General features: G+C 38.0%; 6 protein-coding genes across 13 annotated transcripts; 3 read left to right on the forward strand and 3 right to left on the reverse strand.

The window, feature by feature from the left end:
* The first annotated feature begins 1,680 nt into the window (after window positions 1–1,680).
* Window positions 1,681–8,536, forward strand: LOC148739599 (lactadherin-like). 4 transcript variants are annotated; one of them, XM_088749751.1, is made up of 6 exons: window positions 1,694–1,847; window positions 3,015–3,152; window positions 4,796–4,933; window positions 5,215–5,340; window positions 5,890–6,014; window positions 8,426–8,536. In XM_088749751.1, the coding sequence occupies exons 1-6, from the start codon at window positions 1,784–1,786 to the stop codon at window positions 8,429–8,431; spliced, it is 597 nt and encodes a 198-aa protein (XP_088605877.1). In that variant the 5' UTR covers window positions 1,694–1,783; the 3' UTR covers window positions 8,432–8,536. The 4 variants fall into 4 exon arrangements, with proteins under 4 accessions (XP_088605879.1, XP_088605877.1, XP_088605880.1 ...); XM_088749753.1 differs by lacking the exon at window positions 5,215–5,340 and having other exon boundaries at window positions 1,681–1,847; XM_088749754.1 differs by lacking the exon at window positions 3,015–3,152 and having other exon boundaries at window positions 1,738–1,847.
* Window positions 8,537–10,354: 1,818 nt separating this feature from the next.
* LOC148739600 (uncharacterized) lies at window positions 10,355–14,608 on the reverse strand. 2 transcript variants are annotated; one of them, XM_088749756.1, is made up of 4 exons: window positions 11,677–14,608; window positions 11,303–11,459; window positions 10,517–10,598; window positions 10,355–10,372 (listed from the first exon to the last, which is right to left on the reverse strand). In XM_088749756.1, the coding sequence occupies exons 1-2, from the start codon at window positions 14,591–14,593 to the stop codon at window positions 11,434–11,436; spliced, it is 2,943 nt and encodes a 980-aa protein (XP_088605882.1). In that variant the 5' UTR covers window positions 14,594–14,608; the 3' UTR covers window positions 10,355–10,372; window positions 10,517–10,598; window positions 11,303–11,433. The 2 variants fall into 2 exon arrangements, with proteins under 2 accessions (XP_088605882.1, XP_088605881.1); XM_088749755.1 differs by lacking the exon at window positions 10,355–10,372 and having other exon boundaries at window positions 10,506–10,598.
* A 2,080-nt stretch (window positions 14,609–16,688) lies between these two features.
* Window positions 16,689–31,290, forward strand: LOC148739601 (uncharacterized). The gene is made up of 16 exons (XM_088749858.1): window positions 16,689–16,943; window positions 17,700–17,756; window positions 18,477–18,605; window positions 19,039–19,191; window positions 20,081–20,201; window positions 21,070–21,182; window positions 21,609–21,680; window positions 22,791–23,015; window positions 23,530–23,703; window positions 24,614–24,793; window positions 25,659–25,799; window positions 26,688–26,950; window positions 27,637–27,718; window positions 28,239–28,349; window positions 29,252–29,398; window positions 30,456–31,290. The coding sequence occupies exons 1-16, from the start codon at window positions 16,838–16,840 to the stop codon at window positions 30,569–30,571; spliced, it is 2,190 nt and encodes a 729-aa protein (XP_088605984.1). The 5' UTR covers window positions 16,689–16,837; the 3' UTR covers window positions 30,572–31,290.
* Window positions 30,133–35,408, reverse strand: LOC148739602 (NAD-dependent protein deacetylase Sirt6-like). 2 transcript variants are annotated; one of them, XM_088749868.1, is made up of 4 exons: window positions 34,949–35,408; window positions 33,516–33,899; window positions 31,689–32,178; window positions 30,133–31,092 (listed from the first exon to the last, which is right to left on the reverse strand). In XM_088749868.1, the coding sequence occupies exons 2-3, from the start codon at window positions 33,806–33,808 to the stop codon at window positions 32,166–32,168; spliced, it is 306 nt and encodes a 101-aa protein (XP_088605994.1). In that variant the 5' UTR covers window positions 33,809–33,899; window positions 34,949–35,408; the 3' UTR covers window positions 30,133–31,092; window positions 31,689–32,165. The 2 variants fall into 2 exon arrangements, with proteins under 2 accessions (XP_088605994.1, XP_088605995.1); XM_088749869.1 differs by lacking the exon at window positions 34,949–35,408 and having other exon boundaries at window positions 33,516–34,858.
* A 133-nt stretch (window positions 35,409–35,541) lies between these two features.
* On the reverse strand, window positions 35,542–40,292 carry LOC148739603 (U11/U12 small nuclear ribonucleoprotein 25 kDa protein-like). Its single transcript, XM_088749863.1, has 4 exons — window positions 40,037–40,292; window positions 38,723–38,828; window positions 37,690–37,764; window positions 35,542–36,287 (listed from the first exon to the last, which is right to left on the reverse strand). The coding sequence occupies exons 1-4, from the start codon at window positions 40,269–40,271 to the stop codon at window positions 36,230–36,232; spliced, it is 474 nt and encodes a 157-aa protein (XP_088605989.1). The 5' UTR covers window positions 40,272–40,292; the 3' UTR covers window positions 35,542–36,229.
* Window positions 40,293–40,337: 45 nt separating this feature from the next.
* Window positions 40,338–49,761, forward strand: LOC148739604 (FK506-binding protein 2-like). 3 transcript variants are annotated; one of them, XM_088749865.1, is made up of 6 exons: window positions 40,338–40,511; window positions 42,093–42,110; window positions 43,160–43,253; window positions 45,496–45,529; window positions 46,042–46,112; window positions 46,970–49,761. In XM_088749865.1, the coding sequence occupies exons 1-6, from the start codon at window positions 40,407–40,409 to the stop codon at window positions 47,161–47,163; spliced, it is 516 nt and encodes a 171-aa protein (XP_088605991.1). In that variant the 5' UTR covers window positions 40,338–40,406; the 3' UTR covers window positions 47,164–49,761. The 3 variants fall into 3 exon arrangements, with proteins under 3 accessions (XP_088605991.1, XP_088605990.1, XP_088605992.1); XM_088749864.1 differs by lacking the exon at window positions 42,093–42,110 and adding an exon at window positions 42,278–42,340; XM_088749866.1 differs by lacking the exon at window positions 42,093–42,110.
* Window positions 49,762–62,798: the final 13,037 nt, after the last annotated feature.

Here is a 62,798-nt window from a genome sequence, read left to right on the forward strand (position 1 = left end):
GGAATACAAAACACACGAGTCAGCCACATTAATTTTTTGATGATTATTATTATCATTATTGCTATCATTCATTTTAATTCAAAAGAAAAAAAAGGGATGAAAACGGGAAAAAAATTTATGCATTGTACGGAGACAAGTGTTTGACAGGACTCCCAAGATTAGATTTACCATACTCCTGGGTGGTGAAATGAGTTCGCAAGGAACCAAAGTCCGACGACCAAGTATATGGTTTTGCGTGTCTCTAAAATGAATGTTACTTCTCACGACAGATTTGCATTTTATTAAAAGTTGCAACGTCAGTAATGGTGGATTCGCAGATCTAATCATGGAAAGAAAAAATTACAGCAAGGTTAAAGGATCCCTTCCAACCACAATACATTGCGCGCGCGATATGTGAAATCCGCCATTTTCTCTGCCATCCGGTATTGGACAAGTCGTGAAGTGGAAAGAAATCCTCGTTCATCCGAGTACATTTGCCTCACTGAGGTCTTGAATTTCCTCAATCGCGTTCCAAATTTATTGTTCTTTCTATTTGACTAGTTATTTCTTAATTATTTTTTCTGTTTGGGCGCGCAGGGTATTGTGGTTGGAAGGGATCCTTTAACTGTCAGGTCGTAATTGTGCAACAGCTCTTAAAATCCAATTAAGAGAAAATTATTAGCTTTTTTCGTTAATTGTTTATCGAAACCGGACAAGAACAAATGCTATGATAACTTTTCCTTTTTATCTGTCAATTTCTTAACGGTAACGTGATTGGTTGAAGTATTTTGAGAGTTAAAACAAAACGATGTGGTGTTTTTCCTTTCTAAGCATCAGTAATATTCAGCAGACAAATATGCTTTAGTATGGGGTTTAAAAGGATGAAAAGGAATTTCTGCGAAAATGAATATTTGTTAATTCCTTTATCGCTATCATCGACAAAACATGGAAATATTAGAAAGCACCTATCGTTACGGCGCGTGGAGATTGGCTGAGAAGGGATGAAAAGCGCGTAATAATAAGTCCATAAGATGTATAAAGTGTCAGCTGAATTGATATAAGGCCCGTTCAGACTAAAAAAGGAATTATCATAAAATAGTTATCGATACGGTATGAATTAAAAGCTTAAAGAGGCACCTGTTTGTGCCTTAAAGCGCTAAGTGTTTAGTTTTGTTTAAGAAAGCTGACATACCGCGTCCTGGAACTATCATTTATTAAACACTGAACCTTTCTTAACCACACTTTGCGATCGTACCCGGAAAGGTTGATTGAAATTGAATGTCGCGACTGATTAATTTTTGTCACCTCCTTGGCGGTGCTTAATGGCGGGCAGCGAAAAAAAAAAGGGTTATCAAAAAAGAGATTATAACGATGCAATCCAACCGAAACATATTATAATATGTCATTCTTTGTTTCATTTGGTTAGAAAATTAGCTTTTTCTCTCCACGTCGGACAGTTTTATATTTGCAAAATTTTATCGCCATTTCTCCTTTTGTGATCCGAGTTCAGGGTAAAAAAAGAGTCATTTCGAACTGATGGAATTAAATTGAAATTGATTCAAGAAAAATTACTTCTTAACACCCATTTCGACAGTCGTAATATTCTTTTGTTTAAATACATATTCCTCGAATGAGCGCCGCATCAAGGTATTAAAATGCGCCCTTATTCCAGGCAGCTGTTGTTTTTTAATCGTTCATGTCAGTCACATCACTTTTGGGGGGGGGGGGCGGTGCTTTATTATTAGGGTATAAACATTTCAACAACAAATAGATACCAGTTAAACGAACTAACAAGCGCGGCGAGATGCGTTGCCTTACTATGTTCATAGCTCTTTGTGTCTTTGGAGCATGTCAAGTTCTGGTGCAAGGTATATGAGCTCAAGAGCTAACTCTCAGTTCGTCGAGCTTTTCTTATGTTGCATTTTTAATTGAAAACAGATGAAATTTACTTTAATACTATACCTGTCTTAGATGTGGATCCCATTGTTTCGAACTCATTCCCTCAGTATATTCGTTTTATATTGTATTATTTTCTAAGTATAACCTACCGATGTTAAAGATAGACGAGAGATTAGTTTAGCTGCTGTAGAAAAAGAACGTGAGAAAAAAAATGAGTGTTTTAGTAGGTATCTACGATATCACTGCACAGTCAGTGCATTATACATGTTGTCATTAGTCTCGAGTGGTCCACAAAACTCGATGAAAGCCGGAAAATAATTCGCGCGAAAGTTTAAAAAGGAGTTTCACTTAGTAAACAAGAGATAACTAATTGCATGGATTTGCAAAACTTCCCCTCAGGAAATAGAATGGATCAATATTTTAAAACTAGGCGCAGTTAAATCAAGTTCTCGAAACCACCCTTCCTAAAGGGAAAGGGACTCTATCATGATGAGGGCTTTAAATCATAGCCTCGTTAAGCTAAGAAATGTTTCAAGACAGGAAAATTCTACATACTTTGAATTTTTACCGACAAGTAACATGCAAGGGATTATAGACAGCATTTTATAATCTCTTTTAACATGCCATCATGTCGTTGCGAGAGCTTTGGTTTCAGACAAGTATTGATAATACTCATAGTTCTTAAAAGTTGCTTAAAATCGTCAATTTGACCATAATTATCATGAAATTTCCATGGAAAAAAAAAGTTGCAACGGAACCTAAAGCGAATTTGAGACCCTTGCTTGCTTCACAATTTTTTATTTACGAATGAAAGAGATGTTTGCAAAGTGATTAAAACGTTCTTTCGTTTTTTCGGCGAAAGTAGCAAAAAAAGTAAAAAGTCATATGTCATGCATTAAAAGCGAAACATTTTTGGCACACAACGAACCAAATTATTAGTTCAAGCTGAACACGTCAATTTTAAAGTTTGGTTAATAAAGTTTACAAAAGTTGGGTCTTTGTTTTGTCATACACTGCGTATCAGCGTGCGTAGCAGAGGGAAAACTAAATATTTTCCGGCTAGGTTTGTAACAAGCAAGTACAAATTATGTTTGAGCAACATCTAACAGGGATTTATCTGGTCTTAACATGTATAGGTTCTTTAATTAGAGAAAGAGATAGCCCTTGTTTTTCAAAACCATGCCTGAATGGAGGCGAATGCCGGGTACTTGGGGTTGGATCAAGTTACCGCTGTCTGTGCCCTCAAGGTTTCCGCGGAAAGCATTGCCAAGAAGGTAGACATTATCAAACTATGCATGTCTCTTACTAAAGGGACACCAGATGAGTGGAGTTTTCCTTCCCATCGGACAGTTTTATATTTTCAAATTTTATCGCCATTTCTCCCTTTGTGATGCGAGTCCAGAGTAGGACTGAAGAGTCATTTCGAACTGACGGAATTGAATTAAAATTGTTTCCAGACATATTACTTTTTAACACCTGTTTCGGCAGAATATTCTTTTGTTTTTAAGCAAATATACATATTCCTCGAATGAGCGCTGCATTAAGGTATGAAAATGCGCCCTTAATCCAGGCAGCTGTTTTTTTTTTGTTTTTTTTTATCGTTCATGTTAGTCACATCCCTTTATGGGGGCGGCGCTCAATTAATAGGGTATAAACATTATAACAACTAATAGATACCAGTTAAACGAACTAACATGCGCGGCAAGATGCGTTATCATACGATGGTTATAGCTCTCTGTGTCTTTGGAGCATGTCAAGTTCCGGTGCAAGGTATTTGGGCTAAAGAAATAACTCTCAGTTCGTAGAGATTTTCTTATGTGGCATTTTGAATTGATGACAGCTGAAATTTGCTTTGATACTACACCTGTCTTAGATGTGGATCCTATTGTTTCGAACTCATTCCCTCAGTATATTCGTTTTATATTGTATTATCTCCTAAGTATAACCTACCGATGTTAAAGATAGACAAGAGATTAGTTTAGAAGCTGTGAAAAAAGAACGAGCAAAAAAAAAAAAATGAGTGTTTTAGTAGGTATCTACAATATCACTTACACAGTAGTCAGTGTTTTATAGATGTTGTCGTTAGTCTCGAGCGGTTCATAAAACTCGATGAAAGAAAAGAATTCGCGCGAAAGTTTAAAAAGGAGTTTCACTTAGTAAACAAGAGTCTAATTGCATGGATTTGCAAAACCTCCCCTTAGCAAATAGAATGGATCAATATCAATAACTAGGCGCAGTTAAATCAAGTTCTCGAACCATCTTTCCATAAGGGACGGGGCTTTATCCTCATAAAGGCTTTAAATCATATCCTTGTTAAGCTGTTTCAAGACAGGAAAATTCTACATACTTTGAATTTATACCGACAAGTAACAAGTAAGAGATTATAGACCGCAATTTATAATCTCTTTTAACATGCCATCCTGTCGTTGCAAGAGCTATGATTTCAGACAGGTAGTAATAAACTCGTAGTTCTTTACAATTGCTTAATATCGCTAATTTGACCATAATCATCATGAAATTTTCATAGGAAAAAAAGCTGCCACGGAACCTAAAGCCATTTTGAGACTCTTACTTGCTTCACAAATTATTGTTTGCAAAGTACTTAAAATATTCTCTGTTTTTTTCGGCGAAAGTAGCAACTGAAGAGTAAATGGTCATAAGTCCCGCATTAAAAACGAAACATTTTTGGCACATCACGAACCAAATTTTTAGTTGGAGCTAAACACATCAATTTTAAAGTTTCGCTAAAAAAGGTCCGCAAAAGCAGAGAATTTGTTTTGTCATACAGTGCGTAACAGCGTGCGTAACAGCGGAGACTGACTAAAGAATTCCCAGCTAGATTTGTAACAAGGAAGTACATATTAAATTGTGTTTGAGCAACATGTTACAGTGATTAATCTGGTCCTTACATGTGTAGGTTCTTTAATCAGAAAAAGAGATAGCCCTTGTTTTTCAAAACCATGCCTGAATGGAGGCGTATGCCGAGTCCTTGGGGAGGACTCAAGTTACCGCTGTCTGTGCCCCGAAGGTTTCCAAGGAGAGCATTGCGAAAAAGGTAAACACTATCAAATCATACGTGTCTCTTTTACTAAAGAGACACAACGAGTAGAGACAAGTCTAGAATAAAGGGTTTTATGGTGTGAAATTGAACTATTTTCCTACTGTTTTTTAGTAACAATAGGCTTTGTTTGCTAGTAGTCCCGTTTGAGTATCAAAGTTAAGGGAAGGGCATTTTGTATAACGATTCAGTTAATGTAACATTTAGTGACAGATGTAGAACAAGACTTGGTTTCTTGGGTCGTGTGATTTCTTCTTAACTTTGATTTATTAATACAGGAACGGGAATGGTAACTTGCAAAGATAGTGACGAGGTCCAATGTCCGATTTGGGCTGACAAAGGCGATTGCGAAAGTAATCCGTTCTGGATGAAAGTAAAATGTCAGAAAAGCTGTAACACTTGTGGTAATTACCTTTTGCTTTCTGGCACGAGTAACAGGGGCGACATAAGTTAGTAGAAGTTCGATGACTTCTGAAACATTTGTGGCCATAGCATCCTGGGGTCAAGTCAAAAAAACACATTACGACAACGTAGAAAAAAACATATATAATAGGTTGTAAATTTCCCTTCTTTTCGAATATAGAATATTGTGACAGTAGAAAACCAACTCTCAGCTACGTTTTCCGGATTACTTTTGACAGGACAAAAACTGATATACAAGGGCAAAATGATGTCTCTTATTTTCATTTTATACACTACCGAGGAGAGCAATTCAAGAGAAAAAAAAAAAAATAGAGGAAAAGTAAAAGGAAAGCAAACAGACTAGACAAAGAAAGCAAAAAACAACTGCACAAGTAAATTTACATGGAAGTGCTAAGGGCTTTGGAAACGAACTTGGGACAGAGTTAAGGGAAGTTTCCTTTAATCTTGTAACTTCCTTATTTAGCGTCGTTAGCGTTGTTTTTTATTCATTGTCTTTGATATGTGTAAACCCCCCTTTTTTTTCTGGGCAGAGTGTGCAGACTCGGACATAAACTGTCACGCATGGGCTAAACAAGGGGAATGCTCTAAAAATCCGCAATACATGAAGCTAAACTGTAAACTGAGCTGTGAACAGTGCCACAAGCCGCTGATAGAGGTAAGGCCGGCCAGGATGATAGTTTGTTTGATTCCAGCCAGTAGTTTTAATGATGAATTTTGTTCCTTGAATAGAGGTTTGCTTTAGAAATAACTTACAAAAAAGTATTTAAGAAAGATTTATTGCTCGATGTTTTGAAGTACTGTCTTCATGAACCTATTACCAAGAACAGATAACGTTCAACAAAAAGCCGGACCAGGTTAGGGTTTAAAAGAGTTTGACTAATGGTCGTGGGTCGTGGGTCGTGGGTACAAGTCGTGGGTCGTGGGTGTGGGTGTGGGTGTGGGTAAAAGTTGTGGGTGTGGTTAATATTTAATAATAAAAATAACCATTTAAAATATTAAATATAATAATACATGAATTTTATACAACTCTGTCATTCATTAATTTAACTGTTCTTTCTTCTAGTTATCTTATTTTGTTTATTCAATTTACTCTACTTTACGTCTATTTTTATCTGTTATCTCACTGTCAATGAAATTAGTTTCAGTTTCGCGACGCATTCCGAGATCTCGTTTGATAACAAAGGGAAGAGAGATAAATCTTATAATTACATACTGTGTACACGTTTTTCGAGCTGTGCGGTCTGCAGTCTGCGATCTACCTTCTGCGTTTTCGGGGTCTGTGTTAACGAGACACCTGAGTTGCTTTGTACGATTGTACCAAAAATGATTTCATATAGTAGAAGTACTATAACGTTAAAATTGCGACAGCGCTCGTGAATTCTATATTTACGGCTAAAGTCAGGGGCCAAGGAAGAGAAATTCCGAGATCTCGTCTGACAACATCAATGACAAAAGAATGTTAGATAAATCTGGCAATTACACACTGTATACACAAAGGAAAACTGATTGTGCACAAGTCGACTGACTCAAAAGGCGTACACATAACCTCTGCCAGACTGGTTACTCGACAGTGGAGGATCGTAAACGCGATATTAGCTGTAGTCACACTACAGGGTTTTGTCCAAGGGAAACTTGACTTGTTGACAGTTTCCCTAGGGAAACTCAAATTTGCAAGTGTGACCGATTTTTCCCTAAATAAATTACCTCGGGAAAGTTTTATCGTCTGGGGCTTGAAAACCGCAAGAGAACAAAAGAATGTCCTATGGATTTCCCTTGACAACTACCCTAAAAAGCAGAAAAAGGGAAAAATCAAATCCCAGAGTAGCCGACCAATGGACGTTCGTCGGCGATCGCGCTGGTGACAGATCCGGAATTATCGTGTTGTGAAACTAATTTAATGTAATTACAAGATTTATCTCTCTTCCCGTCGCGAAACTGAAACTAATTTTATTGACAGTGAGATAACAGATAAAAAAAAGACGTAAAGTAGGGTAAATTGAATAAACAAAATAAAATAACTAGAAGAAAGAACAGTTAAATTAATGAATGACAGGGTTGTATAAAATTTATGCATTATTATATTTAATATTTTAAATGGTTATTTTTATTATTAAGTATTAACCACACCCACGACTTTTACCCACACCCACACCCACACCCACACCCACACCCACACCCACACCCACGACCCACGACTTGTACCCACGACCCACGGCCCACGACCCACGGCCATTAGTCAAACTCGGGTTTATTCCACTCTAAATAGGTAACCAAACACTTAACTCGTTCAGTTGTGATAATCTCCCTCGTGAGATATCCAAATGGGTTACTCTGTTTTGCTCCAAAATGTTTCGGAATCCTCGCCAATATTTTCCTTGTATTTCAGTCGTTTAAGTTCGTTTTGAGCTACGCGATACTGTATGAAACGCGGTGAAAGGCATCACAATAAAAGCTGATCTGAGCAAGCGTTCGTTAAATATTCCAGAGAGAAGCATTATGGCAACACTTTTCACAAAGTAATCTTCACCAACTAATCCCTAATAACCTTAGAATATGAATATGAACTGACGAAACATCTGGGTTGCCATTCGATTATAAGTATTAGCGTGCACTAGGATGATATCAAGAAGTCAATATTAGCTTGTCGAACATCAGTTAACAAAATATGACTTTTGTAGTGTCATTTGCGGACTCTACTAATTCCAGTTCATGCAGTCATAGTTATGTATTACAATTATAATTGTGTCAATATCAAACTCAGTATATCACTGTCAGATTCTTCGCACATGTTACACGCGGACCCACGTGAAATGACACGTGTTTTAGCGATTCATTATGTAATGTTTTGTTTGTACATTGGACCTTTGATCTAATCGATTGACATTTGAAACTAATTGCTGCACATTAACTTGATCAGTGTTTTGAGCGAGACAAGACATTCGTCGACATCGACATCTGGGTTAGGCTGAACTGTAAATAGGCACAAATTCGATTAAATCAAATTTAATTACAGTATACGACTCGAAGTTTATTATAATCACTTCCATGTTGTCTCTTTATTGATAGGCTTGATGTGACAGAGGAAAAAGAAAAGACTTCAGCGGCAAACGTTTTCACAATAGAGGCAAAAATATACATATTTGTATACTCATCAATAAAGTTGATAGTTCTCGCGCATCAGAGTGTGTACATGTGTGTCCTCTTTTTTGTTTGTTTGTTTTTTTGTTTGTGTGTCCTCTTTTTTGTTTGTTTGTTTGTTTGTTTGTTTGTTTAATTTATAAACAATTCTTATTCCATTGTGTTAATGGAAGTGCGACGGGGTTACATACGGCCCTAGAAACCTGTAATTTTTTTCAACAGTTAAATTTAAAACCAAACCCGGCTTAAACATTTTCATTAAGTGAGCAGAGTTAATTTTTTGAATACGACTTTTCTTATGTTCTTCTTGAACGAATTTAGAGTTTCTATCGCTCTAACGACCTTTCCATCTCTCCCGGTGCAGGCACACCCATCGGAAAAAGAAATTGCCCGTGTTTCTGTGACGAATCCGCGCCACAAAGGTGGGTGCCCCCTAACACAAACAAAACACAGAACATAAACGAGTCCGAGAACACACGCCACAATACAACTAAACGTAGGCCTAGAGATATTTATTATGCTAATTAAAACAATAAAGCGACTAACAATAACGATAATACAATGCTCTAATTAATTTACAGGAATACGCTAACTTAAACTACAGTACACTAAACTATTTACAAGATTATTACTATTAAGATAAAAAAAAGGTTTTTTTTTTTTTAGTTCAGTTCGGTTGGGTTTCACCTTGCGCCCGCGTCCGTGTTCTTCTCTTGTCCACAAATCACCACGCTCCACCAACAAACAGTGCCCTGCCAAACCAAACTCCCGTTTCTCCAACCAGGTTCCTGTCTCACCAGTTCTCAACTTTGCTCGTTTCCTTCGTTTCAACTTTGCTTCGTCTTCTGACAACTTTGCAGTTTTCAACTTTTACTTCTCGTAACTTGATTCGCTCAGACTTGTTATTGAATTAATTACTATCTCTTCTTCCTTTAGCTCACAGTCTGGTAGATTCTTTGCACACTCGTTCCCCCGCAAATGGTTTTCTACCGTGAAATGGAACGATTATTCTGAATGAATTTCTCAGAAATGATACTGTGCCGAGTCTCCGTCGACTCAAATTTTTCCACGCTCTTCGCTCGTAACTCACAAACCTTCACCTCACTTCTTCAAAAAAAAACCCCCCCGTACCAAACCACCCAAATCCTTAAATACACATGGACGCAAGGTGCCCGAAAAGAATGAAGAAAACTATTTGATATACACAATAAAGGTTAATTACACAACAGTTTACACAAGTGAAGAATAAAAATTACGTAACAGATACAAATAATCACGAACTACACTGATCCTAAGAGAATAAAAAAAATAATTTACATTTAATAAATAAATTCCTAACACTTCCATGACACCTCCCCCCTTAAATAGCTATTTTTTGGGGACATGGAAACACAAAAATAGTGCTTAATTAAAGATTACATAAATATACTGTAGAGCAATATGAGGTATTTACGCCCTACTAAGGGCATCTACGTTACAATTTTGCTTACCACTCTTATGTTCTATTTTTATGTCGTACTCCTGTAAGGTAATGCTCCACCTTAATAGTTTCCTACTCTTGTCGCGAACCTGATTTAACCACACAAGGGGATTGTGATCCGTTTGCAGCTTAAAAGTGCGGCCATATAAATAATAGCGAAATAGCTCTACAGCCCAAACAATTCCTAAACATTCTTTTTCTGTGGTAGACAACTTTTCCTCTCTAGGCTGTAACTTTCTACTAGCATATGCTATGGGGTGTTCCTCCCCGTCCTGATCTTTCTGACTTAAGATGGCCCCAAGACCTCTATTTGACGCATCTACTTGCAAAATGAACTCGTCATTCCAGTGTGGTGGCCTCAAAACAGGGGGAGTCTGCATTGCAACTTTCAAATCCTGAAAAGCTGATTCATGATTAGTACTCCATTGAACCTTAGAGGGATTTTTACCCTTAGTGAGGTCGGTAAGGACAGCAGCCCGTTCCGAAAAAATTGGGATAAATTTCCTATAATACCCGATTAAGCCAAGAAAAGATCTTACCTGCTTCTTAGTTTCTGGTCTGGGATATTCTTTAATGGCTTGAACCAAAGCTGTGCGGGGCTGAATTCTATCACCTCCAACTCTGTGACCAACAAAATCGACCGTTGACATCGCGATCTTACATTTGGACGGCCTAGCATTCAGTTTGCACTCTCGTAAACGTTGTAAAACCTGTTGGAGCTCAAAAAGGTGTTGGGGAAAAGATGTTGACGTGTCAACCTCGACATCATCAATGTAGGCATCTGCAAAATCTAACCCCTGCAAGACTTTCTCAGACATCATCCTCTGAAAGGATGCTGGAGCTGTTTTCATACCAAATGGCATAACTAAGAACTCATACAAGCCTTTGGTAGTAATAAATGCGGACTTTTCGATGGTAGAGGTCTCCAAGGGAATCTGCCAGTAACCTTTTGTGAGATCAATTGTACTAATGTACTTAGCAGAGGCAATCTTCTCAATCATACGTTCCATGGAGGGAATAGGATAAGCATCCATCTTTGTGACAGAATTCATTTTTCTGTAATCAACACACAGTCGTATTGTACCATCTGGTTTGGGAACAATGACAACAGGGGCCGCCCATGGACTAGTAGAATGGCGTATTATGTCCATTTCCAGCATATTTTCAATCTCTTTGTTAACCTCCTCCTCAAGTTTTTGAGGGACCTTATAAGGGGCGCACCTAATGGGTGGGGAATCACCCGTGTCTATTTTATGCACCGCTACATTGGTTAAATTTGGTTTTCCTGAAAATACATCAGAATACTCATGTAGCAAGTTTTTTACCTGTCGTCTTTGATCTTCCGTCAAATTATCAGAGATCACTACATCTTTACAAGTCTCATCGTGACCAAATGGGAAAACGTTGCTTTCGTGCGGCAGTGGCATCTCTGGGGACTCCGCCATTACTAAAGCAGCTATTTCATCACGGCTCTGCCATTTGCTAAGCAAATTAATGTGATAAGTGCGATGCTGTTTGTACATCTTGCCTGTATCAAGCTCATAATTCAATCCGTCCTCTAGTGCTCTAGTGACTTTGAAGGGTCCTTGCCATCTCATTTCTAATTTACTCCCAGGGGTGGGAAGCAAAACTAAGGCTTTGTCTCCAACTTCTAAGTGTCGTTTTGAACTATGAATATCATACAACCGTTTCTGCTTACCTTGGGCTTGCTTCAAGTTTTCTTGAACAACTTGTTGCATCGTTGCAAGTCTTCTTCGGATCTCAAGGACATGAGTTATCAGATTGTCTTCTAAAGATGATCCTTCCGACCAAGTCTCCTTGATAACGGCGAGGGGTCCTCTCACCGTATGTCCATAAAGTAATTCAAAGGGCGAGTAACCAGTGGACTCACAAGGAATCTCTCTATAAGCAAAGAGTAAGTATGGGAGATACTTGTCCCAGGTTTGAACCCGCTCTCGAACAAACTTCCTCAGCATACTCTTTAAAGTGCCGTTGAAACGCTCCACTAACCCATTTGCCTGGGGGTGGTACACTGATGTCTTAATCTTAGTTATGCCTAATTGCTCATACAGCTGGGCCATAAGCTTACTCATGAAATTGGAGCCCTGGTCAGACACTATCTTATCGGGGATACCCACCCTAGAGAAATACTGAATCAATGCATCTGCGACCGCTTTTGAGCTCGTTGACCGTAAAGGAATGGCCTCTGGGTACCGTGTAGCATAATCTACGATTGTTAAAATGTACCTGTAACCCGTTGTTGTCCTGGGTAATTCTCCTACAATGTCGATGGCAATTTTCTTAAAGGGTTCAGTAACAATATCTACAGGCCTCAAGGGTGCCCTTTTTGACTTCAGCTTCCTGGCTACCACCTGACATTGCGGGCAAGTTGCGCAATATTTGCGAACATCAAAGCTTAGACCAGGCCAGAAAAAATGTGCGGTTATGCGTTCAACTGTCTTCTTGCTACCCATATGACCTGACAAGGGGATTGTGTGACCAACACGCAGGATTTCATTCCTATAGGATTCTGGTACTACAATTCGATCAACAAACCTTGTTCCATTATGTTCTTCGGGAAGATATTTACGGTGCATCAGGAGGTCGTTAGTGAAGAAGTACCCATCCGATTCTTGTGGTGCCATTTTGGATGATTTCTTGCGTACTTTCTCGAGAGTCACGTCTGACTTCTGATCCGCTATCAGCTGGTTTCTGTCTCTATCTAGGATGTTTACTGGAGGTTTAACTTTACTAGGTTCTATTATCAAAGTATCACTCTCAGGATTCTTCTTACTTGTCTCTTCCTGTACCATGCCCTCAAATAACCTTTGCAAATCTCCTTCCTCTGGAGCTTCAGGCTTTATTTCTTTCTTCGCTAAACTCTTGACGGCGAGTGAATTTTCCCTGTCAATTAGCTCGTCTGCTTTCAATTGGGCTTCTTGTAATGCTTTCTGTCTCCTAGTCATCACGAAGGCCTCATCTCCACCAATGTCATCAGCTAGAACATTTCTCTCCCATTGGTCCAAAACATTTTGTTTCGACAGTGTTCTTCCAAAAGACGACCTGCCAAGTAAGCAATCTACGGGTAGCCTCTCCAACACTCCTACTAATTCTACGTGTTTACCTTCTTTGCTGTCAAATTCAACGTTTGCAAGTGGGACTGTAAGACGTTCTCCCGCAGCTGTTAATACTGTGATATTCTCCCCTGTGAAGGCTGTATTGTTTACATATCTTTTCTGGACTAGAGTCCTAGTACAACCAGAATCAATGACCATTTCTGCAATTTTCCCGTTTATTTTACCTCTAACATTGCACGGAGGGAACTGAGATTGTTCTGACGTTAGGGGTGTCATACACAGGAGGTACCCCTGTGAAGGCTTCCCACGGCCCTTTCCACAGTTGAACGACATGTGACCTGGTTTACCACATTTGTAACATTTAATTTCAGGCCTCGTGGTTCTACGGGCTGGAGGGGAGGATGGTTTGGAGGGTCTTACATGGTATTGGTCTTGTTTCTGTTCAGACAATAAGTTATCCGCCTTAACATCTGGCCTCTTCTTTTTCCCAAATTTCTCATAACTAGCGGTTGACATATACTTACCATCAACAAGTGGCCCTTTCCTAGATTGAACATGTAAATTAGCAAGGTTGCCAAGTTCTTCAGCAGTTTTGGGCTTTTGCTCCTTTAACCAAGCTCTAAGCTCAGGACTTACCGCATCAAGAAGTCGCTCCATCAATACCTGTTCAATTATCTTATCCGCATCACCAGTAGCCTCGGCAACAGCTATCCAGCGGCTGAGATACCTTCGGGTTCTGTTTCCCCACTGGACGAAGTCCTCGTCGGGCTTTTTCTCTGAGGTTCGAAACCTATATCTATAGTGATCTGCGGTTAACTGGTAGGCTTTAATAATGCTTGCCTTACTCTCGTGGTAATCCTGGCATGCAGGGTCTGGGATTTCTAAATAAATAGACTTAGCCTTTTCAGTGAGCTTGGGTACTAAATTACCAACCCATTCCCCCTCGGGTAAGGATTGCGCCCTTGCAGTCATTTCAAAAATCCGGAAAAAATCATCTATATCTTCACTCTCCCTCATTTCCCTGATTTTGATAAACTTGGGCCTTTTAACCTCATTGTCACTTACCTGTTTCCTTTCAAACTCCCTTACAGCAAATTCTTCCTTTTCAGCTCTAAGGTTTCTGAGTCTCTCCTCCTCTCGTACCAAACGCCTTTCTTCTTCTTGGGCTTTTTGAGTTTCAAACTCCCTTCTCTCCCTCTCTAATTCCCTTTCAGCCTGACGCCTTTCTCTCTCCACCTCCCTTTCTAACTCCCTCATTTCTCTGTGTTCCTGACTAATTCTCTTCCGCAGTTCTAACATCTGCAGCTCACGCTCTTGTAACTGTAACTTCTGCTCAAAACTAAGACCAGTCTCCAAAGTTTCCTCCGCAAGGTTTTCTTCTGGTGCATCGAAACTCTGACCTATGCGATCTGAAGTTCTGAGTTTGCTCGCTAAAGTCTTAACACCATCCTTAGGAGAAAAATGAATACCTCGTTTGATAGCCTCAGCTCTAAGATCTTTAAGGACCCAGGAATCATAGCCGATCGCCGCAGTAGCCATATTAAATAATCGTATACTATTACCTTGCGTGTCTCCTGTTGAGCTGTTTATGTAAACTGTTAAGGAGCGGTCCCACTCCTGACACCAAAATATGTGACGAATCCGCGCCACAAAGGTGGGTGCCCCCTAACACAAACAAAACACAGAACATAAACGAGTCCGAGAACACACGCCACAATACAACTAAACGTAGGCCTAGAGATATTTATTATGCTAATTAAAACAATAAAGCGACTAACAATAACGATAATACAATGCTCTAATTAATTTACAGGAATACGCTAACTTAAACTACAGTACACTAAACTATTTACAAGATTATTACTATTAAGATAAAAAAAAGGTTTTTTTTTTTTTAGTTCAGTTCGGTTGGGTTTCACCTTACGCCCGCGTCCGTGTTCTTCTCTTGTCCACAAATCACCACGCTCCACCAACAAACAGTGCCCTGCCAAACCAAACTCCCGTTTCTCCAACCAGGTTCCTGTCTCACCAGTTCTCAACTTTGCTCGTTTCCTTCGTTTCAACTTTGCTTCGTCTTCTGACAACTTTGCAGTTTTCAACTTTTACTTCTCGTAACTTGATTCGCTCAGACTTGTTATTGAATTAATTACTATCTCTTCTTCCTTTAGCTCACAGTCTGGTAGATTCTTTGCACACTCGTTCCCCCGCAAATGGTTTTCTACCGTGAAATGGAACGATTATTCTGAATGAATTTCTCAGAAATGATACTGTGCCGAGTCTCCGTCGACTCAAATTTTTCCACGCTCTTCGCTCGTAACTCACAAACCTTCACCTCACTTCTTCAAAAAAAAACCCCCCCGTACCAAACCACCCAAATCCTTAAATACACATGGACGCAAGGTGCCCGAAAAGAATGAAGAAAACTATTTGATATACACAATAAAGGTTAATTACACAACAGTTTACACAAGTGAAGAATAAAAATTACGTAACAGATACAAATAATCACGAACTACACTGATCCTAAGAGAATAAAAAAAATAATTTACATTTAATAAATAAATTCCTAACACTTCCATGACAGTTTCTCAAAAAAAAAAATGCATGAAAGGTATGTTTGTCGAGCTAACACCTGATGAGGGCTTTGGATATTAAAATTACCGTCTGTTTCATGCGGGCTTCTACGCGTAGCATCTGAGGAATCATTGCTCTTTTGGAATACATAAATTTTACTCTATTGCAACTTATGCATTATGAAGGCACGGTACCAATTAAGCTATCAAAAGTATGCCTGGAACTCTGCCTGAAACTCTGATACTGAGCCTTCCAGAGAAGTCACGAATGAATAAATGGAACAATTCCATTAGGAAATAAATGACGCTTATATCACTTAGCCTATCTCAAGTTCTGTCTCGAAATTAAGAGCTTTGATAAAGTCTACTCAGAATAAGCGTTGATTAAAAAGTAAAAAGAAAGAAGAAAAGGCAAATAATGATTAAGGCGATGCGAGCTTTTAAGAAGGTTGATATTTTTACGGCCTTGAAGTGTACACGGAAAATATACTGTTTTCCAAGAGGACCTGTAAACTCACCGGAAATGCCCTTATTGCAACTCACCGGAAATGCCCTTATTGCAATTCACCGGAATGCCCTTATTGTATTTCAAGTCACTGTTCTTGTTATGTAAATTTTACTTTCAGTATCTAACGTGTCCATACAAGATCTGTCAAGCTTGATTTACAAAGGACCATTATCGAACAAAATAATATAACGTGAAGATGAATAAAAATTTGTTTTTCTAATTTTCTATTCATTTATTTAAGAATGTGCTGTCAAACATTTTCACTCACTATCGCAAAGATAAACACCAAGGCTGCTTACAGTTTACTAGGAAAGCAAACAAAAGCAGACAGCTTTATTCCATGATTCCTTTTTTAAACGCAAAGCTTTATACTTCTTATTAATTAGGCTAATTAATTGTGAATTTACGATACTCATTGAAACAAAATCAACTGCCTTCTTTCGCGGCATGATAGAACAGAAGGGAGGTATGAGAAGAAAATCTGAGGAGGCGATTCTTTTGCTCCATATTTTCCTCAAAGAAAATCCTCTTCTTTCAACTCATTTTACCCGCAATGTAAATGGAGAGCCTTTAAGATTTTAACAGCTGTCAGCGAAACAATAGATCGTGCAAAGACGTAGCACAGACGTACCGATGAGTCACTTCCCACGAGAGCACATTCTGAGTCCGTATTACGTAGTCGCATGAGATTATTGAAGAACTATGGCGTCCTCAGCGTTGTGCTTATTCCTCATTTTCGGCCTTTACTTTTCTCAGTGCTTTTCAAAGCCTGTCAATAACAGAGATACTGTTCCGCCTCCAGACACGAGTAAGTTGGAAATTTTCCATTCATGTTCTATGGAAACGTGACAGAAAGATTTATGAAAGATTCTTGTTTTTTATGGCAAGCTAAAGCCAGGTTGATATATATATGTGCTCTCGTGCCCTGAAGTGTACACGAAAAATGTACTGTTTTCCAAGAGGACTTGCAAAATTATTTAACAAATTCTTCTTTCAGCTACGTATAATATCGTTCTTTATACATGCCATAGCTTTTTACGTTTATCTTCAATGAAGCAATAGGGTTTTGAAGTTGGGCGACTGTTATTGCTCAGCCTGGTTAAAATTATCAAAATTTTTTGTGTTGTCCTTGCATGTCGCTAGCCATAACAATTGATCGTGAAACTATTCCCTTAAACGTAGGCCCTGTCAACACATTCCACAGGCTGTTGTCATCAGATCGTTGATAACATTTAATTTCCGCTCTTCATGTTACGTGTAAAGTTGAAAACAACAAGATTTTATCACTATCAATTACAAAATACCCTAGATATGACCATCAATATTTGTAGAGCCCTTCTTAATTTTGTTGCGCTAGATGTTCGATACCTTACTTAACAAAAGATCAGTGATTGAATAAGTACTTCCTTGGGCTATTCTTAACTGTTTCAATACGAGATATCTGTATTTTGAGGATTAGATCAAGGTAAACATGGGCGCAGTTTTGAAAAATTTCTCGATGAGACATAAATCATAATTAAGCATTCTTTTCGAATTTCATTGTACCTAACAAATTCCTTTTCAGACGAACGGGAGAGAGAACACGCTATAAGCACTGATATTGATGAAATTGCTAACAGAGGTGGGTTGCACGCACACGCAGGAACTGATTCTTTGCCAAATTATCCAGCACCTTCAAAAATGGACCATGCTGCGGCTAAAAGAAAATACAAAACAGTTTTGTTCGGGGCTTAAACTAGATTTGAGCAATCGAAAGATTATAATTTGAAGCAAAAGAGATAACAAAACAACTTATCAAAGTCTACCATTAAGAAAAAAACTCTGTGCTGAATCGGTTTTTCGGGTAGCTCACACACACGGTTCAGATCTACAAGTAATCAATGAAAGCGATCGTCATTTACATAGTTTTTCGTAATTTTTCATAGGTTTTTCCTTTTTCTTCTTCCCCGTTTTACAAGTATCAATAATATTTGGCAACTCTGATGAACCCTTAAGGTCGCACCAAACAAACGCCAATCATAGCCAACATTTCCTGGGAAACTTTTGAAAACTGAACACACGCTCGACGCCCATATTTCACATTAATTTATGATGAATTTATATAGAAAGAACAGCACCTTATGTAACGTTGAAATTGTCGGGTGAGTGAAAAAACTCATCCGAAAAATACGCGTGCTTTTACGCTGGTGGCAAAAGACTGTTGTCCAACACGGTGATTCTGACTTACATGCACACTGCAGGAAACACGAACATCACAACTATAATCTCAAAGGCTCAGCAGAAACTATCGATCGCGATCTGCCTGGGAAAACTGCTACATCTTGCTTTGTTTTGATTTCAGAATATGAAACTGTACATGGTCGCATCTTAGCTGTCAACATGGCGCATCTCAGGAAGAAGAGAGAAACAGCGAGCATAGGAGCTCAGTCAGGAGGAACCGTGTTTCACAGAATCGAGGAAGCCAACAATGGTACTTGCCGGGCCAAGAAGTTTATCTTTCATATCTCTTCAAAGTTTAAGTGTCACACATCCGCAGAAAGCTCACGGAATTGTTTTTTTGCATTAACGAGAAACTAGACAAGAATTTTTTTAAGTAACTCACACATTTGCTTTGGAACACAAGGATGTTGGGGATCCCTTGACCTTTTTGTTATGGAGAGGATTCCATTACCTTTTCCATTTTGTTTTATAATGTAATTACCCCATGCACCATAGCTTACTTACTCTTTTATATCGCTTGTTTTAATCTATGTTTCTTTTAATTTCTGTTTGTGTGTTTGTTTTTCCACATATCACCTAGTAAGCCCGCAAATTGAATTTCAAACCAATATCATACATATACTTATTCGAAACAACTCAGTAAATTTTAATGAGTAACAAAACACCTTTTTAAATCCCACCAGGAAACATTTCCCAATTCTACCAAGGTGATATTCAGCTGGATCCCGAGTTGAAAGAATACATTCTAAATGGAGACAAGTCAAGAAATGCATTAAGAGGTCGTAAAAGGCTGTGGACCAGTCGCATCATACCTTATCGGATCGCTTCGCACATGAGTATGTTTGTATTCAGGAAATGTAGCTAGGGGACCAGTTATTATTTATTAGGGAGGGAGGGGGGAGGTCTGAGGTTTTTGGGGAAGGATCTTACGGTTTCTTTCTTCCTTTTTTTTTTTAATAAGGCGAGGGGAGTTATAAAAGCCAGCTCTCATCATTGATCTTTCACAAGTGTTTGACACTTTTTCATTCCGTGAAAAAAAAAAAATAATAATACAAAAGAAGAAAAAAAAACAGTTTCCCTTTTCCTTTCAAAGGAAGTAGTCATCATCTAAACATATACTCGACGAACTGAACGGAACAACCATAATTTTTCGTGCGAACGGTGAGACTGACAAGTAGAACTTATTAAGGGGCCTAGGAAAACCTATTTGATTGGCGTGCAACCCTCCGTTTCGATCACGGAAGTTTACATGACATCTCTGACGCAAATGCATACTGACGGAGTTTGCTGACAAGATTGATGACGTTTCCAATCTGCTGCTAATTGGATGTGTATCAACGATCAACGAGCTAATTGAAACAGTGTACTGATGCACGCATTTCCAATTTCTGAGGTCGTGATACCAGTTCCCACGAGATCGAATATTTACCCATTCCAGCTGGAAAAACCTTAAAGATAAATTAATGCAAATGACAATGTACTTTTTAGCTCTGTTTCTGCTTTGTTTTGTTTTTTAATGGATATAACAAACAAATAAACGAACAAAAAGCAAAACAAAACAAAAACTGAGGCGAAAGGTACTCCAAGAAGGAGACCGGGTTTATTAATGGCGGCATCCGTGATACCTTTGTTTTAGAGGAAATGTTTTTGAAATCTAATCAGGAACCAAATATTAGCCTTTGAGAATTTCACCGCTTATCTATTATTGTTTTGGTTTTTTTTTAGGTCATATAACTTCAAACATCCGTCAGGCCATTAACGAGTTTCACACAACGACATGTTTACGATTTGTTAATTACATCAGTGGTTATCATAAAAACTACATTGAATTTAGCAATCCAGATGGGTAGGTAACACATAACGCTCATTTTGAACGGCTTATACCAATTAGTTGACCACAATTATCGCATCATTGATTTCCAAAAATAGACTAACTCGATGAAAATCTTTTGCCAGGTTATCGTAAGATAATAATAATAATAATAATAATAATAATAATAATAATAATAATAATAGTAAGGATAATAATAATAATAATGATAACAATAATAATAATTTTATCAATTTCTATAGCGCATTTTACATGTAATGATCTAATGCGCTTTACAACACTGTGCGGGGGATTTTTTCCAGACTGCTAGAGGCAGTTTACAATCAACAGAGGAGAAATTTTACAGGTTCCCCCTCCCACCAATTCCCAGTAAACAGGCCAGACCACCTCACAGTAATCTTGTGATGTGGGTTCTTTAACGTCCCCTCCCTAACCAAATTAAATGATTGAAAGATGCAAGAGACGGGATTGATTGATTGAACGATAAAAGGAGCATAGCTGGGGGATCCTGAAGTATTCCTGACCCCTCCCCCTTCCCTCTTTTTGTTTTGTTTTGTTTTTTTTTTTTAAATCATGCAAACCATATAATTTAGGTCGTGAAAAAACGCGTAGGTCCTAAAAATCTGTACACTACTCTCCCATTATGGAAAATCCTAACAAAGCCACTGCTCACTGAAAATGAAAAACAAATGAAACGTTTAACCCGAGAGTTCTTTTCATCAAGCGTAAAATCATCGGGTCTTTCTGTTTGTCTCTATTGTTTTTAATAAGGCTGGTGGCCACGAGTCTCAAAATTTTAGTAAGTGATGACTGGATGGTTGATCAGAGGTTTGAGGATGCAAAGAAAAAAGTTTCAGTGTTATCGTCTTTCCCTTTTATTTAGATGCTCATCCAAGGTGGGAAAGAGATACGCTTCCCCGGGTAAACAAGTCATCTCCCTCGCAAGGGGATGTGAGTTCGTGGGAACCATAATTCACGAGATAATGCATGCCATAGGTGAGATTTTTCCAGCGGCTTACACCTCATGGCTATTATGTGACGAATTTTATAAACCCATAATTTTTTTAGCCCTTACTCCCCCTGCCAACTGTTACCTTTTCCAAGCAATATAAAGAAAGGTGAGGTGGGGTACCCTAGCAGCAACTTTTGTGGTAAGGTTTCGGCTAGTTTAAGCTGAAGTGAAGCTGGAGACGAAGTTTTTCATATAGGATAACAATAGATCAGCTTAACGAAATATCTGCTCTTAAAATTACTCAACAAAAGCATATTTCCTAAGTTATCAAGTGCACGCATTTATTGGGTGCATGTGTAAATCAAAATGAAACAGAATGTTATTCCACCAAAACCTTGCCTAGGGCCAAATACCATGCACATCCCAATAACTATAAGAGAGTTTTGCCAACATATCCCGTTTTGCAATAGGTTTCTTCCATGAGCAATCACGGTCGGACAGAGATAAATATGTGAAAATAAACTGGGAGAACATCCTAACAGGTAAGAACCTTTTGCATTTCGCCACTGCAAATAAATGCTCATTTTTTTTTTCTCATTTTCCTTTTCATAACTTTGCAAAGGAGAAATCAGCTGATTAAACGTACTAAAATTTGTTGCTGGATGGCGGCAAAGGAAACATCACGTAATATGGGTCTTCCTTCGAGTATATACCTACCGCGTTCCACCATCTTCCTTCCCCTGAATCCCCACAGGGCAGCAGCATTCAGGATACCTTTCAAATAGTATTTAGTATTGATTGCCAAAGGAAACTCCCAGCGGTTTAGTTGTTAAAGCATCCTCTTCTGCATTAGTATTCTCATGCTGTCTCAGCGTTTCCTTTGTTCCACATTATTCTATTAGAGAAAACTCTTCGCCAATATCATTTTTTCGTTCACGAAAGAACGTACGTTATGTTGAGCCCGCGCGTGCTTAGATACACTGCATGAATCATTGCAGTTTACGTATGATGATGATTATATCAGTTTTTCGCAATCAGCGTCCTTGTGACAGCTGCCGTGGATTTTGAGCTGTAGTCTCGTCTTTGTGGAGGCGCGGTGGCCTCATGGTTGGTGCGCTCGACTCCGAATCGAGTGGTCCGGGTTCGAGCCCCGGCCGGGGACATTGTGTTGTGTTCTTAGGCAAGACACTTTACTCTCACAGTGCCTCTCTTCACCTAGGTGTATAAAATGGGTACCGGTAAAATTAATGCTGAGGGGTAACCCTGGGATGGACTAGCATCCCATCCAGGGGGGAGTAGAAATACTCCTAGTCGCTTCATGCTACAGAAACCGGAGTTAAGCACCGGCCTAATGGGCCACTAGGCTCGTAAACAGACTTCACCTTACCTTTACCAGTCTCGTCTTTTCGTGACTCTCTTGAGCCACCGCATAAGTGTCAGCCATCAGGCATCTAACTGCTTGTGTTTATTTCGTTTAGTCTCATATTACGTTTGCTCATGCCTTTGTAAATATTTCTAGGTTTCGAAGTAATTATCGACGAAGGAAATTAAATTGTTGTAATTAAAGCGTCGACTGATACTTCGATAAAGGTGAATCGTATAGCGAGGAAAACAATCATGATTAATTTTTTTTTTTTTTTTTTCATTTCAAGGATACTCGGACCAGTTTGATAAATACAGCTGGAGAACGATCGATCATCTGGGTGTGTCGTACGACTATCAGTCGATCATGCACTATGATCGTCTTGCGTTTACCAAAAACGGAGAGCCAACTATTGTGGCTACTGGGAATGAAAATATGGAATTTGGCACACCATCCAAAAAGCTCAGCTCAAGAGATATTTTCGAAATAAATGCTCTCTATGACTGCAGAGCAAGTGAGTACGCATTATTTGATATTGTATTTTTGAAAGAATCAGTGAAGGGAACGGTCATTATCTATCGCCTGCTTGGAGAGGAAGGGGAGGGGTGGGGTTGACAAATTGGGGTTTTGTTACGACAAAATTTACCTGATCCCCCCCCATAGGCTTTGTAGTATTCTAGTCATCCCCAATCATTGGTAGACATTTTTCGATAGTCTTCCCCCTGACCTCACTACCTCTCCCCTGAATACCATTAAGCTCGGTCATATTTATACTATCCCCCCATGATTGACAGTTCTTGTATATTCTCCCTTTATGTTCTATTGGCGTGCAACAAGTCGCCTCCCTCCCCCCCCCCCATCCATGCGATAATAATGACTCATCTGTAATTTGCCCACCACAGAGGCTAACGTCGGTTTTAGAATTAAGTATGCATTAGTCAGGGGGGGCTCCCATTGTAGGCTTCAAATGCTGTTGAAGATTGTGCCCTTTTTTTCAATGAGATAAGCTTTGAATTTTCCTTTGTCAGCTGCATCGTATGGCTGGGCCTCTTGGTCTGGATGGACTCCATGCGATGAAAAATGTTATCGTACCCGCGAGAGATACTGTTACCATTCAGGCAACATCAAGTCTTGTGGTGGAAATGTGAATGCGTACGGAATTGACATCCAAAGAGAGAAATGCCCGTCGTCTACATGTCCAGGTTAGCAAAATGGCGGGTAGACTACTTCAATGTGTTTGGGGTTGGATATTGGTTTATCCAGACAGAGAAACGACGACAAATTCTCATACAATACTTTTTAGGACGACATTCAGGTTCTAAGATACCTATCATTTTTTCATGAATTTTGGTTCTGGTTGTCTTCCATATTCTTCCCCCGATCCGTTGGAGTCAAGGCTTTTTTAATCATAAGAGCCCCCCTCAGGGGCCAGAACAAGTAAGTGAACGCAAAAGGTACGATGGACGATTAGTTTTTCTTTGACCTCTTCCATGACATTTTGAAGTTTCTAGCAAAATAAAATGAAAACATGAGCTTGTCTTCTTGTTAAGTTTTGAACGACTAATAGCTTTACATTAAAACAATCATTTTATTTGCCCTCGACAGAAGCCCATGTTTGATGGGCTCCTGCCCTCGATTAATATGAGTGAACTGTCTATCACGGAATAGACAGCGAGTAGTATAGCCAATTACATTTTAGTATTTGCTATGGGATGTTCGTAGCTTTCTACTAGAACAGAACAAAAATGGAGCCTACTATTTATGAAAGAGGTTAAACGACATTTTGGTCGGGTGGCATAGGTTTAGTGCGATGATTTACCTGTGTCATAGCAATAATCGCCGATTTATAACTAAATTTTGTATTTTGAAGTGCGTTTTTAATAGCCACACAAATCAGTGTTTCTCTAAAATTATACAGATTCACTTGAATTATATGTTTGGAGTTAAGTGTGCACTCAGGCTCTCTTTAGGGCTGAATTACACGCGGTGCATAGCAGTCCTTCGCATAACTCCCTCTGCCTCGCCACTCCGCCACCTCAACGCCAATTAGTCATCTACATTGCTCTATATGAAAGTTCAGATACGATGTCTGATGGTACAAAATCTTTACAGCCCCTGTTGATGGACATTGGGGTCGCTGGTCAGATTGGGGAAGTTGCAGCAAAACCTGCAACGATGGTGTTAGAAGACGATTTCGAAGGTGTGACAATCCCTCTCCCGCTCATGGGGGAAAAAATTGCCAAGGTGATGGGAATGGGCACGAAATGTGTATTTTGAAGAGATGTCATCTGGGTAAGTGAGAAATGATATACACTGCTTAGCTTTCAATAGTTTAACATTGAAAAAAAAAATGGAAATGGAAAATTATTTACTAGATTATGATGTTTGCGACCCATTTTACATGCTGAAATCCTTATAACTGAGCCTCTTAAAGTTACTAGCCCTATGTTGATTGAGAAGTAAAAGTATGCTGTGTGGAACATTTCATGTCTCAACTATATACTATATCACATACGACCGTATTCCAAAGTCTTTCACTGGGAAGTTCGACATGGCAGATAAATTGATACCCCTCCCTCCCCATCCCCCCCCCCCCTCCTAATCCTCGGATATTTGTTTGCCGACTTCATCTTTTCCGAGCAGTGAACATGTCTTGGGGAAAACTGTGAGCACATTATAGTCTACGTCACGTCGTGTATTTTGCTCTATGATGTTCATTTGAAAAGAGTTTTCAAATGGCGCGGGTCATCCCTTGGGAATTCAGTTACAGAGACGATCCATTACACACTTTCCACGCCAAAAATTGACAACAACAGTCGACGAACCTCGCATGATAAAACCTGCTTATGTACCGGGATGGCTCATGATAACTACATAAAAGCATCACACCGCATAATACCTTTACCCTGTGAATGTTTTGGTATTTCATCACTCACTACTGAACAATATAAAAGATGAAGTGTCACGGAAGATGGTACATATACCAGTTGATATGCTTAGATATGCGTGTGATTAACATGTTATTTTTTTTATTAAAAAACAAATAAAGAAACATAAACAAGGCCAAATAAAACGTAAAGAAAAACGAAAAAGAAATAAACTCATTTTTGTCATTTTCAGTCAGACTTGTACCATTTCCCGTCTTTACCTTTTCCAGACAACGACGATGTTGATTTTGAAAATGCACGTCTTGGGATGTGGAAGAATTCCAACAATGACCATCTCAACTGGAATTTTCATCGAGGCTTCACCCAGACGATGAACACAGGTCCTGAAAAGGATCATACAAGCGGGAAAGGTTATCTTTATACCTTATTTCAACCATAGTCAATAAAGTGCTTTAGTAGTAAAACTTGGCAGAGTAATCTACCATTCGTAATAATTAATAGCGGTTCAGTTTTGTTGAACCAAAAAAATATATTTCAATCTTTATTGTAATCTGTTGCAAAAACAAAGGACTGTGCAAGCCAGGGAGCGCTTAAAATCATGTTAAAACCAGGGCTGTTTTTGTCCTTGATTTTTTCTGTACTTCTATAACCTCAGTTTTCCGGCTTTCATGATCACTCTTCTCTAACGCATTCATATATGCATTTGCATTACGCACATGCTGTGTAACAACCAAAACTTTAACGACCAAAATTCGTCTTTATTGGTTTTCTATCTGCTCATCGGACCTCGTTACTCGAGTGAATATGCCTCCCCAAACATAACCAAAACAGAACATTCATGAGCGACTGAGGTCATGTGATGATGTCATGTGACAAAAAGGGCGGGAAAACACCAAAACAGGGAACCCAGTAACATGCAGTGTTATTCAGTGAATGACAACGGCATGCTTGGAGAAAAAATAACTCTGAGTGCTCTCAAAAGGAGTCACACCCTCGACCATCCGGTTGGTACATGTAATTCGGACAGTCTATCACTAAGATTTAGGAGACTTGTGGTAGGCTTGGTCCATGATGAAAAACATCCTGCACACTGCAAGGATAGGAATGTCGATATGTAATGCCTCAGCTTAAATATTGTTTAAACTGAATGAAAATGGTTAATTTTAAGCTTGGCGATTGTGAAAGATCATGTTACTCAGTAATATCATATTTCTTGGCTATTTATTGGTCATCGTTTCGTACAGTACAATCAGTTATTCAGTTCTCGTCTTGCTTATATGTTTTTGTTGTTATGGTAGGATTTTATCTGTACATGGAATCTTCACGAACCCGCCCTGGACAAAGAGCAGACCTTGTAAGCCCCTGGACCCCGGCGAGGAGAGGCGGACAATGCCTTAAGTTTTACTACACCATGTACGGTGGTACGATGGGTAGTCTGGCCATCAAGCTGGAATTATCCAACGGAAGAAATTGGTTTATTTTCTACAAGAATGGTAACCAAGGCAAAGGCTGGAAGAAAGGGATGGGAAATATTGATGTTTCCATGGGCTTGTCATATAAAGTAAGGATGTTTGTGGCAAGATTTCCCTCCCCCTCCCGTTTAATTCCTTTACGATATCTTCAAGCAGTGTTTTACAACAAGCACCCATCATTGTTCAGGGGGGGAAGGGGCTGAATCTTAGGATGAAATAGACAGTGTTCTTACCCTAAGGCCATGCTTTATCATTTTGCATCTTATTGCTTGTTGAACGTAAGCTCAGGTAACCGAAATATTTGAGAACCAACCTTTTTTGCACATTAATCTGTTTTTGCGACCAATGCATTGGGTGAATTCAAATAACGCCTTGCTCAACACGTCGGCGAAGCTTCTAACAACTGTATGATGTTTTCAGGTCTCACCAGCCAGTTAGTAGAGGTCTACAGCGTCATGTATTAGTACTGAAATTTAGATTAGTTCCCTCAATTTACAAATAGACTGAGACTAAACTTTCCTCTGTGATTGGTCCAGAAACCTTGCGATGTCCTCTCAACCAATCAGATGCAAAACTAAAACCAATCGCGACTTGTACATTAGGATTTTCTCGCCCTTCAAGCATGTTGCTTGTCTCACTTTGAGTTCTCATTGGCTAACGACGAGGTAAATGTTTGCTCTGATTGGTTGCTTGGATTACTTGGGTCTTGTTTTGTTTCCTTTTCGGACGCTCCGTCGAAAACTACCTTATTAAAATTATCCTATGACAATCTCAGCTCACCATTCAAAGCACAGTAGGTCAGACTGGATACTCAGATATTGCCATCGATGATGTGTACATCGACCCTGGACTATGCAGTAAGTAGTGCTCTTCAGATGTTTCGTTATCTATTAAAACTTACTGAAAAAGAGGGTCTCATTAGGGTGATGGCTCACGGTTAAAATGGTGGCCATTTTACGGCAAGTGGTCAATATAATTCCATTTTGATCGCCAGAAAATTTTTTGAGGTTATTTTTTTTTCTAAGACTATCGGTTAAAATTTGTCAATTTTTGCGCCTAAAGGGTTTTAATTGTTTGGTCGTTTTACGGCTATCTTTTATTGCATTGGTGTCACTATGACGACTCCTTCACCACCACTGCGTTACAAAAAAGGCAATACTGAGCTCTACCATAAACATATCATCCCCTAAGAGAGGCTAGCATTTAAACATTACGGCTAGAAGAATACAGGAATGATCACACACTTAAGCTCTTGATTGTTAAACGAATTCTCCTTGTCAGCACTATATGAAATATATAAAGAAAAGTATGGAGAATATGCACACTGATGTTGGGATGGAGAGGGTTAACGTAACTCAATGATTTGCTGTCTATCAGAGTGTCAAGATGATTATTATACCTGTCATATCTGGGCAGCCAAAGGTGAATGTTCAGCCAACAAGAAGTGGATGAAAGAAAACTGTAAGAGGAGTTGCAACGTTTGCGGAGGTAGGTAACTCAGAAAATATCGCCCAATGTACATTCCTCAAAACCGCATAATTATAAAAACTGGAGGAACTTTTCAGACAAAGGTAACTGCCATAGAATAACATGATATAATATAGCTGTTTCAAGTCTTAAAAAATTAAGAGAACTTTATGTAGATCAAAACTGAAGTTTGAGTCTTGGAATACCACCGCTCCTTTTAAGAAAATACGACTTTTCTGTTTTTTTTTGTTTTTTTGTTTGGGTATTACGTTTTGTTTTGTTTTTATCAGAAAGTAACAGTCGAGGCGTTTTAGTTCATAAACTGCAAAGATCACTATTGGAGAATTTCAGTTGTTATCAAGAAAAGTTTTACTCACTCTGACGAAGGGCTAACGCTCGAAACGTCAGCTTTTTAACTGTTTACATTAGCCAATTCACAATTTCAACTTAGTTGATAGAACCAAATTACGTTGTTTCACTCGCCTTGTTTGTCAGACTTTTGTTACTGTTGTTTAACGTTTTGTGTGAAGGTGTAGTCTGATCGTCCGGGTGAGTGTAGTCCTGAGAAGGACTGTTGTCGGTGGCAGTGACTGACGTTTCGACAACCTGTGCGGAAGTCATCATCAGAGTCAAGTGAATGATGACTTCCGACAACCTGTGCGGAAGTCATCATCAGAGTCAAGTTGATGATGACTTCCGCACAGGTTGTCGAAACGTCAGTCACTGCCACCGACAACAGTCCTTCTCAGGACTACACTCACCCGGACGATCAGACTACACCTTCACATGTTACCCCCGGGTTCAAACCATTTACTGCATTAACGTTTTGTTTTGATTTGTTTTTTCGTTTTTACAAACCGTCGTATTTGGTTTATTCAATACTAATCTATTAATCTATTCCCGATGGCTTACATCTATTTCAGCAATCAGTGCTACAACACCACCTCCCTCTAACTGTGAGGATAACAGCAAATACAAAGATCAGTGCCCTGGTTGGGCTAGAATTCGTGAATGTCAAAAGAATCCAGCTTTTATGAAGTTTAACTGTCGAAAAAGTTGCAAGATCTGCAGTAAGTGTATATTTGACATTATAACGAGGTTTTAAATGAGGTTTCGCAAAGTTTAGTGAACGTCTTTAAAAGGATAAGAATTATCTTTTAGAATATTGATTACGTCAACTTCTGTCGCAGCTTCATAGGTATTTGCGGTAGATTCTAAGTTTCGCAGCATAATAATGAACCTTTTTCTGAGGAATAGTGGGAAAAAGGGATTGCAGTAGAATTAAATCTTGAGGTAGAAAAAATTGGATAGATGTTGCAATTGAGAGAATGTGTTCTACTGGAGTCAACGGTAACATCAAATTGCCTGAGGGGCGGGAAAAGATGAGCGACCAAATCGTGATTAGTATTAGTTTCATCTCATTGGCTTCGAGAGCGATGCGAGTTCTCTGGACCAATTACAGAGCAAGGTAATGCAAAACATAAGAAATCCCGGGTTACTTTCGACACTCAACATTGAAAATTGCTCTATGGAATTAAATCAGATACCGTATGCCTACGATTATTCAAGAAAACGAGACAGGTTTCCACGGTTATGCCCGGCGCTTTGAATTCTTTGGAAGTCATCTCATGTTCCTAAAGATTCCCACATACATTTATAACTCTTCAGTAATGTCAATTTTGTGCATGTTTTAATTGTGAAAACGATGGCAACGCTGGCTGAAATCGTAGACTTAGCGCTTGCAAAATACCTTAGGTCCACCGATCATTTATGGCTTAGATAAAAGAAAAATTAACTAAATAAGTCAACAAGAGTAAAGAGAACCATGTTTCAATTTCTCAAGCAACACCACTTGATACCAAATTTAACTTAGTTGAAGTCAGGTTTTGTTTTTCCTCCATTATCCTTCGTCCTTAAATGAATACGAAGAGTAAGTGAAATTATCTTTGAACGACATTTTTTCACCGAGATCAAGTCGATATCAATAAACGATGGAGAGGAAAAGGCTGAAAAACATACTTTACTTTTTTTTCTCTATTACTGAATTTCTGGAGAACTGGCTCGAATTCTTCTACCTTTTAACATGTATTTCTAACAGATTTGACCTTTTTTTTTCTCTTTTCGCAGCACCTGCATGTACAGATTCAGACAAACGCTGTTCTGCGTGGGCCAAAATCGGTGAATGTACCAAGAATCCATTGTGGATGGGGCCAAACTGTAGGAAGAGTTGCAAGCAGTGCTGAATAAAATTCTGGTTCAGCTTTAAATTCCTTTCAGTTTTAATACTTCTGCGGTCAATCTATTTTCTACTGGAGCTGAAACTTTTGGGTGGTAAAGTAAACGCAGTGGATTGGAATCATAAAGGAATTTATAATCTCAATACGGATGTCTATCATGTGACTTTTAGCAAGAATGACTGAATTGTCTCACCACTGCAAGACTTAATACTGTGATTCACTTCATTAAAAATAAATATTTAACTGCAATAAATTACATTCATCCAAAAACACATTAAAAGCTCATAATTTAACTGAGTACCATTACATGCTATTTCGTTCCACTCTCTCGGCTCTTTGCCCTCTTTCCATCGAAGTCGCTCATACGGGTACTTCTTTCATTCTCCCAATGTCGCAAGGCATCTTGGATCATTAATTGCTGCATCGCAAGTGACATGAGTCTGTCACAGTCTCCAAGGACCCTGGAGCCCGTCTGTGTCCCTGTTAAATCCTTCGCGAGGCATAGTTTGTCCACATCTATCTTTTGCCTAGAAAACCAAAAGGATGCACTTTCCTTGATTAATTGTTAATAAGCAAAATTTTGGGAAAATAGAATTAACTGTTAGATTTTCCCTATTTTTTGGGTTCCCTGTTCTACGTAGAAGCTAGTATCACGAGACCTGTTTTCCATATTTGATATTGTACACGAGGTCTTCTTTCAGATTAAAAAATAGTTCTTACCGCCATCTTGATCTGGTTTACTGTGTTCCTTGCCTTTATTCGGAATACACAACATTAACCAAGAATTTGATCATGGTGTATAACAGCTGTACATAGTGTGAAAAGAACATGGGCATGGGAGTAATTAGAATTAGAGCAAAAGCTCTCAGTCATACGTTGAAATATCGGAATTTTTTCAGTCACTCCAGGGCTCAAAACTAACTTTTCAACTTACTAGCCAAGTGGCTAGTGACATCTTAGATGTTGTGACAATTTCAGTTTGTTTACTAGCCAAACTGGCTATAGTAGTGGAAATAAAAAACCACCAGCCAAAACTGAATTTCTACTAGTCTGTGGCTAGTGGGCTACCGTTAGTGTGGAGCCCTGCACTCATATCATCAGATGGCAAACACTAAATTCCCACCTTTCTTTTGCACTTGTGTCCAGTTCTGAACCAGATCACAAAAATCATACAGTTTAGCATGTCTTGGTGTCTTCAGAGTCCTAGTACCTAAAACATTCAGTTCTTCAAAATATGAGCCTGAATGATCATCAAGAACATACTGTAAAATGCTCTCTGGTAATGTCACACTTCGCGCATTTTTCGATGAAGACATTGCCATGTAACTCTGACAGGTCTTTCTCTCTGGAATTCCAGACAGTCCATGTATCCATGTAGTCTATCTCCATTCTGACTGACAATGTGCTTGAGGAAACCTGACTGAATCAACTTGCAAAGAGCTTCATGAGTGTCTGTTGGACATACTGTAGTTCTTCATATGGTACACCACAATCTTTATCACCCTTCTCATGTACGTCCCCCTTGTCAACATTATCAATAACAGTCTTTGGAGATCTCGTTTTCTGGTTTGTTATCATAGCCTTCATTTACTACTTCAGTTTAGTGGCTTTCCCTATAAAAAGTAAAATAAAAAGAACTTATGATTTCAGTAAGGCAGGTTATCAAAGTAGAAAAAAGTATACAGAGGAAAACTAAAGTGGGAAAAGAAATGCTGCACAGAAATAACACACTTGATACAGTAGAGAAGGTTGTGGCTATAGATTCATTACGTTGAATACACTGGTAACCCAGTGTTATCCTTTGTTTCACAATGTCTTTTATAACACAACCAAAGTAAATCGCACGCTCTGATTGGTCAATTTAGTGTCCCCCATTTGCCCATGGGTGTACGCTGGTGACGTGAGCAAATGCAAAGACTATTTTTCCGCGCGCACTTGTTTTTTCAGGTCCCGTACGATTTGTTAAATAAAAGGGAACTCTTTAGCTACAATGCATCAATGTTATGTTAGAAAATAAATGGTAAACACCACAGTGTACACTATTGAGTTATGGATGCACTTGGGAGGTTTGCTAAGCACTCAAGAAGCTAGAGTCGCTCTCGGCTATCGCCTCGAGCGACTCTTACGCTTCTTTCGTGCTAAGCAACCTCCCGCGTGCATCCATAACTCAATAGTGTACGCTGTGGTGTTTACTATTTGTTAATTGCTAGTCTTCTTCTGGTCAAGATACTGATACATTACTGTGCCTCACAAAGCCTTACATTTCCCTTTGATTGGCCAGAATTCAACACCTTTGACAGGCACACTTCTGACATTTCTATCTCAGTCTGCAACCCCTCTTTGTAAGGCTTTCCTGTCAGGCCAATCATAAAATCTAAGAAGTCTATAAACCCCTTATCCTCTAAGAGTAATGATCAGCATCTAACCTCACATTACAGTATCACTACAGAGTAAACCATCGAAGTCATGAGAATAAAAAAGAATCACCAACTGAAAAACCTCTTGAGTCACTCAGATTGACCAATGCTTTGTTTCAGAGTAATATGGAGTTTTTGAAAAATCTTCTCTCCCTGAACAAAAAATCTCATTGTAGTGTATTGAGAACACAGTAAAAGTACTTGTACTAGTGTTAGTGATATTACTGTAATATTACTGAGTGATGTGAAAGTGCTGTTTTTATTAGTAAGACTATTCTACTAGCTTATAAGATACTTGATCAACGAATAAAGATAGAATAGTGGTAAGCAATTGAGGAGTGTGTGTCTCCACTAAATGAATACACAACACTCCTGAAAATCTGAGAAGTGCACATTGTAAATGTGAACATTAAGTGGGGTGGGTGGGGGAATTTTGATACCATGCCCTATTCACCCTCGATCCATTGTAAACATTGTGGTTGAGTTTATCAATATATTACTGGTATCCAAAAGTTGTATTTGAGCCTTCTCACCTATCTTCCGCAGTCCATTTGCCAGATTTCCCTCCGTAGTCCCCGATACCGGCAGATGTCGAAATCCCAGCACCGGTGAATGCCACACAGTGCTTAGCTTTGCTTATCAAGTCAGCAATTCTCGAGGCTTCGTTGATGACAATATCGAGAGAGTCCAGATAGTCGGAGGTTTTCGACGCTTCTTTCACCAGCTTCTTCTCATCCGCACTCAATACAAGCGGTGCATTCGTTTTGCTCCTCATTCGAGTAGTTTTGATGAACAAATTCCAACAATTATTGATGAAAAATTCCATCTCCGCTCAGCCTCCATTTTATCTTCGAGCGGTACGTGTGCTGCTTTGAGAAGCCGCTGTGAGGTACCATGGTACGAGCTTCGACCCTCGCCTCCGAAAATGAAATACGGGGAAATAGGCCATTTTACAGTTGTGTACTTAGTTGCCAAGCCTTTGATTCAGAGAGAGGCTAAAGATGACCTTGTTGTGACAGGGACCTGTATCTAGTTAGCATGATAACAAAGTGATTTACATTTGAAGGCAGCAAGGTTTGTATCATAATAAGGTCATCTCTAGCCTCACTCCCATTCAAAGGCTTGGCAACCAAGCAGACAACTGTAAAATGGACTATTGTTTTGCAGTCACTGAAACTGCAATTGACTAGATTGCAGAATACCCGGCCACTCATTTACATGTCATTGAATAAGAGTAGCCTCTATTGCGCAATTGTGTTATGCTTCGTTCTTCAAAGCCTCCTGACACAGGTAAATGAGATGGCCGGGTATTCTGCAATTGCTCCCTACAATTTGCAAAATCTCCACCTTCTTCCATGCCCAAAGTCATTCCTTGTGATTAAGAACTGTTAATTTGCGCATTTTAGACTACTTGTTCTCAGGTCTACCCGTTACATTTTATATGCCATACAAAGGTCTGATAAAGTTTTCGTTGGGGGTGGGGTGAGATGACAAAATGTGAGTCAGAGAGAGAAGGCATTATCAGTGTAATTGAAAAGCCAACTCAGCAACTAATTTCTTCTGAAAAATGCAAGTCACAACACCACTGTGATCTATTCCGGCTCATCCTTGGTGTAAAAACCTGTGAAGCTCACGAGTGACGTAAAACAAAGACGACAAAGCATCATAAACAGTAGCGTACAGCAAAACAATTAATACCTCATGAAACAAAGAAAACCTCGTCAGGTTGTCACACCAAGGATGACCCTCTATTCCAGGCTCTCAATCAGTGAAGATGAGCAAAAGAGCATGAAAGTGGTTTTCAGAACTCTGCCCCCCCCCCCCTCCTTTTTAACATTCTCCACTGGTTGCACCCCTTGTCAAAGCTTTAGTAACTGCTGTTTTCATCATTTAAATGAATAAAATGACAAAATTTTAAAAATTATGTTATTCGGAGAGTTACCCAGCAGCATGTTGTCGCTTTTACCTGACAGCTCCCTTTTATCATAGTAATGATTTTATCCATTTTAAATCCATTTTAAATCCTGGTGGAAAGAGGCACTACTGACAGTGAGAGTTGAGTGTCTTGCCTAAAAAAAATAAATACAGTAGAACCCTGCTGCCCCTAACATGGTTAACTTGAACCTTTCAGTAACTTGAACAAGATCTGCTTAATTCCCTTGACCCCATTGGCCACTTTCCTAAATGGCTGCCGGATTAATATTCTTTTGTTTAAATTTAAATTAGCCTTTCTGGCCTCGCTTGAGATAATGTATTCTTTTGCATTTTTAACTGGAGAACGAGGTTAGAAAGGCTAATTTAAATTTAAACAAAAGAATAGTAATCCGGCAGCCATTTATGAAAGTGGTCTATATTTAAATCATTTACAGCGAAATGGTAAACAGCACAATAGCAGCGGCAGAGTGGAAAATTATAATAAATAAATAATTAAGGAATAATTGAGAAATAAAGACAATGACTTAGTCAGAGCTTGAACCCAGTCCATTTGATCTACAGTCCAGCAAACTAATTTCTGCCTCTCCCCAAAACATAATTCCAGACACATTGATTTCTGATAGCTCGTTATTAATCATTGATGGTTCACATCCTTTTTTAATGCCATTACGTCACACAGTAATTAATTTTACAAAAGTCTGGGTGAGATTAGACAAAACCAACACTTAATCAATGACCAAAAATCTGTCAAAGTACTTCTCATGAATGCCCAATTGCTAAATTTTATCATTCACTCATTCATTTCTTATGTACAGTATATCAAATAAAAAAAAAAAATTCAAAAAAAATCAATCATTACTACACTAATTGCCAAGAAATTAAGGAGGCTCAAAACTAAATGAACTTGGCTGAGAGTAATACAAAAACAAGATCTTTCCTGCTTTCACCATCTAATACAGTAGTTTAGGAAACTTCTCTCATGAATGACTGCCAATGATGGAATTTGTGGCTATGACCTCAAAAGGGGCCATGCAACATCAGTGAATCTCTGCAGTGTTGAGTCTACTGAACTTCTATATCATCATACTACCAGCAGTGGGCCTTGCACGTGTAGCAATATGTTCTCTACTCTCTCATGGGGGTAGAACAACAACAACAACAAAAATTATTGCATTCTCTGAGATCACTGGGAAACTCTTCACATCTCCTGTGAGCCAGAAGGTACATGATGGAGGATGTGATCCCAAATCTGCTGTCCTGCTTTAGGCCAGCTGTTCTTCCCATCATCTAAGAATAAATCTTGATGATCAAATTATTTCCTTCGGAGTCTCTTCACAAAAGTAACCTCATCTTTACTTTGAATGCCATAACTGCAAAGAGAAACAAATCTTACACTAAAGGTGATCAAAATCGCTCAGTCACCCAAGCTTTCAAATCTTTCGGGCACACTTTCTTTTTTCTCATTTAGTTTTTATTACATATGTGCAGATTATAATCAAAATTTAAGATATGGGAGAGATATTTCTGCACAGAGAAATGAAGTTATTCATAAGAAAAACAAAACTTCCCTGAAAAAAAAAATACAGTCAGTCTGAATAATTGAATGTATAAAAATTGCAAAATAAATTACATTAATCAATTTTTCAAAGTGAAATTCTTTAGAAAATGTTTAATAAAAAATAGAAGTTAAGCTCTAAAATACTGAGTCTGCAAACTTATAACTACATGTACATGTCTGCTCTAAAACAAACAGTTCCATTTCTCAATCACAGTCAGAAATAAGAAAAGTTTAAAGTTGCTCAGTTTACAGTTTACATCCTAATATCAGTGTCTGAGTAAATTCTCCATACTGTTCTCTTTAACAAATGATAAACACCACAGCATACACTATTGAGTTATGGATGCACGTGGGAGTTTGCTAAGCATGAAAGAAGCATAAGAGTTGCACAAGGTGATAGCTCAGAGAGTGACTCTAGCTTCTCAAGTGCTTAGCAAACCTCCCAAGTGCATCCATAACTCAATTATTATAGTGTATGCTGTGGCACTTACATGTACCATTTGTTTTATAGCATAACATTGAACATTGTAGCAAAAGAGATTTCTTTTATTGAACAAATCTTACATGACCAGAAAAAAAAAAGTGTGCGTGGAAAACTAGTCTCTGCATTTGATCACACCAGAAGTGTACACCCATGGGCAAATGGTGGATGCTGAATTGACCAATCAGAGTGTGTACTTTTCTTTGGTTATGTTATAATTACATTTCCTAGGAAGACATGGAGAATTATTTGAAAAAAACCAAGAGCTTCTTTAGCTGCATGGTGATCATTTCCTTTCTTCTCCATGACCTTAATGTGTGGTTCAGGTCGAGTGATATTGTAAGGAGAAATTAGATGCTAGTCACTCTCAAGGGTTAAAGCATTCTATCATAATACATATATCTTATTAACTAAGTGCGAGGGCGGTATATACTAGGAGAATATTGGCCTGAGGTCTTGACAGTACGGACCTCGATGCGCTTGGTCCGCACAAAATGACCGAGGGCTGATACTCTTCCAGTATGGTCCCCAGCAAGCTTGGTTAATAAGAGATTTATAATATGACTGAAGTTCAAAGGGACACAAGTGCGGTATCATTCGGGACCATTTGGGACAGTGCCCAGTCCAATACTGAGAGAATATTGATTGGTTGATTTTAGTTATTGGCACTCTGACTGCCTGAGTCGTGTCATAATATTAAATAATTCATAACCATTTCTACCCATTGACTTACTACGTGAGTGGTTGATGATCCTCTGTTAGCTTCTGTCCTTCAAATGACAACCAATAGGTTTTCCAAACGTACTTCCTATTAATTATAACTTACATGTATTAAATTTATTACATAAAGATTTGTGTAAAAAAAGATTAACATTTAATTGTTTGTCTCAAATGTTGGCTTTGATACTGATCAGCAGTTATGCTTTTTAATAGTAGGCATCCATGCTTCATGAATTCCAATTTCTGTATCTCTACTGAAGTTTTAGCTTTGCATATATGTAAGTTGAACAGGTCAAGTTAATATTTATTTTATAGCAGTGCTCCCACACACAAAGCGTGTGTGGAGCAGAGCCCCATACCCACGGAATATGGCCAACCTCTTTTTGTTTCGTTGTCAAGTGACTGGCCGAGCGTATGTGCCTTCAGATTGCACGGGTAGGGTAGGGGACACTATCAAAATGAAGGGAGGGGTGTCTCAGGCTAGTCTAGGCAACTGCACATCTTTTATGTTATCATTAATATTATGAACTTGTAGCTCTGCTTTTAGGCTTGGCTAAATCTATATATTTAGGCTTTATAACCTTTTGCCACAAGTGTGAGTGTTCCACAATAAAATTCAACAAGTTTTCAAGTAGAAAGCTAAGAGATGAAATGAAAATTAGGGTACTTTGTTTGATTCAATACCAAATTTTCAAGGCCACAGAGTGTAAAAGCATAACAATGTATAGCACACACAAAGTGGTAGACTGATATTTTGATCTTGAAAGTACAGCATATAAATCTGATTATATCAATCAGAAATATCAAACTATGTTAAAAAATAGGGCCGGTTTTTTTTAGACAAAATTTAGCCTTTGTTTAATTAGACTGTATTCTAAAATATGTTGAAATTGGCTAAATCTCTTACCTCAATGTTTATTTTTGTGGGCAGTGTACAGAGGACAGAAAGCTAGCATTGAAGGAGATATTAATATTAAATGAAAACAACCCCCATATAGAAAATAGAGTGTAAAATGAACATGATTCAATTTCTTAAATCCACTTACCAGGAGACAACATTTGGGCCTCCTTCCCTAGATAGTTTAAGTGAGATGTGTCTTTGTATTGCCTTCTTTAAGTCATGCACTGTTGCATTTTGGATGACAACTACAGCTGAAGGTGTTTTAAAAAACAAATAACATTATAATGTACTCACTGTATATATAGAACCATCAAGTAAATAACATTCTGGGCCCAGGTGTTCAAAGACCGATCTGCGCTAACCCAGGGTTAAATTTTAAACCAGGTTTCTATATTTCTCTGTTCAAAAGCTGTTTTAGGATGATTTTCCTGCTTCTTCCTAAAGCATTCAATCGTCAAATCGTAGACATACGCAATTAAACTGAATTTTCTTTTAAAGCTTTCAGATCTGCAATTAAATTTTACACTAACCCTGGCTTTTCTTCACCTGCTTTTGAACAACCTGGCCCTGTTCTTTTGGCTTTCATCTCTGTCCATCAGAATTCCCTCAAGAGTTAATAATATTTCATAATTATTCACCAAAGTAGAGTTGAATAGTGGAGGGTATGAACCAATCTGCAAAGGGATGAGGTATTAATGCCCACCAATGTCACTGACACTGGGGTGAAAAATTGTTTTTAATTAGTAGAAACCACGCACAAAACAAAAATGTAGTTTATTTCAGTCGGTATACCAAAATGTGGTTGCATAAGACCCACTTGACATGCAATTTTGCCTCTTCACTGTTCAGAGGTGAATGGTACTTGGTAATCAATTTTGATTTAGCCAGTCAGTGCACAAGAAAGGCACTTTTCACGTGACTGTATAGCACAGGTGTATATTAGATGAGGTTGGGTATGATATCATGATTAAATTTTATCAAAACCCAGGTCTGAGTTGCCAGCCAAAGCCAAACGGTGAGGCAGATAACACAGACACAAGGTTTGGCAATTGATTAATTCATGCGCAAACCCAATTCAATAATCGTTTTATCATACAATGTACAGTTTAAAACATTATCTACAAAAAAAGGGACTTCTATAAGTTTGCAAAAGTTTGAGAACATTACACTGGCGAGGGTCTTGTAAACTAAGCAGAACTTGCTCAGCAAGCTGCCTCTAATATCTGCTGTAGATATTGGGTTATCCTTTCAACTTCGTATGCTATTGTATATTGATTGAATGCTCTCGACCAATTAAATTTTTCATGGTAAGTCTAATGTATAATAATATTTTCCTAATTAAAGTAATTTATTTTGATATTCTTAACATATTTCTCTATCAACAATTTATTGAGTAGGAAGCTACAGTTGTTTCACGATTAAAAATTCTACGTTAGAAAACATTTGAGGTTCTCCTTACGTAGCAAAGTGCCTTGTTCATCTTGCTGACGAACGTTCACAACAATAGCGCGGCCATGTTCCAGTGCAATCTGCGAGTTCACTTCATCGAGAGTTGGTTCATTTGGCAATCCAATAAGCAGTGGATCTCCCATTATCTTTCCTAGTTGTTCAGTGAAGAGAGCCATCACTTCTGGATGCGATAGAGAGTCAATCTTTTTCTCCAATTCTTCTAGGCTCCCTAAATCGTCCGCCATATTGACTTGAGATTCATTCCCAGGTTTTTTCGAGGTTCCAATCAGAGAAGTACGCCTGCCCCTTTTTGCCACGATTAGATTACGGCCAACATTCATTTACTCCCACAGATAACGTAAATTGGATAATGATCTCAAATGGAGGACAACTTAAGATTACTATTCTGTAGTCTTTTCCTTTTCCTTTTATGTGAGTATGCCTCTGGAGCCAAAAAGAAGAAGGATTTAGAGACAATTGTTGAGGTATGTGAACCAATGTGAACCTCGGATAAACTACATGAGCTTAAAATTATGGCTGCAGGTAATATTTCTTTGAGACAATGCCAATTTCTGAAATTTTGTGAGTTTTGACCCGAATTTGGATTTCAACTTGTCTTCGAAAAAAATAATTATCTCTAGGGTCTGTAAAGTTTGCATTATTTGTGGAAAATTTCAAGGAATTTGTCGCGATTACCTGCTCGCGCGGGTTTTGTTATGCAGTCGAGAAAACTATAGTCTAAAAGCTCAAGTTCTTAAACATGGCATGTATACGGGAGGACTCTGGTGAATTTTAGAGCAAAATATGTTATGGCGAAAATGAATTGATATACGTTTGGTTAGCCAAAAGTGGTTGAGGCTGAACTTTGTTGTTCAAATATCGATAAGACTGTAAGTTGTAATCTATTGTGTTTTGCAGTTACTTCTGCGGTGATGTGAACGATCTAGCGAGCGAGATTAATCCTTCGCGGGTCAAAGGTTCTAAAATATCACGCGATCTCTCTCTTTCTTTTTTTTTTTTTAATCCTTTACGCGGTATTAGCTTTATCGTTACTCAAAATAACGTTTTTCCGAGCGTTTCTGTTGGAGAAACAGTAGAAAATTAAATTATGAAGAATATTTTTTGCTGTTTTATATAAATACAATACAATTGTAGTGTGGGTTATTTGAGTAGGAGTGTCACGACAGGTGTTCTAAAGTAGTGCTAGGAAATTAATAATTTATTACGAATCTTGTCTCCAGGCAGCAGTGATTTTAATATCTTGGGTTTGATAATCTAATTTGCATGAAATATTATTTGTGAGGACAGAAAAACATTAAGATCTTCTCAGAAATTTATGGAATGTTCTTTGATAGAAGGGTGCAACTGGTTCACAAGTGTTACATACAATGTAACTTATACAATTTAACAATGAAACATTCCCAACATGTACCAATGAAATAAGTACAAGATTTTAATTTTAATATCTAGCAAGAACAAATATGGTTAAATTGTGCCTAATAGAAAAGCAGTTCAATTACCTGACAGTGTTTATATTGTGTAATTGAGACCTATATATACACCAAAGTGGAACAAAGGGGGAAACCTTACAGTCTCATTCCAAAGTCTCATTCAGAGTTTTCATTAGAAATATAATATCAGCAGACTAAATGTGTTCTCAAAATTTAAAAAAAATATAGTACACTCAGGCCACCAAAATTTTTGCAAGAAAATAAATTATGTACAGTATGGGCTGTAACCTGAATTTTCTCTGATATGTGATGGCTCTCAATTCACTATTTTATTGCCAAATTTGGAAACTGATGATTGAGGGATATGATTTAGATTGTGTCAAATTAGGTGAGTATTGTAAATATAACTGAGGTGTCAAAATCAAATTCAAGTGATTAGGTGAACAGATTATTAACATTCCCTCATAGGTTTTCACAGAAAGTTGTTTAATTTGTCAAATTAGGGAAGCTTCCATACTTACCTGTAAATAATGCAAAAAAAAAAAAGAAGATGATCAAGAAGTCTTAAGAAAATTATGAAGAAGTCTGGGATTTTCATTTGTTATTTTACTTTAGGTGCTGCCACTAGAGCTGGTAAAAATATGTGGTCATGATCTGACTGCACTTGCTGGCTAGTATCAGAAATCTCTTGTTTGTTGCACTCACTCGTTCAATATCCCATACAACCAACTTGTGTGTGTCAATACCATATAGACTATCTTTCCATGAAGTATTCTATATGCATGATCTTTCTATTTCAGTACAAGCCGGCTACCTGTGAGGACAAAGCAGATAATGGTGACATTGTGTCTGTTCACTATACAGTATGTACATGTATAATTATTGTCTGCTTCTCAATTAAAAGAGGGGTCAATAGAAATGCCTATGAGAAGGATGTTCTCACATGCTTACATTTTTGAAGGAAAAGTTTGAACCAAAAAAACTGGAGAATATTGGGAAGGGGGGGGGGGAGGGGAAGGCTTGGTGAATAAAAACCAAAATGCCTTCTGTTATTTTGTTGAACAAGACATTTTGCTTGAAAGTACAAAGAGAGCCCAGAAAAGAGTATGGTTAGAGCCATGCAGTACATGCCTTTCTTCCTATTGCCATCTTTCACTGAAGGGCAGGAAAAATGAATTTAAGTATCACGAATGGTAATTTAGAGTAAACTTGGTGATAGGGGTTCTGTACTCACCCTTTTCTTGGCCCATCACTTTTTTTCCCTCAAAAACAAGCATTAACCAAATAATACAAAGTAGACTAAAAACAAACAAACAAAACAAAGCAATACAAAGGAAAAGACAAATCTGGTCCTTGTCCTGGCTGTTAAGAATAGATATATTCCACATCCCTTCCCAATCACATCCAAGTGTTTCAGCCATCACTTTAAAAGATCATGGAAGACAAATTAAATGATCACTAGGGTGCCAAGCTGTCATTAATGGATAGATTTTGCCATCTCTACCCTGTGCTTTTTCATCATGGCTTCAAAAGACTGCCTTATGAAAAAAAAAAAATCAAACAAAGTAAAACAAACTGCCAAAACAACAATAAGAAATGAACAAACCTGATCTCAGTTCATATGAAAGATGTTGCTGTCATAAATGTATGGATTTCCTTATTTTCTCTATGAACTCTTGTAGGGTACACTGGAGAATGGACAAATGTTTGACTCATCCCTAGCAAAAGGAAGAGAACCACTTGAGTTCCAGTTGGGCAAAGGGAAGGTTATCAAAGGTAACTTCCTGTCGGTCTTTTTGATTATTTAGCTATAATTTTATTAGTCAGAGAAATTTCATTTTGGTGTTGTAAAATTGTCTTCATAAAGCCAAAGTTGTTGCTCAATTGCTAACCAGAGCAAAACTAAACTCCTGAAGGAGCTAATGAGAACTCAATGTAACAACAAACAAATTGTGTGAAGCGTGAGAACCACTCAAGTGAGCATTGGTGGTAAATGTTTTCTTTTTAATCTGATTGGTTGACTCAGTAGACAGAGCTAGTTTTCTTGAATGACCATTATCACATAGCAAAGTGAAGGAAAACTTCTGTAACCTTGGTTACTGTCAATACTTACATATAGTCGTATGAAAATTACACTATTTGAAGTATTCCTTTGACTTCTAGTAAATGATGTGAATTTTTTAGCTACTAAGGATGATGTACATCCATGGGATAAAGTGAGGTGTAAAACTTATAAAGAAAAAAACATTTAAAGCCAGACTAGTAAACAATCATTTTTGGGAGGACATGCTGATCTCCTCCCTATGTAAGCAAAGACAAGGGATGATGTTAAGATCAAGGGTGGACATCAAATTGTGACAACATCACTGTTTATCTGGGGTGGGATAGGGCATCTTACAATCTAGCTTTATTTTTGGTAAAAACCAAGGAAAACAAAGTGTAGCCAACTTGTAGGTGAAAAAGTACGACTCCTAAAACTAATGGAAGCAATCAATGAAATGAGTTATGACTTTGAAGATGCCAATTTTAGCAGCATATAAAAATAGCTGCGCTGATACCAAAGGATTGCCAACAATGGGTACGTAAAGTCTTTCTTCTCTGCCCCCCCCCCCCCCCCCAATGGATCCCCTAATGTACAGGGTGAATTTAGATATTTTAGTATGCAGGTTACATTGTACATTTTTGAAGAAACACTATAAATAATTATGCAAAATGTGTCTGAGAGGTATTTCCTTTTTAGTATCCATTTTTTTTTTTGACATTATTATCTAGTGGGTTGCTCTGCATGAATGAATGAATGAATTCCTTATTTATATTGCACCTTTTCTATACAATATTCAAAGACGCTGAGTGCCACCCATCAATTTGATAGACACTACACAAAGATAGACCACAACACTGGGCACTATGTGCCCTACTCTTTTCGAACAGTGTGTGGGTTCTTTAATGTCCCACAAATTTTTTTATCACATACAAGGGCTTGTGAGACGGGACCGCCATTTATCTTCCCTATCCGAGAAGACTAGAAAGTCTAACCATTTGCAGATATTATTACAAAGGCAACACTCTCTTCTCAGTTATTTAAAGACCCTGAGTGTTGGTCCGGCCGGATTTAAACTCACGACCTCCCGCACAACAGTCCGGCACTCTACCAATTGAGCTAACCGGAAGGCGGTCTGCATGCATGTTTGATGCTTGCAAGATGTCTCTTTTCTAATTGAAGATTCCAGTCTAGTAAGCCAATTAGCCAAATATACTGGGGCTAACTTAAAGTAACTTTGATTACATTTGTTTGACCCTTAGTCTCCTTCGCAGCTGTTGTTTGGGCTCGTCACGCAACTCTCCCTCTCCCACCAACGGTTGGTGGGGAAGGGAACGTTGCATGACGAGCCCAAACAACGGCTGTGAAGGAGACTATTTGACCCTTGAATTGTCAGTTTGTTAACAAATGAATGTAATTTATTCTGCACCATTGAAATTACTTGAATGCTGTTGTTACAGTTAAATTTTAAATGATATTGATAGAGGTTAGTCTACCAGTCATTTGCCTCTCAAGCTTTTCCATTTTTGGTGCCCAGGTTTGAATTTAAAACCACCTCAAATTACCAATCTGGTCCAGTTGTTGCATGTTCAACCATTTACACATTGGGTACCTATTTTTCAATAATTTAAAGGTTTCAGGGTATCTTAATTCATTCAAGTGTGCTAGTTAATTTGACTACATTAGGACCCTTTGTGATATCAAACCTGGCCTGGTGAGCATCATTTAAAATAAAAAGTAAATTGTATTTACTGTGGTAAAAGTGCAGGCAGAGATAACTTCCATTATTATGACCTCTTCTACTGTCTGGTTAGAATCCACTAGTTAAAGCTCTTTTAAGATTTCCCCATTCTTGTCCTCATGTAAACAATACCAGAAAGCTCACCAGTTGATGAGTAACTGCCACTTTAACTTTATCACTCACTGGTATTTCTTTATCTGTTCAATGTATTTATTTATTTATTTATTTTTTAACAGGTTGGGAGATGGGTATAAAAGGAATGTGCATTGGGTAAGTTTTAGAAACGCTATGTAATTAAAACAACAACAATAACAAAGGTGGAAGATTTTCTTTTTTCTGCAGACAGTACCATTAAGCAGTAGACTTGTTCTAGACTGGAGCTTTGCAGAATTTCCTGAAGTGAAAGAAAAATAGTGGCGTAAAATTTTACTTCTATAAACAACAAATTGGGGTGCAAAAAATTGTGCCTGAAGATGGGTACAGGAGCCATTAGTGGCTCCTGGTGGGTACTATTTTCAAGTTCTATTCATTTGAAATAAACTATTTGCAAACATAACTGATAATAAGATTGGCAACTAGCAGCTGCTACTCAAACTCACTTTGAACCTAACAGCCTTACTATAAATGACTTTCTCTCCCTGCTTTTCTTTTTGTATAGTCTACAAATAAGTTCAAAATCCCTTTTCGGGTCACCATTTTTGGGGGCCCCTGCAGTGAGTTTACAGAAGCAGTGCTCAGACTTTTTTGCAATAGTATACACTTCTGTTCTTTTTATTTTGCAGAGAAAAAAGAAAACTGATCATCCCTCCTCACCTAGGGTATGGAGCTCGTGGAATTCAGAATGTTATTCCTCGTGAGTAAATATTGATTATATTTATGACCATGGAAGGCATAAGGTGGTCAATAAGGACAGAAAATCTCCTGAGCACGTGTGTAAGTCCTGATTTATGGCACAAGTGTTTTTCTGGAGGTTTTCTTTTAATTGCACTTGGGCGAACGAAATTTTAAAACTTTTCAAAACGTGAATGGCCATTAATCACCAAATGGAAAAGTAGTTTGTGGGATCATTTATTTATTATTATTTATTATATTTATCATTAAATTCACTTTTCAACTCTCTTTGGTACTTCTTTGGTACACATTACTTAGAAAACTTATCATGGGTTGAAAATGCTCATGTTTTCTTTGATTTGGTAGTTTCATGAAACAATTGTGGAAGATCAACGAAGTTAGTGTTTTTCGGAATATTGTATAACGTGTCATTGTTTGTTTATCTGATTCTGAGCGAGTGCAATTCGTAAATTTCATATTGCAATCTATAACTTACTTTAGTTTGTCACTGACGAACCACGAACGGGATATGTGTTGAGTATGTGGAAAAAAGAGGAAAAAAAGGCCAAAAAGGGAAAAAATTCCTATCTTCTCATTATAACATAGACAGAGAATGGTCAAGAAGCCTTATATTTTTGCTCTCTCGGCAAGATTTCCGCACAGCCCCATTGTTTATTACGCGTGCAGTTCTTGGATATAAAGAAAGCAATGGCGGAAGCAGTTGATCGCGTTTGAGACATAGACCTTGTTTTAGAATAGTATGAGTTAAATTATACCGAAATCTACTCGCTAATCATGATACTATTATCATATTACAGTACGTTATTGAATTAACAGCAAATCCTAACATTTTCTTATTTTTGTTTTATTCACACATAGCCAACTCTGTACTGATTTTTACAACCGAGCTCATGTCTATTAAGAGGAAGTCGCTGTTCGATCCAAATTTACTTCTGCAAATAGGATTTTGGCCGGTCCTGGCTGGAATGATTTTGTACTATCTGTATAGAAAGGCAACTAAGGAATCTGGCAAGCCTGAAACAAAGTCGAGCAAGAAAAATAAAAATAAATGATAAAACTGTAAACTGTTCAATATTATATGGCGTTACAGTGACGCCCCTTATTCACCTGCAGATGGCTATAGCACGGTTCTACTTCCCCTCCTTTCCGCAACTTTTCATACGCAACGCTTGATTTCGCTCGTGGATCACTCCTGGAGTAATCGGCGCGGACACTAGAACATAACTCGATTAACTCGATTGGTGATTGAAAAGAGAAAAGGTGACAAGGAATCCCACAAGTTAGGGCTGTAATTAAGGCCAGATCCTCCATAAGCTGAGCAATTTTTTGGCGAGTAGATATGAGTTTATATTAAAGTTCAGATATAAAGAGCGCTGTCATTGGTTGGAAGGGCGTGCTCTATTAGAGTTTATAGTTCTGCAGCCTTGACCTACATCATAAATAGATATTTAACTACCGGTATTTTACCTGATGATTGGAAGGTAGCCAGAGTCACTCCTATCAAAACTAATCCAAATAATTATAGACCTATATCTGTCTTGACGATTGTCAGTAAACTTATTGAGAGAGTAGTCTTCACTTAGTATATGACTTTTTAATGAGACATGATTTATTTACCGATGCTCAGTCGGGATTTCGACCTTGTCATTCCACTTTGATTACTTTTCTAGATATAACCAGCGATTGTTTTTCTAGTATGGACAATGGCCTACTAAATGGAGTTCTTTTTCTCGATCTCAAAAAAGCTTTTGCTACTATTGATCATGAAATACTACTTAAAAAGCTCAGTTTCTATGGGGTTGACTGCATAAGCTTAAAATGGTTTCAATCATATCTGACTGATCACAAGCAAAGAACTTATGTTAAGGGTTCTCTTTATGATTACGGCTCCACTGTGTGTGGTGTCCCTCAGGGTTCTTTCCTGGGACCTATATTATTCTTGATTTATACAAATGATGTTCTCTCGAGTAGTCTATCCTCAACATCAAGACTGTATGCTGATGTTACTTGTCTTACCCTTACTGCTCATGATCCTACTGATCTACAAATAAAGCTGAACAGTGATCTAAACAACAATCCAGTCTTGGCTCCAAGCATATAAACTTAGTCTTAATGTGAAGAAAACTAAATATTCCATTATTGCTACTCAATACAAGATCACACATCTAGATCATCAACCTGATGTAAGAATAAATGGACATTCTGTGGATAGAGTCAGAGCCCACACTGAGATACCTAGAGGTCGAAATTGATGACACTTTAACGTGGCCCTCTCAAATTGATCACTTGTCAAAAAAGTATCAGCTGGCCTGGCAATTCTAAAGCGGGCCAGGGCCGTAGTACCGCGTGACACCTTAATTAACATGACTAACACGTACATAGTTAGTAGAGGGGACAATGCCCCGGTTGTTCCTTTTTTCCACTATTGTAGCCCAGTATGGAGTTTTATCGGAAAATGCCAATCTGAGAGACTCCAGAAGCTACAAAATAGGGCTGCTCGTATAATAACCAATTCTGATTATATGACGCCATCTTCTTGTTTATTACATAACCTTGGCAGGGATAGACTTGAAGAAAGGCGAACTAAACAGCTAGCGATTGCTATGTATAAGGTGGTCAATGCTCACTTTCCACTTCGCCTTCATAATCTTTTTCAAACAATATCGGAAGTCTATACCTATAATTTGAGGGGCTCGGCTCATAATCTCTTTACTCCTAGACCACTCTCTGAAGCCGGAAAACGTAGCCTGCACTATCGAGGTGCTACACTATGGAACAGCCTCTAAACTACTAGCAAAACCCAGACCCGACTGTTACTGCCTTCAAAGAATCCCTGCTGACATAGCAATTGCTTTTTGTCATAATCTTAAAAATCTTTTTAGTTTTGGATTTAATAGCTCTTATTGTGTGACAAGTTGTAGTGTTAGTTTTTAGTTTTAGCATTGCTGTTGGTATATAGTAGTGGAATATTAGTATTAGCATAAGTTGTATAATTATATTAATTAGTAGAAATAGTGTTCATTTTAGATTGCTTATGAATGATTATTTGCATATTTAAGTTACACACGGCCCGATGGAAGAGCATATATTATATGAAATTGATACCGCGTATAAATAAAGCTTATGTATGTTATGTATGTATAGCTTACCACTAAATTTTCTGCGATCGTTATTGGTTTAAATTGATCTCGTGACGCTATCAGCCCATAGTGCTTGTCCGCGGAAAATACTCGGATAGATAGTACTCATCCGTGGAAAAGTTTGAATGGTTTGACGACCGCGAAGCTAGGCAAATGTACGAGTACAATGTCTTGTTTTAACTCACTAGTAATTTTATTGTATTTAATTTGTATGACAACTGTACTTATCTTTTAACTCATAATATAATAAACTAAAGCAAAACTTACAACTGCAGTAATATTTTAGTAGTAATGGAATCTCTTTTATTAGCTTACAATGTGTAGTATTTACTTATTTATTACTAATACCCGCCAAGACTAGCTAATGCTATATGCAGGTTGTGTAAATTGGCTTTTATTTTCCATGAAATAATAGTAAAACAGTAAATACTAATTAGTAAACGGTACGGTTGCTAATTATTGACATTTGTGACAGGCTGTACGCATGAATAAATGTTTGATCAATCTGCATTTAGTGTGTTTTGACTGTTTATAAACTGGCGCTCGGAAGAAAATTTAGTGGTGAACAATAAAGACAACAGAGTGCTTACGTCTCGGAAATATCGGTCTGATAGTTGCCCCTTGGAAATTTGATGTTCTTAAAACTAGCATATTTGCCCTCGATGCCTCGCTTCTCGGGCAAATATCTGTTTTACGAACATCAAATTTCCGCGGGACAACTATCAGCCGATAGTTCCTGGACAGAAACACTCTATTGTTAAAAGAGAACATGGAGTTAAAGCTGTGGAGCTATCTGCCAGTTTGTAACATGGCGGACCAAATCCCAATCTTTTCTCTCGGGTTTTTATTCGACCCAGATGTCCTTTACGACCTAGAAGACGAAGAGAAAACGAGCTATTAGCGTCCATCGATTTAGAGGCTACTGTCAATAATAGTGCGACCTACCCGTTAGCAAGTTATGAAAACAATGAGCGAGGCGGCAACTTAAACAAGCAAAGATTTGAAAACATGTTAAGTGCCGCAATAGACGACATATTACAAGACCACAAAAAAAGAAATCTAAACAATCCGCAAAATGGGCTATCCGAGTTTTCGAAGGTGCGTTTCTTTGTTGCAAAAATATAATAAATACAATATGAAAACCTCGAATGGGGCGGGCGCACATTTGCTTGATCTTCTCACCGAAAAAGACAATCAATGAAAGTGGATGATTTCAACATTGGCTAGCACACACACGTTTCTAACCATCTAACCAACAACTACAATTTCCTCTCGCAAATGAACACCAAAACATCGATAAAAATCTTTCTTTTTCATGTGACATCCGTTTTTGCCGTTTTTTAATAGCTTGGTGCAGTGAAAAAAAAAAGCGGCCAAGAACCTGCAACCGAAGAGTTTGACCTAAATCTCCGCTAATTTTACACAGAAGCACGAACAAAAGATGGTGCATTGTATTCAAGGTCATCCCTTCTTGGATTGCGAAGTGCAACTGAAAGATACCTCAACAATCTGCCATTTAACAGGGGATATATCCACATCAAAAGGCACAGATTACCAAGGGGAGATGACAAAACGCGGAGCCCTACTTCATGAAGTACCCTATGGAATACCTAAATAGAGTACCCCTAAAAATCATGTAGTGGTCGAATAACATACTTCATAAACATGGTAAATCGTATAAATGTACATATTTTTAGTAAATACATTTTGAGCTTTCCCGCTCACCGTGATTTGCACTTAGTGTTTTATAGTTTTGGCGCCAGAGCGTTGTCCCAGGGAGTCTGGGAACCAACCCCTCTTTTTATTTAAAGTCGCGAAGAATCTAATATTCAAATAATGGTCAGCCAGAGATCACAAAAAGATCGAAAAGAAGTATGGAATACCCTACGAATTGTAAGTTAAAATTTCGTTAAACTCTCAAATGTTATTCGATATTTAAAAAAATCTATATTTGTTTTTTTAGATTGACTTGCTTCCTCTGGCAAACAGTACAAAAATAAACGGCAACCATACATCAGAAACCTTCAAAGCTACAGTAACGCTTCAAAAAGAAAGCTCGAATCACACCGATTGTCAAATTAAAGTTCTATACATCCCAATTTTTTGGGGGTAGGGGGCTCTCACTCTTACAGTTCCCCCCCATTTTGGTTTTAGCGCTGTGTAATGAGTTCTTTGACCGGAAGATAAAAAAAAAAACTTCATATGATGAACAAATCTCGCTGTTTCGAGTTCTGCACGAGGTAAAATATTTAAACTTACTACATTTTCCAAATCAACTGCCCAGTCAGATTATTTGCTGACCCATCGATGTTTTGATTTTTTGTTTCCTTGCATATCTCAATTTTATTACGCTACAAATAGAAGGGCGAAGAGAAGGTCAGTTTAAACACACGAATTACTTTTTTTAAGTCCTAGCTTTTATCCTCATCGCTTCACACAATTAAGAAACCCACGAGGCCTTTTTTTAATAGATTGAACGCCAAACCCCTTAGAGACGCCTCACCTAAACAGGTATCTTTAAAGACGTAATACCTGCTGCCGAATGAAGGATGACCGTACTTTTGGCCTCTTGAAGATCATAAATAAAGATGGTACTCGGCCTATCAAAGAAAACGTTCATGGATTACATTTAAGCCTTCTGTTTGAAGTGGCCAGCAGTTTAATGTTCAATTCAAGATGGCGGTCAATTCGTAAACTGTGTCTAACTGTGACAATCATAGAGCTGGCAAGCGCAAAATACATTAAGATATGTACAGTTAAACAATTTACCATGTTTATAAAGTATTTTAACACGGAGCCCTACTCCATGGAATAGGGCTCCGTGTTTTGTCATCTCCCGATTTCCAAGCGTCAAACAGGCTCCTCCGGAGTCAGATAAAGCTAATAAACAAGCGCAAGAGCAACGAAAACGCAAAACAGAAACCTCGAATTCTAGAAGCAGATTTCCAAAAGATGAAGACGTGAAATGAAATCCGGAGAGATAATCCTTGGGGTCTTCTACGGAATCATCTGGTTTCATATAACCTTGTGCTGGTGTCGTCTAGGACGAGAAGGTCTAAGACAGTTGACGAAGCAAAGTTTCAAGTTCTTGTTAGATGACAACGGACGGGAATACGTTTCAATGACCCATGACGGGGCTACTAATTAAGAACCATGCAGGGGGGATTGAAAAACGCTTCCCCGCCGGTAATAAACTAACCTATGACCATTCGTAGATAGTGAAAAATTGCAAAGGAGCGAGGATGGAGCGTACGATGGAAAACTCCGATTTCGGACTTGTAAATGCTGTCTGTATATTGGATTTTGTTTCTATAAGAACCTCCCTGCTAGCAAATAACATATTTATTTTCCACTGACAAGTCATTTTCAATAGAAAAGTCCAACCATGGAAGTCAAGTTTTCGTTTTTGAGTGACATTTAATATAACATAGGAAAATCCTTTAAAGTATGCGGTGACATTAGCAATGTTTTAAATTGCAGACTTTCTTCCAGACTTCCTTCATTTTTTATAAACTAAAAAGTGAAGAAAACGAAACAACGATTTAATTTCATTCTTTAAGTTGGACGCGTAGCTTGAACGAATTGAACGAAATACGTGATATAAGTTTTTGTCTTTTAACTTTGTATTTAATTAAAACAACAACTAACAACAGCTGTAAAAACCTTTACTTCTGTGTGGATTAATTCTCTGCTGCTTAAACAGATAAATGCGATCAGTTTCTAACAGAGTAAAGGGACAATCAACATTCAGGTACTAAACATAAGAGCTTTGTTACTTTCAGTTATTTTCCTATATATTAGCTTAATTCAATTCCCTCTCGCCTCCTATACTTTAGAAAAATTAGATTTAAAAGCAATAGGCATTTTTTTGGTTGATGACAAATAATCTTCTTTGGTTGCACAGATGTCGATACTTTTGATAAATCTATCACAATATTTATTCCGAACTATTCTATCTCCCGCATGGTTTGTATTTTCTTCTTAGTGTTTGCGATTCTCATGTTATTCCTTTGATGCACATTAAATCGTCGTTTTCTGCGAAACAGAGACACGGAATAACTGAAACATGAATATTTCATTTCATCACTTCTTATCATTTCTCAGAATTAAATTTTTCCTCACCAAATCCGGTACATTTTCAGCAACAGAAATAGTAAGAGTTAAGGATAATGATCGACATAGAAAAGGGTCCGAATTCTTCGACACATAAGAATGTGTGGTTTGTGATGATACTTTACAATGGAAATGCAAATTTTACCGAAAAGGAAACATGTTTCTTTGGCGTTTTTCCAAGTTTGACGTAAATTTGAAAGTCAAGTGAACGAAAATTAAACATGAAGCAGTCATTTCGTAAACTATAAAATAATGATATTCTCAGAGTAACGGACATAGAGTTATTAAAAATAAAAGTTTACCCCTCATTAAGAAATTGTAAAACAACAGACAAAAAAGAAATTAAAGCAGTGTATCTGTAGTGAAAAAAATCCTAAAACTGTTATTCTTTTTACCTGAATATATAGATAGCGCATAATGCATACAAATCTTTTTTCTTTTGTAATTCCTTTGATGATGTGCCATGAAACAATTATTGCAAAGTGCAATTTCTCCTTCTATCTTCAATATATGTTTTAGAAACTAAAGCTGATTGGCTGGGAGAATAACGAGACTGGTTAGACCTCAAAATTGCAACACTAACATTTCTCCTGCTTTTGTACATCTTGAAATTTATAAAACACTTTTTATAGTTTCTTGAGACGTTGGCACCATAAATGATATAACAAGATGACTTATGCATTTCAAAATTATAGGCAAGAGATCGAAACGTCTGACTTTTAAAGAACAATGGCCCTTCTCTTGCCAAAAAGAACGAGTAGTGACGGCTTTCGAATTACCGTTGAATTTTGAAACTGATGAATAACATGGTTACTTTATTACGAGCTCTTTTTATCTAAAGGCGGCGAGCTTTCCTTCTTTTATCGCTAGATATCTACACTGTCACTACAGATACCGATCCTGTTTACGAATGTATGCTCCGTGTTCGGCTTCAACGTAGCTTCTAAAATAAAAATTATTTCCCCACAGCAAAGTATGTTTACGTCTCTTTACACTGTCATTCCTAATGGCGAAGGTCTTCTGGCCCTTAAACATTTTTTTTGATCAACGTGCTGTTAAGGAACCTAAATCTGAAACACTACTGCGCTTAGCCGAACTAGTGCTCACACTCGATTGTTTTTCATTCGGGGACAACTTTTTCAAACAAACCAATGGTGTAGCCATGGGCACCAAAATGGGACCTACCTATGCCAATCTTTTTGTAGGTTTTGTCCAACATCAATTTTTCAGCCAATACAACGGTTCCAAACCTGAACTCTACGGTCGCTACATCGACGACTGTATTGGCGCCACCTCCTCTACCAGAGAGAAGCTGACTCAATTCATAACCGCAGTCAATTATTTTCACCCGGCTCTGAAATATACCTGGGAAATTTCTGACAATTCTTTATCTTTTTTAGACATCACAGTTTCAATTGAAGGCAACGGTTTATGCACTAGTGTATATTACAAACCTACAGACTCGCATAACTACTTGTTGTACTCGTCTTCGCATCCATCTCACGTTAAGAATTCCATTCCTTTTTCTCAGTTTCTAAGACTTCGTCGTTTATGTAGTGATGACTCTGACTTACACCACAAATCAGAGTCAATGTGCCAGTTTTTCGATAAACGTGGTTACCCTGATTCTGTCGTTCAAGAGGGTTATCACCGCGCCCAACTTATTGATCGACTTTCAGTACTAGAAACGTCACAAAAGGAAGATTCCGACTGCATTCCATTCACTCTCGCGTTTTACCCTCAGAACCACTCAGTTAAATCCATCATTCTTAAAAACTATAAATTACCTCAAAACGATCCAGAGACAAGCACTATCTTTTCGCAGCCTCCACTCATTTCATTCAAACGCGACAAAAACATAGGAAATTTTTTGGTCAGAAGTTCTTTTCAGACTAATGACCAACCAGGCACTTTTAAATGCGCTCGTGCACGATGCAAAACGTGTCCTTTCATTCACAACACTGAGAAAATATCGGGACCCAAACGATCCATTAAGGTCACCGATCACTTTACGTGCACCTCCACCAATGTAATATAATATGCTTACGAAAATTTATCTTAATGCATATTTAATCAAAAAAATATTTGCTATCGGTCGCCATGAATTAACAATCAAGTTTTCAAGGGTTCATTTCGTAACTGAATTCTAACTTAATAGTTCAATGATCAGATTAAAATTCTTGTTTCTTACTTCAACACCTTGTTAAGTGGTCTTTTAGTGAGAATTGAGAGAAATGTGCATTTTAATGGCCTGCATGATTTACACCTGACAAAATTAACTTCTGGAGATACCTTGAATGGCCTCTAATCATTTTCTGAGACACTTTGGCTGAGAAAGGAAGAAAAAAACGACTATCTGCTCTATAAAGACTGTATTTGTACATGTATTTGAGGATATAATGAAAAAAGACAAGAATTGTGAAAAAGAACCAGAGCAACTGGCTTTTGAGCCCTGGTTTTTTTCTTTTTTTTAATCAAAATGAAAAGTAAATGATTTTTATTTGAAAATTAAAAAAAAATATCTGACTCCACTTAGATGAAGTTTGCATAAAATTGCTTTCTTATTAGATGAAAACAAGCATTCAAATTATTTCACAGATGGCTTCCTTACTTCACACGTTAAAACAATGCAAAAAAGCCGTTCTTTGGATATTTTCTTTTCATTTCGTGTTCCTCATTTTGATTTTTAAGCAGACATAAAACCCTCTTCTGATTCTCTTTCGTTTTGCTATTTACTGACGCATATATGCTGACATTCTTTCCGCTATCGCAACTAATGAAAGCTTAAAAAAGAAGACAGGATCCGAATTTCATTTATATTTCAATTCTCAATGCAGAAAGGTCATCTGTCAGTCATATGAGCTATAGATTTAAGAATTAATAATTTATCATTGTAAGTTTCTCTCAATGTTTGCATTTCTATCTGCAACGGGGTGAATAACGTTTAAATTCAAATGTCCAAGCTGTTTTTCAGATGTTATTTACTGACATCGGGCTACTTTTGGGTAACCAAAATACATTATCCCAACATCAGTTTTTTTCCTGAATTGTACTTGTATAAGTCTTGTATTTTAAGGTTACAGGTATTCCTTTTTCAAGGTAAGAAAGGGCTAACTCTCTCAACAATATCGACACATCAAGAAACAAATATCGAGAAAAGCGAGATTAATCATTAATGAACTATCCAGAATAAACCTCATTATAAGGAAATGATCTTCTTCCTTCGATTTCGATCCCAGACTACGAAGTAGACCGAACAAAATAATAGGCATTTTTTAGATACATTTAGTTACCACAACTGAATTAAAAAAGTAAATGTTGTAGATTATGTTCTTACAACAGGCAAGTATTTTCAAACTCCGGTAAAATAATGATTTAGAAAAACAAACGTCAATCCATTCGTCGAAGATAAAAACATACATAAACATAATTTTCTATTTGAATAATAAAAAAAACTAATTGCAAGTCGCTGTCCCAGAGTCTACCAGAATTACATTTACAAATCTTTGTTGGCTTGATGTTGGTTTACGGTGCATGAATGTTGCAGTGGTTCCAAGATAAGTAACCCACATACACGTAACGATGGATGACAACCATATCACTTCCGCTTTTAGTATTAGAACATTTAAGCTAGTGCTCGATGAAAATAAAGAAAATCGTCAGGCGTGGGGAGTCAATTGACGACAACCTCTCTCTAATTAAAATGAATCGGTCAGAATTTTCTCTAATACAGAGCAAATAGTTCTGACGTTTTTTAAAGGATAACCAAAGTCCTAATCATAGGCTTCGATGAGAAGGGTACCGATTGCTTTGGGAATGATGGAGGCAAGTTAACCAACACATTTTAAAGGAGTACTTGGATAGAATTCTTCAACCAGTTCTATATGGAACAATCTAAAATCTTTCAGCTTTGCATTTGACTGGGTTCCCACAGAAAAAAGTTAAATCGTGTCTAATTTCCTAAATTGGCTATCTAGGTCAAAGGAGATTTGCTACAGTTTATGAGCTTCTCCAAAACAGGCTGGAGGCTGTTTAAAAGAAGTTTTAAAGCATATTGTTTCGCCAAGCGCCATGTTGATAGAAGGATTTGTGAAATGATCACGAGATTGAATATTTTGCCAATCAGACTGCGTGAGCGATATTTTCCGAACCAAATGTTCAAATTTTTGTTTGGGAGCCACACCCTCCTCTTACGCCCCCACCCTCCTACTTTTCAATTGTAACCATATTAAGTTTCAAATTTGCGTTGAAAACGTTAACAACGGATCTCTACTGAAATGATAGACATCTATGTCAAATATCAAGGTAAAATTAAGCATAGCAACTTTTATTACTTCTGTAGCAAACAACATTGTGGTGGTATCTTCAATGGCCAAGTGGAGTTTCATCCTTGTTTTCTGTAAGCACTTAAATAATGATAGATAACGCTTTATTAAATTCTCCCAAGAACTAGATTTTCAGCATTCAATTACAACGAATATGAAAAAAATTAATATTGTATAATATGTTCATAGTTATGTACAAAACATCGATTAAAAAGCGTAAGAAAGCATACACTATATACATGATGTAAAATTATGCCTTTATGTTCTCTACTCCAATTTTTTCTAATGGAGGGAGAGAGAGGAGGCCCCATGGGTAGGGTGGGCGGTAAGGAAGGGAATGGAGATAACAAATGGGACATCCGTCGACGGATGGCAATGAAGAGTTTGAGGGTGAACGAACATGGCATCTGCTTAAAGATAAGTGTGTAATGCAACTTAAACCAGGCTTGTGAAATGGGGTGCACCTCAGCAGAGTCCCATCGAAGTCCAAATAAGGATCTACTGTATGTTTTTCAGACGCCTTCAATTTTTGTGAGATTAAATGCACGTTCAATAAAATCATTCAAATGCAACAAAATCATTTCAACCTACAAAGCCAGTAATAAACCAACTTTTAACTATCCTCACACCTTTATTACAAGGAAACTACATCTGCGGTGTTAAATTGTAGATTCATGGCAAGTTTTTTAGTTGGAATCGGAGAGTCATTGAGGCAATGGCTATATCCCAAGCTTGGTGAGCCCCAGCCTTAATGTGTGTTGTGTTATTGAGACAGATAGTTTATAAAGCGTCTACGTTCATTTTCCTTTTTGCATTTGCTTTTTGTTGCTGTAGATATTACTCGGCGGAGGAACATTTGGGTTTGTTGAAATTCAATTCACCTTGAATTTTTTGAAATCGTCACTAGTTTTGTCCTGGCTCGAGCAAAGGTTGGGTGCCGCTTCTCTCTCTCCTGTGCGGAGTTTAGAATAAAGTATAGTGTGTTTATAAATGAGATTTTTCAAATAGTCTCTAACATATAATAAATGGAGTAATTGTGCTTGGAAGAAAGGGCTCAACTTGTATGGAAGGCCTTATTTTGTGCACTAACTCATTCTTTCATTTTCATGGCCTTTATACACTACTTCGATTTTTTTACGATAACCATCAATTGTAACCAAACTAATTGACTTGTTGTCGTTTTGCAGGTCTGTTGGAGTATGCTATGCAAGCAGAACGATGGGAGAAAGTTCAAGAGTTTAATGAAAAAAGAGTTCTTTCTGTTCCACAAGGACATTATGTGGAACTTAACTTTACCATGCGCACTCTGCTCCCACGACTATGTCTAGAGGGGGCTTACCTTGAGATCCGAGATGGCAGTAATCAATCAACCAATCTTCTTGGTGAATTCTGTGGGGATTACGGAACCGGAGTAGTGCGATCTAGTGGGCGAAATATGTGGTTGAAATTTATACGGAAATATCTCTATAATTTCATTGCATTCTACACTAGCAGAGGCCACAATGAAAGAGGCATGTATCCTTTAGGACCAGATGAATTTACTTAACTTGATTGCATTCTTTTCGTTCTCGCTTTTGCATTCTCAGAAAAAAGTTTTTGTTTCAACTGTGGCTTATTAGTTTTGGACCAGACATTTACCTCTTAACGGGCAGTGTGTTTGTATAGGCAATCGCATGGGGCCGAGTAAAATTAAGGATTAATATCATGCGTGTTTTCAGAAGTTGCTGATATTTCCCGAGTCGCGAGGCGACGAGGGCAATTTCAGCAGCTTCTGAAAACACAATTGTTATTAATCCTTAATTTTACGAGGACCCATTGAGATTACTTAATTAATTAAACTAAGGGGGAAATTACTGAATTTCTGAATGTGATCTTCAGTAATCAGTCATAGGAAGCTATTTAAAGATGACAGATAATCAATGGCCACAAACGCGCGAATGAGCTGAGTGAAAAATTATTTTTGTACAAAGATACCAGGACTTTGGATAGGCATTTGATTTTAGATATCTCTCCCGTGAATTCTGCATTATTTTCAGGCAGTTGGGCTCATATTCATCCCCGTTTTCTTTTCGCAACTCGGCATAAAACTGCGCCTGTGTTTGGTCGAGGACATCGCTCTCGTACTCTTCTAAATTTGCTTGGAAGTTTCTTTCATTCGCCAACTTTTTAAAAACGTTCTTTCAGTACTCCGTGCTTTTCCCCGTGTTTTCGTTTTCTCTTGTCTTTTAATTCTTCGATATATTCTTTGTCAACTATCTCGAAACGAGACGCCATTGTCAAATGCTTCAGCAACAACTTTTCGAAAGCATAAGCTGTTGATAGGCAACCTGAGAACCAATCATGAGGTAGTAATTTTGCCCTCTTCTCAAGCAAAGTTAAGAAAAAAATACCCTCTTCATTGACCAACCAGCATTCGGTAATTTTTCCCTCTATTTTATTGGTCTCTGCAATTGCATGATCTCCTTGCAATTGGGAATTCTTGAGAATGGTCTTGTTGTAGGCGCTGATTTTTCTTTCTAAATTTTGAATGCACTAATAGGTCACTTTCAAAGTGTTCTTGTTGAGGATTTGTCTCAATGGGTGTCCTGCTGTGAATGAATCGATTACGATGTGTTAAAAGTTCTTTCCCACGTTAATAGCTACGTTCTCATTAAAGAGTACGTTATACCACGTTATGTTTCTGCGTTTACTTCTATTCCCGCTGCGTGTCTGTTCGTTGGTTGGTGCCTCGAATTTTAATTGGTGTTCGTAGCCGCTTGTTTGTTACGCTTGTTGACACAATGGTGTCGCTTTGTCGAAGGAGTCTTTGCTTGATTCGATTTCACTGAGCCTTTTGTTGATTATCAGGGGAAGACGGAATATATGAAAGACTATTATAGGATAGGAACGAGGAAAGAGTATGAAGTCGAAGAACTAACGATGTTTAGTCAACTATAGAAATCCGGCTTAATCCGTAGTTTAAATACGCATTTTAAAACTCTACAGTGGGTGATTACTTTCACGATGGACATAAAGTGGCGTGTTGTCGGGCTTTGCATAGGGCCTGTAAATTCTTTTTTTCAGGTTCAGTGTGACATCGAGAAAGCTGATGTTCTTCTTATTCACTTTGATTGTTATTTTTGAAGTCATTTTAGTAAACACTTCGCAAATATCTTTCTTGATTCTTTCAATCACTTTTGGTGTTTGTTGGAATGCACCTAGGCCTTCATCTCTACACAGTACAAGCCCATTTGTTTTCTGATACGTTCGGGTTGTTGGTTTCACGTGTATGATCCCACTATTTCGCAGGTTTCCATGCCATCGAAGGAGCCAATTGTTACATCAAATGAGGTTGGTGAACGCTTCTTGCTCCATGCGGAGAAAATAGGTTTTTCTTCTTCCACGGAGATGTCGGTGTAAGAGGCTGCGAGGGTTAGAGCGTTGTTGAGGAACTTGTATGAAATGAATAGATAAATATTTATAACATCATAGGCGATAAATGAGTGGTGGTCCTTGTTAGGAATGGTGTTGAACCAATCGAGGGTCACCTTTGTGTTCTTCCATTGGTTAATATCGGTTTTCTCGATAATAATTTTGTTAATCTTGTCAAGGATTTGCTTATTGACTTTGCCTAATTCGGATTTGGTTAGATAAATCAGGCGGCATGTGGGGTTGTTGTGGAAATTTTCCTTGTGGTCTTTCAGGGAGATGAATGATTCTTTAGGCGTCAGGGATTCGACTCTATCGTCTAGCTTCAGGGTTTAAGCGAAGGCTTTTGCTTTGGTGTTGATATGCTCTTCTGTGTTCGCAGGGGCCTTCTTTTATTCCTTCTCTGCAATTTTTCTTCAGCAATCATTTATATTCTATTTACATTTATATTCTATTATATTTAAACATGTTGTTGTCCTTGTTGATGGATTCGACGTGCACTGATAACTTCTGAAACTCTGTCGTCTACTCGTCTTCCTGTTTCGCCGATGTATAACTTTTTGCAGTAAGTGCAAGTTATGCGATAAATCAGCTTTGTGAATGAAGGGACAAGTTTTGCATCATACACGAGTGCATTTAAAAGTGCTGGGTTGGTCATTAGTTTGGAATGAACTTCTGACCAAAACATTGCCAATGTTTTGGACGCGTTTTTTCATTCAAACGCGACAAAAACATAGGAAGACGACTATGTGACCGATTCCGAGAACACCTTCGCGACGAAGAAAGGAATGACAAGGACGCATCAAAACCAGTCGCTAGACACTTTAATTTACCTAATGATTCTAACAACATATGGCAGTCTGCGGTCTTTCTTTGCATTTTGGCAACACGGAAAGCCGCAAAACTCTTGAACTTAGGTTTATCTTTCAAATCGGCAGTCTTAATCCCACAGGTATTAGCGAACGCTTTTCATTACACTACTTTATTCGTATTTTTCTCGTCGCCATGTTCCCACCAAAAGCGTAGCTCCGCTTTCAGCTTATAAACCCACATACAACCCACAATTCCTCCATTCGCTCTGACGAAGAGCTCACGCCAGAAACGTCAGCTTTTTTATTCGTTACGGTGGCCAATTTACAATTTCAACTTAGTTGATGTAACTTAATTACCTTCGTCAAGTATGCTCTGCTGAGTGCATCAGCGACTGGAATATCAGTACCAGGTGTGTACTGAACATGTAAGTCATAGCGTTGAATTCGGAGAAGTAATCTCTGTAGTCGAGGAGGAGCCTTGCTGAGTGGTTTGGTAAAGATTGCTTTCAGTGGCTTGTGATCAGAACGAACAGTCACTGCTCTGCCATAGGAGTATTCATGAAAGCACTCACAGGCAAAGACTATTGCCAGTATTTCCTTTTCAATTTGGGCGTAATTCTGTTCGCTTTGGGTCATTGCTCTACTAGCAAAGGCAACGGGTTTCCAAGTGTCCTGATGACCTTGCTCTAACACAGCTTCCAGTCCTGACTTAAAAGGGTCTGCTGTAATCCTTAGTGGGAGGTTCGGGTCATAATAGGTGAGTATTGGTGTACTCGTTACTAGGTTCTTCAACCATTGTACCGCGTGATGATGATGTTCCTCAAAGTGCCATTCAACATCTTTTTCGAGGAGTTGTCTTAGTGGGGCTGTTTCGTCAGAGAGATGCGGT

This window comes from Stylophora pistillata, chromosome 2 (assembly GCF_964205215.1).
Source record: "Stylophora pistillata chromosome 2, jaStyPist1.2, whole genome shotgun sequence".
Lineage (NCBI taxonomy): Eukaryota > Metazoa > Cnidaria > Anthozoa > Scleractinia > Pocilloporidae > Stylophora > Stylophora pistillata.

Coding starts and splice junctions, on each gene's coding strand:
- LOC148739599 (XM_088749751.1), top strand. CDS start 1,784: ATGCGTTGCCTTACTATGTTCATAGCTCTTTGTGTCTTTGGAGCATGT. Junction 3,153..4,795: donor CGGAAAGCATTGCCAAGAAG/GTAGACATTATC, acceptor TTACATGTGTAG/GTTCTTTAATCAGAAAAAGA. Junction 4,934..5,214: donor AGGAGAGCATTGCGAAAAAG/GTAAACACTATC, acceptor TTATTAATACAG/GAACGGGAATGGTAACTTGC.
- LOC148739600 (XM_088749756.1), bottom strand. CDS start 14,593: ATGGCTACTGCGGCGATCGGCTATGATTCCTGGGTCCTTAAAGATCTT. Junction 11,460..11,676: donor AAACTTGAAGCAAGCCCAAG/GTAAGCAGAAAC, acceptor TAATTTGCTTAG/CAAATGGCAGAGCCGTGATG.
- LOC148739603 (XM_088749863.1), bottom strand. CDS start 40,271: ATGGCGGACGATTTAGGGAGCCTAGAAGAATTGGAGAAAAAGATTGAC. Junction 38,829..40,036: donor TGAACAAGGCACTTTGCTAC/GTAAGGAGAACC, acceptor AAACACCTTCAG/CTGTAGTTGTCATCCAAAAT. Junction 37,765..38,722: donor GGCCCAAATGTTGTCTCCTG/GTAAGTGGATTT, acceptor TATAATTAATAG/GAAGTACGTTTGGAAAACCT.
- LOC148739604 (XM_088749864.1), top strand. CDS start 40,407: ATGGAGGACAACTTAAGATTACTATTCTGTAGTCTTTTCCTTTTCCTT. Junction 45,530..46,041: donor ATAAAAGGAATGTGCATTGG/GTAAGTTTTAGA, acceptor TTTATTTTGCAG/AGAAAAAAGAAAACTGATCA. Junction 46,113..46,969: donor AATTCAGAATGTTATTCCTC/GTGAGTAAATAT, acceptor ATTCACACATAG/CCAACTCTGTACTGATTTTT.
- LOC148739601 (XM_088749858.1), top strand. CDS start 16,838: ATGGCGTCCTCAGCGTTGTGCTTATTCCTCATTTTCGGCCTTTACTTT. Junction 23,704..24,613: donor CCCGTCGTCTACATGTCCAG/GTTAGCAAAATG, acceptor AAATCTTTACAG/CCCCTGTTGATGGACATTGG. Junction 25,800..26,687: donor GGATCATACAAGCGGGAAAG/GTTATCTTTATA, acceptor TTGTTATGGTAG/GATTTTATCTGTACATGGAA.
- LOC148739602 (XM_088749868.1), bottom strand. CDS start 33,808: ATGGAATTTTTCATCAATAATTGTTGGAATTTGTTCATCAAAACTACT.